At 50.2% G+C, this 72,089-nt stretch overlaps 3 protein-coding genes across 3 annotated transcripts in view; 1 reads left to right on the forward strand and 2 right to left on the reverse strand.

The window, feature by feature from the left end:
• The window catches only part of LOC144732120 (uncharacterized), an 18,255-nt gene extending 12,861 nt beyond the window's left edge, over positions 1-5,394 (forward strand). Inside the window, exons 4-5 of the mRNA XM_078613411.1 lie at positions 2,113-2,211; positions 5,118-5,394. Of these exons, the coding sequence (XP_078469537.1) occupies positions 2,113-2,211; positions 5,118-5,147 (129 nt within the window). The 3' untranslated portion in view covers positions 5,148-5,394. The remainder of the gene's footprint in view (positions 1-2,112; positions 2,212-5,117) is intronic.
• An 11,795-nt stretch (positions 5,395-17,189) lies between these two features.
• Positions 17,190-56,850, reverse strand: LOC144732119 (glutamate dehydrogenase, mitochondrial-like). The gene is made up of 13 exons (XM_078613410.1): positions 55,837-56,850; positions 48,889-48,969; positions 38,853-38,908; positions 27,561-27,624; positions 26,239-26,333; positions 24,782-24,961; positions 23,246-23,383; positions 21,709-21,846; positions 20,473-20,553; positions 20,029-20,152; positions 19,309-19,400; positions 18,137-18,199; positions 17,190-17,640 (listed from the first exon to the last, which is right to left on the reverse strand). Exons 1-13 carry the CDS (start codon positions 56,267-56,269, stop codon positions 17,524-17,526), a joined length of 1,662 nt encoding a protein of 553 aa, XP_078469536.1. The 5' UTR covers positions 56,270-56,850; the 3' UTR covers positions 17,190-17,523.
• A 10,254-nt stretch (positions 56,851-67,104) lies between these two features.
• The window catches only part of LOC144732121 (transcription factor A, mitochondrial-like), an 8,851-nt gene continuing 3,866 nt past the window's right edge, over positions 67,105-72,089 (reverse strand). Inside the window, exons 3-7 of the mRNA XM_078613412.1 lie at positions 71,882-71,952; positions 71,240-71,389; positions 69,911-70,006; positions 69,712-69,768; positions 67,105-68,147 (exon numbers count right to left, since the gene is read on the reverse strand). Of these exons, the coding sequence (XP_078469538.1) occupies positions 67,854-68,147; positions 69,712-69,768; positions 69,911-70,006; positions 71,240-71,389; positions 71,882-71,952 (668 nt within the window). The 3' untranslated portion in view covers positions 67,105-67,853. The remainder of the gene's footprint in view (positions 68,148-69,711; positions 69,769-69,910; positions 70,007-71,239; positions 71,390-71,881; positions 71,953-72,089) is intronic.

Genomic DNA, 72,089 nt, shown 5'->3' on the forward strand with positions numbered 1-72,089 from the left:
CTGCTGGCTCCGCCCCCGGCCACACCCCCGGCCATGCCCCCCTTCTGGAACCTACTAGCGGGTTCTCGATGTGCTCCTTCCGTGACCTTTCCTCTACATCCCTCTCTGGTCGATCACGTGACCTGCTGCCAGTCAGGGCTGCTGTAAGGGGCCATCAATTTAGTAGGTATGCAAAAATCTGTCAAAACTTGACTCCTCCCGCCTCTCCCTGTACGCACGTGGACTTTTTACCCCCCCCCCCCCCACCTGCGTACGTACGCTTGATGCACCCCCCGAATCCTCTAGCATGGCCGATATTTAATCCACGCAGAAACGATCAAGGATTAATAATATTAACGTGTTTAAGCAAACAGATAGTCCACCGCCGGACTATCTAACTCATTTGAAGGCCAATGTAGACAAATTATTGTCGAGGCTTAACCCCTCCCCCCCGTTTCCTATGTGTACATTGTCAGTAGACCCCCCATACGCAAGCGTACGCATTTGGATTAACCCCCCCTCCCCCCTCCATGCGTACGTACTAAATGGATGGCCCCTAAGCTGTAGATCCCCTTCCCTGCCAGCAGTCAGCGCTATGCTGCTCCGTGACTGATTCGATGTCACTACCAATATATATAACCAGCTCAGCACTGGCCCTACCAATATCTGGCTTATATTGGCCTAATGATGTCTATGACATAATAATGATAGTTATAATTGATTAATGATGGATATATAGATATATCGATGCTATGCTTGGATGGATAAATTGTGCTGATGTTGATAGCTGAATGGATGTATGAACACGTCAACGGATAGATCGTTGATGATGTTGACGATGACATCGATGATGATGATGATGTTTACCGGGCAGCGCATGCCTGTAATCCTCCAGCACTGGAGGTAGCGAGGGATGGTGAATCGCATACATGTTGTTTTAGTTTGTTATATGTATGAATGTCGAATTTATTTCACACCTTCTTGGTTGTTTCGGTAAAGTCACGTAGAAGGGAAATAATAAAATAAAAAAATAAAACTTAATAAAATAATATAATAATATTATTTCATTTTTATTACTTTAAAGCTTTCGTGACTGCAGGGATTCATCTTCTTGGTTCTTTCGATAAAGTCACGTAGAAGGGAAATAATAAAATAATAAAAATTTAACATAACAAAATAATATAATAATATTATTTCATTTTTATTACTTTATTATTTCCCTTCTACGTGACTTTACCGAAAGAACCAAGAAGATGAATCCCTGCAGTCATGAAAGCTTTAAATCGAACTTATTTCACACCGTACGTAGCCGTGATAATCGGAGGTGCCAACCGTGCTAATCACACCTCCGATTAGCGCGGTTCGCTACGTACGGTGCGAAAGAAATTCAAGGTACTTACATACGAAGCTCCCTTCACGTGGACATCGAAGAGGTGGCATACCCTAGCCCACCAGGAGAGTACGGTGCTGCAAATGTGGACTCCACACCTGTTCCAAGTGTAGGGATCGAGCGTTGCCTCATCGCACGCGTGGGTTTTCTCCGGTACCGCTCCCATTCCCTCCCACATGTAAACACTCGTCAGTTGGCCGATAACGCTTCAATAGAGGGCTGCAGAACTTGGGCAATTGTTGGTAGTGCCGGCTCACCGCCTGGATGCGTGCTGCTGCTGCCTTCCCCCTCGTCTGTGGTTCCTCCTCCTGGCAGAGGTCGCAACCGGGTACCCGATACCCGTACCCTACCCGATACCCGGCTACCCGTCCCCGGCCGGGTACGGGTACCCGTTTGCGACCCTGGTGCGGCCGGGTACGGGTACGGGTAGGCCGTGAGTCACTGGCGAGTAACTGTTTGTCACTCATTTCCCAACGTCTTGTCTCTTCTCACAATTCAAGTGCCTAGAATCAACCCACCCGCGCCTGCAACATGGCTTCATCCCAGAGGTCGCAATCAGGTACCCGATACCCGTACCCGTTTGCGACCTTGGTGCGGCCGGGTACGGGTAAGGAATCAAAACCCGTTTGCGACCTCTGCCTCCTGGCACCCCTCAGTCATCCTCTCTCTCTCACTCTACGAAAGCGAGCGTCACGAGTGGACATTCTTCTGCTAATTCTCACAACGGTGATGTGTCCCCGCAGCCCGAGGGCATGCCTGAAGGTCACATGGAGGGCATGAGCAGCCCAGAGGTGGAGGCCGCGCACGAGTACACGGAGGAGAACCAGTACGACTACGGCGAGGTGAGACGACGGGCAGTGCGGTGAAGTACGGTCAAATAACCCGACGACGACCCAACCCGTGCAGGCGTGGTGGGGATACCCCCTCATCCAGCAGTAGAATGGCAATTGATGCGCTGCAGATGTACATTACAGGTAAACATGGCATGGTTAAATGAACGTTCTAATTGGAGGCCTGAGCACGGATGTTGCACGGTGAATAAAGTAATAGCTAACGTGTGGTAATTAGGCTCATTAAGTTCCGCTTTATCTCCACGTCTCATCAGATGTCTTCCTGTGACCTCGTGCACCTCCCAACGTCTCCACCACCTGTTCCCCCCCCCCCACTTCTTCCCAATCATCTTGCCCAATCTCCCCATCCCACCACGTAGCTCCGGGCACTTAATTGTTTAAATTTACCTTGTCAGTGGCCACGACTCGCAATTGTCACGCGCGTGGAATCACGGCACGTGTATTCATCAATTATGTATGAACTCGATTCTTGGAGCATTACGGATCCCTGGATGGAGGAATTTACCGACCTGTCCCTACAGCTCAGAATCATAATCTCTATTTAGACTGCAGGAGAAATCCGATGAGCTGTGAAGCCCTTTTTCCACAGATGTCCAGCATTTTTCCAACAGTAAATTCGACACGGCGAAGATAGGCCCCTGAACGATTATTGGGTAATGCTGGTATGTGACTACGCGCTTTGAAAAGAGGGCCATTGCACCGAAACGTCACCGATTATATTATCGCAGCGTGATTGACGAATGTGTGGAGATTGCCTATCTACGCATCGATGTATTGAGATCAATTCTCGCGCTCACGCCGCGTGCATCCAACTGTGCCCCGTGAGAATGGATCACTCCAAACGCATGCCGATTGCATTCAAGGGTTAATGTTGCATTTAGGCTAATGAAGTGAACAAAACTCTACAAAGCGAGTGAAGTCATGTTTAACATAATACAGTACAGTAGTCTCATATATTTACTTTGAGAATGCTTCAATACATGGCTTTTACACAGTTAGAGCACCAGACACACAAGACAAGCAAGTTGTTCAATAATACACGTGTATGTCGATGTTATATTGTGTATGTGAGTGGTCGTCAGCCCACGTAGCCATATTACCATGTGGCAGCCTCCATTACGTGCAGGGCAAATACCCGGCCATGTCAACCGCGTCTGGAGCATCCGAAGCTGCAGCGAGCTGGCCCAATCGTCATGATCCCGGCCAACACGTGGCTACAGTGACGTGGAGTACATGGACTCCTCCACTTACGAACATTCGACTTACAAACTTTCAGAGATACAAACGAACCGGTCCGTATGTCCAGTTGCCTGTTTGGACCGAGAGTCGTAAGTTCAACTGCCGCGCAATAGATTGTGGTGGTGACATCTACATCTGCAGAACGTGAAGAACCAGTGGCATCTACATCTGCAGAACATGAAGAACCAGTGGCATCTACATCTGCAGAACATGAAGAACCAGTGGCATCTACATCTGCAGAAAGTGAAGAAGCAGTGGCATCTAAATGTACAGGGGGTTATACAACTTGTAAAGCCATTCCCCGTGATTAGTGTACATGCCGTAAAACGTGTTTGGAATCGGCAGGAGTAAAGTTTGACTTACGAACAAATCGACTTCCGAACAGACCTCTGGAACCGAACACGTTTGTAAGTAGAGGAGTCCCTGCAGTGGGAAAGGTTGGGCAGATGAAAAATGTTGATACCCCGACTGATGCTCCTGCTGTTGTGGAGTGACTCATGCAGCCAGCTATGGCTGCAGAGTTTGGTAGTACATGTTGTTTACGTCGTTTATTGTGAAAATTTGGTCACAGTTCCTATGATCACTGTTTCATTGCTTTTATGGCTTTATTTTGGTGATTTTTGAAAAGTTTTTCGATTTGGCCATGTTTGTTTGTTGTAGTACAGAGTTAGACTGATGGCCTTAATCTAAGTTGTCTTGTGGTTGTTGTTGTTGTTTGACTTGCATCCCACTGGGATTTTTTGCACACAGTGTTGGTGTACGGTGCTTTTTCTGCAATATTTTGCTGTCTTTTCTTGGATTTTCTGTTTGCACATAGTCACTTTAAGATGTTTTCTTGTTCATGTTTTTGTTTTCTGTTTGTTGCGGTTGCACCCGATTCAAGAGCCGAATGGCTCACAGGGCTATACCAAATAAATGAACTTGAATGAACTTGAAACTTGAGACGAGTGGGTGGGGCCTATGCACAGTGGGTGGAGCTAGCGGTAGAGTGGGCGGGAATATGTAAAAGTGGGCGTGATTGACAACAGCTGGAGTGGCTGCCAGCTCAGCCATGCGTGCCGGTTGAGCCGCCCAGAAAACGGAGAGCTTCAAGTGGAGTGCGAGGCGGTATAGGGGCCGTCCATAAATGACGTCACGCACCTGGAGGGGGGGGGGTCAGACATTTGTGACGATGTGTGACGAGGGGGGGAGGTGAGAAATGTGACGTCACATCAAAATGCGCAACTTTAAATAAATATAGACAACACGTTCTACTTAATTAAATAGACTTTTTAATACATGTTTTCTCCTACAACATCAGAGTGCAGCGCCACATTAAATACGCACTACAATGACAATAGTTTAAAGCGATTTGAAGCATGTTTTATATTTTTTGGGTTGGGAGGGGGGGCAGAGCTTTGTGACGTCATATTTGAGGGGGGGTCTGACTTTTTGTGACGCCATGTGACGAAGGGGGGGGGGGGGTCAAAAATCGTTCTAAATCGCGTAACGTCATTTATGGACGGCCCCATAGTGGAGAGCCGAGCAGTGGCAGCCCTAGGCCAGCGGTGGAAATTCCACGTTCCTATGCCAATGACGATGATGCTACTGCTGCTGGTGATGCTGCTGCTGCTGCTGCTACTGCTAAGATGTCGTCTCCTCTCTGTGTTCTCCCGCAGGATACCGAGCAGTCTGGAGGCATGGAATGACCGCTGAACATCCGGACCCCCCCCCCCCGATCCCTTGATCCCCATCGCTGCCCCTGCCTGCCCTCCTCTCTTCCAACGTCGCCCCCCCCCAACTCACCCCCCCCCCCCCAATGCTTCCCACGATAACCGCTGCTCCGACAGAGGAGCGACCGACAGAAGAAGAGCGACGACGCGTCGGAACGAGGATCAACAAAAAAACGAATCGGGGAAACGACGACAAAAAAAAACCTTGAATGGAAAAAAAAAACATTCAATTGTGAACAAAAAAAATGATTCCACTGAGTAACTTCCACATTCATAGTGCGTGTCGTGGACGTGAGATGTTGTGATGTCTCCTCCATGTGAGTCATGTGTGTGATCGTGTTTGCACGTACGTGTGTGTGTGTGCCACGTGTGTGTGCCACGTGTGTGTTTGTGCCACGCGTGTGCGTGCGTGTGGATCAAAGTGGTGTATGTTCTGAGACTCTCTCTGTCCATTGGGCTGGGGTAACCGAGGTCGTGGGTTAAGGGGGCGCAGTTTGCCTCCCGTAACCTTCGAACAGTTGGGGGAGGGGGATACATCTGAGCCCTCCTCCATCACCGTATTCTCCACATTATAAAACGACCCGGCGAAAAAGACGCGCCCCACACTCGCACACGGTGTCAGTAAAGTGATACCGACCTGGTCACACGAGCAAATACTTAGATTCCCCGTATAGTCGTAATAGAGTGGAGGGGATGAGTGCCGTTAGCGAGCACCTACGAAGGCCGGCACGGCACACAAGGGAGTGAGTGGCCAGCACCACACCCGGGGATGTTTACACATCACTCCAGGTACTCAGTTGAGGCTGAGTCGACCTAGGAGAGGCACAGGACCGGTGCAAGTAATTGTCACGGGTGTTGGCCGTGAGCGGGAATCCAACTCGGGTGGCAGGGTTTGTAGTGCAGCGCGCTAACCGCTACCAAATTCCGCGCACACACACACACTCACCTACTGGGTTCTAAAGGTGCATTTCCAACTTTTGTTACAGGGGAAAAGGTGCGTCTTATAGTCCGGAGAATAAAGTAAAAGCCACCATGGGCCTCCTTTACCACTCAACGTGGGATCAGAATTCAAAATCTTTAGACTGGAAGAATCCGATGAGCTCTGAAGCTTCTTCTTGGTTCTTTCGGTAAAGTCACGTAGAAGGGAAATAATAATAGTCCTCAGGTGAGGACGGCTGCTTGCGTTGTGGCCGAAACGTCGTGAGAATTATTTTATTATGTTTTATTTTTATTATTTTATTATTTCCCTTTTACGTGACTTTACCGAAAGAACCAAGAAGATGAACCCCTGCAGTCACGAAAGCTTTAAATCGAAAAGAGCTGTGAAGCTTTTTCACGGATGTCCAGTAGGGGCAGGTCAGCAAGTTACAACAACAAACAGCACAGAAACACAATCGGAGTGCAAAGTATAGGAAAGCTAAGCAAGTCACTAACATTTCGATTTAAAGCTTTCGTGACTGCTGGGATTCATATTCTTGGTTCTCTTCTACGTGACTTTACCGAAAGAACCAAGAATAAGTCGCTAACATTTACGAAATAAAGTGCGTTAGGACAAAGGATGGCCCTCCTCCCCACAACTTTATTACCACCCCAATGAAAACAAAAATCATTCCCATGCGACAAATAAAACCAACGTTAACAGAAGCACAGATTCACATCTCGGCACTCTTATCGGCGTTCCCACGATGCCCACCACAGCGCGCTGACACAATTCATGCATTTGTTGATCGGGTTTGGCCAGCTATGAAGTTGTCTCTTCTCGTTATTGTCATACCAGGCTGCGTTTACGTTCTCTTTCTTAAACGGATGCTTACGTTGGAAAGGTTTACAGTATTTTTGCCACGAGTATGTGTTTGTGTTTTTTTTTTATATCTGTTATTGCAGTTGTACAAGATGACCGATTATCTACGGCGTTTTTAAACGGCCAAGGCAAAGCGGTTTCCGCACTCCACTCTCTCGTAGCTCTCTCGTTTACAGCTCGTCACCCCTCGAGTATCTCCCTTAGAACAACCACCGTTGAGATTCCCCACGCTAAGTGGTGCCCATTTTATCGAACCCGGCGGGATGATGGGCCGAGTTTACCCTCCCCCTCCTGGGCCATTTGCACCTGAACCCTGACGACGAATGTTTGTAAACTCCTTGTACGTTACATTCCTTGGCAAGAGCAAACCGAGGGTTAAGATTAGGTCCAAAGCGGAGCTTTGATTTCCTCCCCGAGTCTGCGACCCCGTTGCAATATTTCTGCACAGCGGCACAGCGCATCCCGTGTGCCTCTCCCGACCTGCCCCGTGGCTCCTGTTGGTCACGTGCCGCGCTTCAGTCGATCTCGCCAGCCACGCGGTAGAAATATTCGGCGAGAAATTAAGCCCTGGCTATTGCCACGCCTCCGAGAGGACAATTGTCCATCGCCGCTTAAGAAACCTGCGGCGGAACCCCGGGGCAGCCCGCCCGAGCAACATTCGTCCGGCTTCTTCCGTAGGGGGAACATTTGACGGGCTCCAAGTTGCGAGTCGCTGCCGTCCGTGCGTGACGGTTTCGGGGTCGCGTTTCCTTCGCTCAGCTTTGCCGAACTTTCCTAACAGCACAATCGACGTGGAATTGGTGACAGAATAAGCTAAACCGTTAACGACGTAGGGAAAATGTCACAGACTTCAGGTATATATCGGTTTGGAGAGCACAGCACAATATCAGGACTGCGTCTGTTATTTATCGATTTGTATTGTTGTTGTTGGTGTGTGTTCATTTCACTTTGTGTTGTATCGTCGCACTTTTATATCGGCTTGACTTCATAAGGCTGCGGTGACACTGAGCGGTAGGGATGAGATTGGCTGCACTGTACTGATGAGTTCCAGTCGGGATGAAACCCAGTTTCCCAGTTCCGTTATTCTGCTGCCATTGCCTGAAGATAAAAAAAACCACCACACCCCAAACCACGTTGAGCTGGTGGCCGTCACCGGCTGTTACGTGGAGTATGCGCGAACGTTGCCATCAATCTCGGCGTGCAGGGGACGCTGGGACTTTCTCTTGTGCGTTAAAAAAAACAGCTGTTTGCCAATATTATCATTTCGTATCTGGCTTGCGCGAATATAGATATTTCCGGCCGATAGCATTTCTCCATCACGCTACAGAAAGCGAGCGAATGTGTTGCGAGTTAAATGACCGCGTCCGTTGCCCCCTTGGGACGCCCGCGATTCCTGCGTTAGCCTCGGCACCCCTTCGTGTAAGCCGGGTGGCGAGAACTCCAGAGAGCAGGACAGGGAGTCATCTCACTTGCAAAGGTGAACTAGGGGGGAGGCGGCGGCGGTGGGGCGGGGGGGGTCACCAAAAATGACAGAGGCCAAACGAACACGGCCCACCGCAGCAGGACGCAGCGTCGATGACTTTGTCGAAGGTTCTGCGCCGCGTGTCCTTGTGTCGTCAAACTCGTGCCGACGAAAACGACGCGTTCCGTTGCGTTGCGTCTTCATGGTCGAAACGCCAAAAAGAAACACAGTCGTTTGGTATATTTACACGTGTGTACATTTATCTTCGAACTTGTATATTTGCTAAGTTATTTTTTATTTACGTATTATTACGATTGATGACACACACACACCATTAATGTTATGCACCCACTCAAGAGACACGGGAGTGATCCATCTGCCGAATTATCCATTCATTTTCTCCCCCCAGCCCCGTTTGCAAAAGTCGTTTTTATTTGTCGCGCGTGCTGTTGCTCATACGCGATGCGATTTGTCTCAACGGCGTGGAGCCGTTCTTGTTGTTGCACCGGCTCCAAGCACGGATATATCAACACAGCGAGCTCTGCATTGCGACAGCGACTCCTCCAAATACCGGGGCTCGTCCAGGGAGTAGGTAGGCCTGGCCCCCGGCATATCCATTCCCTGAATCAAAAACTCCGTTAATTCCACAAAGAACCAAGTTGCGCGCACGTTCGCAGCTTATTTCTCTTGCTCTTTACAACGATATCTACGTAGAAATAAAGTCTGGTTCTCATATAACGCGGTAGTTGCGTTCCCGAAGAACACCGCGTTATGGAAAAATCTCGTTATAATAAATAGCATAGGTTAAAGCACAGTCCGAGATAACACGTGAGATGGCTATGCAGGTTGAACATCAAGACGGATGCACGTGGTTAGCATCTAGAAGCATCTAGAAGCATCCAGCAGCATCCCAATGCCTTGTGCGATGCGACACCGAGGCAGCCGTACAACCGCTTATTGCTAACCGCGCGACGTGGTTCTGTTCGATCAATCGCGTTCTATCCAATTCGTAATCCGCGTTGTGGAAAGTGTTCCCGAATACATTCATCGCGTTATATCCAATTCGTGCTATGAAAACACGCGGCGTCATGGGACAGACTGTTTCTAGGAAGCAATACGAGAGGTTCCAAAAGCACACGCACACATCAATGAAGCTGCCCACACATCACAAGCCAACGCTGGAAGGCACGGTCTGGGAACAACGTGGTCACGATGCAGGACGGGACAGGGCCTGCCCGGCAAGTTGACACGTGCCAGACAACGAGGTATAAAATAAATCACGACGTTTCGGGCGCATCACCTGATGACGGACGCTTGTGTTGCGCCCGAAACGTTGATTTATTTTATTTTATACCTACGTGACTTTACCGAAAGAACCAAAGAGTATGGATTGCTGCAGTCACGAAAGCTTCGCATCAAGATTGAGTCACCATGGCTTTGCACGCTGTTAATTTGATGAGCGTTGGGAGAGCTACATTAAAAAAAATACATGAGGTTGTTATTGGGTTAGATCGCGTAAATATAAATGTGTCGTTAAACCCCGCCACATCCAATTAGTAAGGTTTGTCACGTAAACAAAACGTGGCCAATTCGTTACTAGTACAGCACACCGGTGTGTTGGAGAGTACAATTCGAGTACCACGTTTCTGTCGGTAATTACAGAAACCAGTCTCATCAGGCGACAGACAGAATTCTGGCCAGCGACACATTTATATTAACGCGATATAACCCAAAAGCAGCCTCTATTGTGGATAAAATTGGTCGCCAAATTCGACTTGTGTAAAAAAAAATGTGTAAGAATCTTTTCCGGCTATTTCGACGTCCCACAAAAAAACAAAACCCAACATTTGAGACGCGGGACACATTGCACCTTGGCCGCCCATGTTATTTGGAGGACCCGCTGTGTAACATCGCAGACTACGGCTCCAGATATAGACGCGTGGGGAGAGGGGGGGGTATCTGCGATACACGCAGTAAATATGTCGCCTAACTCGAGAAGACAAAACGGTGGCGGCGATGAACCGTGGGCATCTGCAAGAAACTCATCGCGTTCCTCAACGACACCGTGGCCTGAAAGAGGAAAACAGTCCATCACCGGGCGACGCTTCGGGCAATGGTCCTTCGGCACGTGTTGTCTATAACGTACTGTTCCGTTTAAGGCCACAGTGTTATTGACGAATGTGTTGAGTTGGTTGCGTGGGTACCACTGCCAACGCAGAATCGCACAAATCATTATCATGTGGTCATCTCCAAGGCACGAGGACCACCTCTTGACGCTCGGGGGTATTTATAATGGGTACACAAACGCTTAAGTTGACGCCGAATCATGCCAGGTCCTTTACTAAAGGGCTCTGCGTTTGGATTGTGCAATTTCACAACACCACCTTGGGGGTGGGTGGTCTGAATGGATGCTTTTGTCTCCCCCCCCCCCCCCCCCCAGACATCCAGTGGTACATTCCGAATTCAAAGCACACCAATGCCTGCCCCCGTTGGCATCACCATGCACGTGGGTTTTCCCAATCGCGCCCGAGGGAGTGGACGATATGTTTTGCGTCCTCGAAATGACCGAGTCTCAGGACAATTTTTCGAGAGGGGGTCATCAGAGAGTTAATTGTATCCGAGTCTGTCAAGGGGAGGCAACACGGGGACAATATTTATGCGTCCGGCACACCACGTCCAGTATACGCCGCCTGTCACTGGCTGTGCCTACGACGACGACTCCGCCTCGTCACGTGTCACCTCCTGCAGTCGACCAGCGACTTGAAGAAATTCAGTGAGAAATGAGCAGTTGCAAACAAACACAATATTGTATGCACGTAAACGTGTACATATGGTCACGCAAACACAGTAAACACGTGTGCACGTTCGTAGCACGGTTGGCTACGTACGGTGCGAAAGAAGTGCAACATACTCTTAGGTTTTTCGGTAAAGTCACGTAGGTAAAAAATAATAGAAATAATAATAGAAATAAAATAATAAAAATCACGACGTTTCGGAGGCAACACAAGTCTCCGTCATCAGGTGGGACCGTCACAGCTAGATTTACTGTATCAAGTGAGGCAAATTCCAAGAGTCATGCTCTTAAATACAAGTTTAAGGGGGGAGGGAAGCGGGAGGGGCTTATCTGAATGTGGAAGCCAATGAGTGGAACGTGTTGGGGGGGTGGGTGGGGCTAAAAGAGAACAATAGGTGCATCTTGTTGATGTTTTACCCGATGTTGGTTGACAATCCAAATACAACAAAGGAGAGGAGAGTGCTGTTAAACGCTGGGGATGTCAACACTCGGTAAAGTAGACTAGTACCTGAAGTTAAACAGACAAATGTAAGACAAATATCCCCGTATAGGCATTCCGATTGGTGGGTCAATTGCTGTAAGCGAGCACGCGTGTAACCACATATCTGTAACTTTAGCATGAAGCCCAATTTCAATTGAAAGGAACCTCTCGAAAGCATGTCTTGAGACTCGATAAATAATGAATGCGGCGTGACCACATCATTGGTCTGTTTAATCAAGGTCAAATATAAAACACGTTTGTAACGGGCATTGTTAATCATTTATACGCAGGCAACTCTTCCTGAATGTCAGCCAAGACTTCAAAAGAATTTGTGTTGTATCTCTGGGCAATTGACAATTAACTTTTTGTATTTTGAATGTTTCACTTTTTATGCTTTTCCAATGTTGTTGTCAACAACATTTGTATATTTTTGTTTATCACCGCCGCGTGGGTTGTCGTGGGCTCTGCTGATGTTGTCTTGTGCCGCTCTGTGTGATGTCCACAACGATGTCCGACGTTTCGGTGGTCGTGCCTGCGATCTGCATTGAATGCAGTCCCACCAGAACTTTACCCGATCCAATTTCAGTTCCTGAAAAACTTTAATCACATTTTCAGTTCCGGAACAGGCGAAGCTCCCCGTGCATGCGGAGTGAAACGTCAGACATCGTGGTGAACAACACAGCGGCAGACCCCGAAAACAACATTGGAGATATATTTATTTTCAATGTTTGAGGATACTATTCCCCATGCCCCCCCCCTCCTCCATGAAGTAAAATTCTAAATCCACCCCCCACTATGCCACCCTTCGTGAAGAAGTGAAATCGTGCACGTTACAAACCCGTGTGTGCGCGCGTGCGTGCATTTCAAAAGGCAAAGGTTCCCCGCATAGCCTGCTACAACCATCGGGGCAAGTGTATTTAGCATTGGCGAGCACCTATTAAAGGCCTCGCGGGTGGAGCGCGCTCGTGTCGTGGGCGCGAGTTCGATTCCCGTGCCACGGCTACCATCAGTAGCGGGTGATATCCGGACCCAGTCCTGTAATCAGCACCAGATCCACCCAGATGACTTGGTCTCGCCATTGCTAATTTCAATTACCTCGCCGTATCAGGTACACATTTTTTTTGGGCCGAGTTGACCTCAACGATGCCGAGGCTAGGGCATCATTTCATCGACCCGGGTTCAACATCTATGGAATTGATGTTACTGTATTTGCATATCCCGCGATGCTACCACACAGTCGTGAAACGGTCAGCAAACTCGACTATCGAGCCAGAGTCCACCGGTTCGGCACGGCAGCTAAACCCACCCCCCATCCCATTCCTCACCCACCGCATGTCCACCCAGCGGTGTAGTAAATGGGTTCACCGTAGTCGAGTGGCAAGGTCACGTGGTCGTGGGGCAAATTGTGGGTTACTCCCACCTCCTCCAACACATTTGGCCAGCATGAAAGAGTAGGCCAAAGTAACCACCCCGTCAGGATGCTCTCCAACTCCCTCTCACGGAGCCTCTTCCACCAGCAGTGACCTCGGAGCAATGCAATTTCGGGGCTGCACCTTTTACCCCCCTTTTTTTTTTTACTTGGATCGCCTCTAGGGAGACTCGGCCTTAAACGAGTACGGTACATTTTTTTTTTAAATCGCATGTAAACATCTGTACTGGGGAGACAAAGGTGGCTGGGCACCGCGAGATTGTGACGAGCCCTGAATCGTTGCTCGCTTTCAACAGAGGGCATTGCCCCTCCACCCCCATAGGCGAGGCAAGGAGATACAGGAGGACTTGCTGTATGTGTCGTGTATGTATGCCTGCGAGTCTGTGTGTGTGTGTACGCACTCTGGTTGAACAGCGATGTTCCCCGTGCAATTCTCTCTCCCGTTGCGTGATCGTGTCCCGTGCAGTGCCGTCTTCCTCCTCCTACACGACGATCTTGCGAACACATTCTCCATCCCTCCAGAAATTCCTGCACCACCCCTCCCTCCATATCATCATCCTCCTCCTCTTTCGCTCTCCGTCTTTCACCGTTGTTGTGTTTCTGTTCAATAAAGATTGCATTAGATTGAACATTGTAGTGCGAATGACTCACACGAACACCTTCGATATTCTTCTTGGTTCTTTCAGTAAAGTCACGTAGAAGGGAAATAATAAAAAGGCGCTCTTCCCCCTCCAACCCAGCAGCTTAAATATACGCTGCCAAGCCTGGTGGTGTTCATTCAGACGCTGTCTTTCCGACAGACCTGTTCTTCACCTGAGGACGGCTGCTTGCGTTGTGGCCGAAACGTCGTGAGAATTATTTTATGTAAAATTGTTATTATTTTATTATTTCCCTTCTACGTGACTTTACCGAAAGAACCAAGAAGATGAATCCCTGCAGTCACGAAAGCTTTAAATCGAAACCTTCGATATTATTTGTTGTGATGTACCGAAGATAAAACTTGAGATTATTATTACAATTGCATGCCTTGTACATTCCAGGAATAAAAATCCCAGTGACCTCAAGCATCCCGTTAAAACCACGTGGCTTGTGTACCACCCCCTCCATCTACTTCGTCATGATGATGCACTCCCAAAAAGGCCGTGTGGCCGATGGGTCTGTGCAAGAATTACTTTCATTATTTAAATAGAAACTAATATTTTCACGAGACCTTGCTTATTTAATTTTGTTGCAAAAACGACAAGGCGCCTGTGTAGAATCTTGGCAAGGCAGTCACTCACCTCGAATGGCCAACACCACAAAACACAAAACAACCACCACCACTTTGTTGTAAACGCCCTTTATTTAAATCATTCCTTGATTTTTTTTTCCTCATACATTCCAGGTGATTTTTTCGTCTCGTTTTTGTTGAGCGCACATGCAACCCCCACTCGCCCACCCATCCACAAAACCAAACGCAACTCAACCGTGAGTAACAATGGGGGTGGTGGGGGAGGGGGGGTGTTTTGGGTGAGATCGCGTAAAATTGAACGTCGTTAACCCATTCATAACTCACGCGATCCAAAACCAACATCAACCTTCATTACGAATAACATTGGTCGCGAAAGCCTACAATACAATCCGGCCACTTAATGCCCAAGCTCGCCATGATGGCTGTGCATTGCCGAACAATGAAAATGAGGTTTTCTTTATTTTCTGACAGTATCGTCACACGAAGCTCGGCTAACAACGAGGTATCAATCTCAGCCGGGGATCGGCAAAATATATTTCCGTACACCTTGCCCACCACGTCCAGTAGACCAACTCCCCTCTCGCGCCCACGACAGGTCATGATGCCGCCTCCTCCAGTCTATGTAAGTTCGTTGAACTTCTTTCGCACCGTACGTAGCCCACCGTGCGAGTTATTAAGCCACGGCTACAAGAAGAGTTGTCAACCGCAGTGGCCTGCTATCCGACTCTGGTACCAAAGGCCGCACACACGCGGGACCCGCTCCAATAAATTACGCACAGACAGCTCTTACCTAGGCCGTGTGTCCTCGTCGTCGTGTCCAAAAAAATAATGAGAAGTTTTGTAAATGATATAAAAAAAATAGAAAGACTTTAAAGTCGGTCAATCAGAGTCTCGATAGAACTCTTTGGCGTCGTCGTTGCGTCGAGGTCAGTGGCGCTGAAATGATCCCAACGGATGTCCGTGCTCGCCAAACGATGAAAACGGTGGTCTAATTAGCGCGGGGTTTTTGTTTTCTCCCCGGGCGTTGGGCGCAATGCGTTTGCACGAAACCTGCGGCCACTTGAGGCACCACCATCGACGAGAAAAAAAAACCCCACAACAGATTTCCGATCCCAATTGCCACCTCGAATCGTGAGAATTTGGCGAATAGAGCGAAGGGCGGGGGGGGCGGCCCGCGGATGAATAGTGACACGTGCTGCTGTGACATCACGAGTGTCGTAACAACGATAGTCTGACTCGAGCTCCAACGTAGACACGTTTTGTTTAAATCATCAACATCAAGTCACCGTGGACACTGGGGAGGGGGACAAGGAGCCCAAGTGTCAAGTGCAGAGTTGGGGGGGGGGGGGGACGTGAGGTGCGTTCCGTGACTTTGACGCAGCGCTAAATGACACTGCCCCCATGGGGAGCGTCGACCCAAATCGCTCCTTTGCCTGCTTGGCGCACGAATCGCTAAGAGAACGCGACGGGAAACGCGAGCGGAGCCCCGTGTTTGCATCGGAGATAGGAGGCGGCATTTCGTGTTTTAAGAGTCAAACCCGACCAGCACGATGGAGCGAGCGAGATGGATCAGCCTGGAGGGAGGGGTCAATGTCTACCGCTTCCGACCCAAAGACTGAGACGGCTTCCATCACCACCCTGACCGAGATGGCTACGGACGCGGCCGCTGTGGCCGTTGCTTCGACGCGATCATCTGATCGGGAGGCGAGCAAAGTTGCAGGCCCCGGGTAGCGACGTCATCGCGCGGGTACAATTGACGAGAACGCTGTCGGACATCGCGACCTGTGCGTGTGCACTGTCGTGGGGGCGGGGGGGGGGTTACGCGTCATGATAATCAGCATCGTAACAACGTCCCCGCTCAAGAAGAGTAAACTGGTGAGTCCCGAGACAGCCGTGCGGCATTTGTCAGAGCCACAATAATGACGCCTTCCCACAAACAACAACAACAAGAAACCCGTTTCCTCCTGCGAAATCCCCCCGAAGAGAAAATCGAAAATTGGAAAATATAAAAAAAGATAAGAGTAGGCGAGTGGCTGGATGGCTCAGAGATGGGAGCGCAGAGCCACCCATCCTGAAATGCGGGGTTTGAATCAGCTAAGTGTTAAAACACAAAGTCCTCAAAAATGTAGCAAGTTTATGCTCGCAGCCCAGTCCCTAATGATTGCGTCAGATGTCTTGCGAAATGTATTTTTGGCTTTTTTTCACTTTAAATTTGGGAAATATACCTCCATAGCACGGCACGTGCAGGGCGCAGCGCCCCCTCCTCGCGTACAACATGAAAGGATCTCAGAAGTAGCCGTGCGATGTCTGCGTCTGCGGACCGTTCTCCAACACGTCGGGCGGACGCGGTGCTCTGCTAGAAGCTGCCAAGGGGACCACTTTCTGTGCATGAATCGGAAGAAATGTGGTGGGAAGGGGAAAAAAAGGAAAAACATAAATAAAACCGCAACAAACAAAAACTAGAGGGAAGATTGGGCAGGGGACTATGCAACGTCGGCTTTCCCACCACGCCACACAGAGCCGAGTGGTTGGCAGTCACTGATGTAATCATGGCGGGGGGGCGGGGGGGGGGCGGGTAAAGGAGCAGTGTTGGCACGGCGGTGCACAGAGGGGCACGGACAGCGGGAACTGTCGTGGGTCACCGCTTTGGCCAGGACCGGCGTAGGCCATAAGCCAAGTGGGCCGAAATCGCTGACCGACTTGGAAAGAGGACAAGGAAGTGTTCTTTCTTGGCCAGCTGCAGCCGCTGTAACAGAGTGTCCCGGGCACCAGAGTAGTGGACGCTAGGCAGGAGGAGGCGGCCACAACGCTCGGTGCCGAGCCGCGTCACCGCCGTCGGTGATCGCGGCGCCCGCCGCTGTGCCGAACGAGCGCTAGCGTCGCGTGCTGTGCTGCAGAGAGACCGAGAGAGACTGAGAGAGAGACAGAGAGAGACACCGAGAGAGAGAGAGACTGAACGAACTCTTTGCGTTGGACAGAACCGTCGCAGGCGACGATGTTGCTGTGGATTTTTTTTGTCGTTCCTGACACTTCGTCCTTGGAGGCGATGGACCAAGCTGGCAGGCAGAAGGGCGACCAGGCTTGGTTCTCACCATTCCACGACTCGGACCCCCCACCACCCCACACCCCCCCCCCCCACCCCGTCACTTCCCGATCAGAAGGTGAGGCCAGCCTCGTTGTAGACGCGGAACACCTTCTCAATGGAGTTGACGTACGCCGCCGTGCGCAGGTCCAGCCCCAGGTTGTACTTCGTCGCCGCGCGCATTATTTGCTGCAGGAGCGAGGGGAGAACACGTGGTGAGCGACACGGCGAGCGAGTGGTGCGGTGAGCGGCGTGGTCGTGAGCAACGCGGCGAGTGATACGGGGAGTGAGCGAGCGGCGTGGCGAGTGAACGATGTGAACGCCAATCGGCGTGGTGAGCGAGTATCGCAGCGAGCGACGCGGGTCAACGAGTGGTGTGTCGTGGGTGAGGTGTGGAGTGAGCAACGGGACAGAATGTACGTAGAACTTCTTTCACACCGTACGTAGCCAACCGTGTTAAGCTAAGTCGCTGGGAAAGGACAGACGAAACACAAAAGCAGTTCTAAAATAAATGACTTTTCCATCTAGAGGCCTTAAAAGTGCACAGCTCCAGGAGATTCCTAATATCGGAAGCAAGAGCGTTCCAGACGGCCGCAAAAGCGCATCCGAGAGCGCGCGATGCGGCGGCCGTCTTTGTTTGGCGGACGCGGCGAGAGTAGCAAGGTGCCGAGTGGGGCTCTCTCACCCGTGCCGAGCGCTCCATGGTGTAGGCGAGACCCGAATGCACGATGTCCTTTTCCGAAGCGCCCTGCACACAGACAATCACAACATAAAAACACACATGTGCTGTGGCTGTTCCACCTGATGACGGAGGCTTGTGTTGCCTCCGAAACGTCGTGATTTAATTTAGTTATTTTCATTTTATTATTATTTTATTATTGATTTTGTTTTCACCTACGTGACTTTACCGAAAGAACCAAAGAGTATGGATCCTTGCAGTCACGAAAACTTCAAATCTAGAAACACACATGCGTGTATACACACACACATATAACTAATCAACCAACTATTTTTTTTGTTGCCACTTTTAAGCTACGTTATAAACTATAAAAACTACGAACATTTTTTTTTCACCAGGTGAAGCCCACCGAGCTGTTTAGCTCTTTTTTCAGAAGCAACCTGGCACCAATTGCTGCCTCAACCAAGTGGCTTATCATGTGGAAATTTATAGCGACTAACAACTCTAAAACACATGTCTAGTCTAAATGTGGAAAAACTAGAGGACCCGGAAAAACAGCAATGCGACAAAATATACAACAGGAGCCTGGGTCGGGATCGAACCCACAATCTCCTCCTGTATACGGTGCAAGGTAGTTAACATCTTGCCACTGTGACAGAGCGGTAGCGCAGTGGTGAGCACGCGACGCTACGAATCCTGGCGACTTGAGTTTGATTCCTGGCCACGGAAAACATCAGCGGCGAGCGATACCACAACCGGTCCCCTGCCCTCGCCACACTTCACCAACCCACACTGACCAGCATGGAGAAGTATGGTTAAGAAAACCCAATGGCTCGCATGGCGCGGGGACAGGCCTTCATCCACGAGTGGGCCGGTGGCATACGAATGTAAAAATATACATCGATACCAAAAATCACACGCATTCGTCAATTACACCGTGTGGCCTCAAAAATTTAAATATGTAACAGCACATAGATCTTGTACAAACATCTGTGACGTGAAGCTCTCTGGAAAATAGGGCGAGAAATTAAGCCCCGGTTGAGAATCTACGATTTTCTTTGGCAGAACCATGGCAGATGGATGTGGGGTAGGGATGGGCGCATCGGGAAAAGGCAGCAGGGGAAGAGAGAAAGAGAGTACGAGATGGTGAGGGACAACGAGAAGAGTGCTAAACTCACAGCGATGCGAGCCTGAAACTCGCTGGATGGTACCACCGGGATCGGCCCTCCGTGTTTACCGAACTTGCGTTCCACGCTCTCCTGCACCGAGTCTGCAACACCGCACACAAGGGTGGGCATGGTGGTGGTGGGGGGAGGGTCAGATCAATACATGGAACTACAGATACAAGGAAGACAACAGCGATATTCAAATAAATCATTCAATAAGCCAATGGTGTTAACCATCATCACTTCCCTTCCTTCTGCCAGAACCTGTAGATGTTGTATGTTTGTGACCTCTAAGGCCTGCTCTTCACAGTCTCAGGATCACAACCAAGTCATCGTGGTTTTAGGTCTCCATTTGCTAAACATCCTTTAAGGACCACCGTTTCAGTCTCGTCGCCCTTAGGTGTTCACCTCAGTTGCCAACCTCCGAGTGCCACTCCAATGCCTCTTTGACCTACCCTCGATACTCATCGTCGTCGTCATCGTCGTCGTCATCATCGTCGTCATCGTCGTCATCATCATCATCGTAGTCACCATCATCATCATCGTAGTCATCATCATCATCATCGTCGTCGTCGTCATCGTCGTCATCATTGTCGTCGTCATCATCGTCATCGTCATCGTCGTCATGCCATCGCCAGAATTGTTATAAATGTCAAAGTCATGTTCCCTGGCCTGCTTACATGCGAGTGGTGGGGGTGCTGTCGAGGTGGGGTACAGAGCGGTGCCACTTACTCAGCAGGTGATAGTTGGAGTCCCGCTCGTACTTGAAGGTGAGCCGCCCGTAGCTCACGTGGTTCAGGTTCTTGAGCCACTCGAAGTAGGAGACCGTCACACCGCCTGCATTCAGGTACAGGTCCTGAACACAAAGACAGAGACCCCCCATTGTAGCCTACATTAACACCGCTTAAAGAAAAAACATCGTGGGCAACGTTTCAGGCAAAGGCCCTCTTGCATAGCGCATAAATGATCGGACATAAAATGCTGAGCAACATGAAACGGACAATCGTTAAACTTCATCACAACCCAAGTCTCATCTCCCCTCGCTCGCCACCGCTCGCTCCCCCGTCGCACACCGGGCCACCCGTAAGAAGCACGGCCGCTTTCCCAGAATGCACAAAAACACTGCCGCCCTCCCTCGGCCTCTCTGCCATCACGCGCGTCGCCACCACCACTCACCGGGATCACGAGAACGTTCTTCTCCTTGAAGATCTCGTCAGCGAGCGGGGTGGTTGGTCCGTTGGCTCCCTCTGCGATAATCTACAAGGGGTGGGGGGGGGGTGGAGGTTAGAGTTCACGTGCACAGGGTCGGGCACGAGTGGGGCTGGCAGCATTATGCACTGCGCCTGCCTTCGTCGTCATCATCATCGTCAGTGACGATCAATCCACTTAATTCTAGATTTGAAGCTTTCGTGACTGCAAGGATTCAATATCTTAGTTTTTTCGGTAAAGTCACGTAGGTAAAAAATGAAATTAAAATTAATAAAAATAAAATAATAAAAATCACGACGTTTCGGAGGCAACACAAGTCTCCGTCATCAGGTGGGACCGTCACAGCCAGATTTGCTGTATCAAGTGAGGCAGAACTTGCATCTTGGAATCCCTGCCTCACTTGATACAGCAAATCTGGCTGTGACGGTCCCACCTGATGACGGAGACTTGTGTTGCCTCCGAAACGTCGTGATTTTTATTATTCTATTTGTATAAATTTTTATTTCATTTATTACCTACGTGACTTTACCGAAAAAACCAAGAGTATGATCAATCCACTGCTGGAGTTTTCGCAGTAGGTGGCAACGATTGCTGCTGCTGCCGTGGAATTTGCGCCGTTATCTTTCACATTTGGTACAAAGACGCCTGCACGCAATGTCCCAACTCTCGAATGACGTCACGGGGATCTTTAACATCCACTACGAATCAGACTGCTTGTGGTATTTGCTTAATAGTTAATAAACACCGCAGGGTTATTCAAAGCCGCTGCTGCTGGATTCGAAACCGTGAGCCTCTAGCGGCGAGCGTGCCACCACTACGCCACGTGTACGAACGGGGTGCACGATTGTGTACGTGTGCGTATACGACACTTCACGTGGCCTTTAGGTGCACATAGCCTGGCACAAGCGCCATGGCGACGTCACCGCCACTCTGGAAAATGCCGGTTGTTGTTGCGTGCGTATAACTGCGTACGTGTCTTTGTGTGCACACGTGTGTGTGTGTGTATTTGCATCTGTGGTCCCAAATAGAACTTATGGCAACAGCCTATCGTGCTTCATACGGGATATTTGTATTTGTACGCATGTGCACGACCACGTGTGCATAGGCTTCCGCATTTGTGCCCTCTAGCAGCACTTGCCCCAACCGTCTGTTTCAGGCTACACGGGGAATCTTTGTCTCTCGGGTACGGGATGCGTTCATCACCTTGGCTTTGACACGGTGAGCGTTGTGCTTGGTGAGCTGCTTCTCCCCCGCGGCCGGGATGAGGATGTCGCACGGCGCCTCCAGGATGCTGCCCTCGTACGGCTTCGCACCGGGGAACCCGACGATCGTGCCGTGCTGCTGCGCTCACAAAGAGCCGGCCCGGACCAGCAGCACGCACACACACACACGCACGCACACACACGCACACACACACAACGCACGCACACACACGCACACGCACACACGCACGCGCGCGCACGGCACCGGATCAGAAAAATTGGACGAATCTACTCCCGGCGGTCCAACGGGCGAGCGCGCAAATTCATCTGTACGGCGCTATCACATTTCCAACAACGCTGCGTCGGGTCGTGGTGCGCAAGCACGTTGCCCGAAACGTCACCAATGAGATATCTTCCCGTTAATGCCACGGTGTTAAATGATGAGTTCAGTTTACTACGTTTTCTTTCGTGGAGCTTTGAGCGTTATCCCCACGGTGGGTGTCCTCCGGGCATCTCCAGCTCCCTCCCCGATGGAGCCGAACTCCCATGAATAAAACGGAATTGGCCAAGCACCTCAATGTCCCGACAAAACCTCTCAACAATTAACCCCCTCTAGCCGCAGGATCAGCAGCAGCCCACAGCGCCTGCTGCAAAATAGCCCGAGGTAGACTCTGCCCGAGGTAGACTCTGCCCGAGGTAGACTCTGCCCGAGGTAGACTCTGCCCGAGGTAGACTCTGCCCGAGGTAGACTCTGCCCGAGGTAGACTCTGCCCGAGGTAGACTCTGCCCGAGGTAGACTCTGCCTTAAATGGGCATTGAATTTGGGGAGACGAAAGAGAGTCGGGTGTGGTGGTCCAGTCACACCGCTCTCTCTCCCTCGCGCGCCGTGCCGCCCTCCGTTGTCGGCGCTCGCCGACGGCACTTGACATCCGGCGGCGGTTCGCCTTCGTCAGAAACGTCACCGTAGCATCTGCGACCCGTCTCCGAGAGATCGAGAGCTTAGCTCGAGTCGGCTGTCACTTTTGTGGACGTCGCCCAGTCCTGATGCGCAACCGCCAGAAAATAGCGGTGGACACTCCAAGTGACAACTGCGACCCTCAAAAAGGAATGGCGCCCCCCACCGTGGTCACCCTCCCCCCCCCCACCGTGGTCACCCCCCCTCCTCCCACCATGGTCACCCCCTCCCCCCACCGTGGTCCCCCCCCCCACCGTGGTCACCCCCTCCTCCCACCGTGGTCACCCCCTCCTCCCACCGTGGTCACCCCCTCCTCCCACCGTGGTCACCCCCTCCTCCCACCGTGGTCACCCCCTCCTCCCACCGTGGTCACCCCCTCCTCCCACCGTGGTCACCTCCTCCTCCCACCGTGGTCACCCCCTCCTCCCACCGTGGTCACACCCCCCCCCCCCCCCCCAACATTGGCACGACGGCTCCTTTGCCAACTCCGCGTCACGAACAAATTAAACGGCACCTGCCCCGTCGGCCTGGTAGAGGCTATGCGGGGGACCTTTGTGTCCTTTGCTCGCGTCAAGCGCCTCACCAGCTTGTACTCCTCCAGCGCCTTGGGGTCGATGCCCTCGGGGTTGTAGATGCTGCCGTCTATCTCTCCGACGCCAACGCAGATGGCGTCGTTTCGGGTCAGGTACCGCATCGAGTGCATGCCCACGTTACCGAAACCCTGGCCGACACGCAAAGACAAAGGACCCGCACCGTGGGGCCTCAACAAACGTTTGGGGCAAGTGCCGTTAGCGAGTAGCACCGACGAAAGCCGGCACCGTGACACACGAGGGGGTGGGTGGCCAGCACCACGCCCGGCCGCCTTTGTCTTTCTCGTGGCGATGTTTACTCCACACCATAACAACAGGTACTCACGCAGAGACACACCGACAACAGCCGTCATCCATTCGCCACTAAAATGCCGGTGACATCACCAAGGCACTTGTGCCGGGCAGAAAGTCACGGGACACACCCCGGTGCCGTGGGTTGACCGACTGTGATGAATGGCAGTCACCACCCGTGCCCCCTACTGTGTCAACTTTCAGTGTTTTAGCCACCTGGTGCTTCACTCATTGTTGTGAGTTGTCACTCTTCTGCCCTCCGCTGTTGTAGGAGGGCGACTGCATCCAACTATCCAGCAGCGTCCGTTATTAATCTCTTCCATAGAGGCCAATCTTGACAGCCCTGGTACCGGTCATCGGTACCAATCCAATAACCCCCGGGCCTACACGGCAAGCCACACACGGCAAGCCACACACGGCAAGCCACACACGGCAAGCCACACACGGCAAGCCACACACGGCAAGCCACACACGGCAAGCCACACACGGCAAGCCACACACGGCAAGCCACACACGGCAAGCCACACACGGCAAGCCACACACGGCAAGCCACACACGGCAAGCCACACACGGCAAGCCACACACGGCAAGCCACACACGGCAAGCCACACACGGCAAGCCACACACTCATTCTAGCTGCTAGGAGAACTCAAAGCAAGGATGGAGGCAGGAGAGACAAATTTAGCCATGGGGAATCGTTGGGCTTTGACCTCCTAGTCCCTTCCCCCCCCTCCTCCCAGTTCATTTTCCCCAAGGGGTTCGTGGCCATCCAAGTGCCTGGCCTTTGCAGCTTCGCAAAGGGCAGCTTTTTAAAGAGCTGCCTCGCAAGTGCAGCCTCCGTGGCCGGCGTCAGGGAGGGAACGAAGGTTAAGTGGAAGGCGTTACCAAAAAGAAACACCGCATCCCCCCCTCCGCCGAAACAAAAAGCAACCACATTTGTCCATTCTGTGTCCAATTATGGACACTTACAAGAGTGGCCCTGCATAAAATACTTGACAATCCACGTGTTTGGAAAAGGGGCGAGGCGCGTGGGCGAGTAAGAGAAATGCGAAGAAGATGGTGGGGCGAGCAAGAGAAATGCGGCAGATTGGGTGGACGAGCGGACGGGCGAGTGCGTTTTGCAAGGAGGTGGTCAGGCAGCAGGGCTAGGGAACTTACAAATGTGTCGGCTTAGTAGGTGGAAGATCTAGGTGTGCCGAGTTGATGGGAAGTTGGGCGAGCGAGCGGAGCGTACCGACCTGCACAGCGAAGGTCTTGCCCTTGAAGCCGGGCGTCAGGCCCACGGAGCTCATGAACGTCGCCTCGTTGATGAAGTTCTCGATGCCGTGGAAGACGCCGCGGCCCGTGGCCGAGATGCGGCCGTGGATGCCGCCCTGGCTGATGGGCTTCCCCGTGACGCACGCGTGCGCGTTGATGTTCTGCAAGGACGCGCACGCGTGCACGGAGCCGCGTTCGTTGGTGATGCGCAGACGCAGACGCGGAGGCTTCGCGCGTTTAATATCGGCTAGCACCACCCTCCTCGGCCGCAATCGTCCGACACGCAGGTCACAACAACACGCTCGCCAACTGGCCCACCTACCCCACCACACTGGATGTCAACACTTTCCCGTTCTGCTTCTTCTCTCATACCCGGTTCCACTTTGAAATTCTCTCCTATGGACCCGATTTCAGTATTCTCATGATAACCTCACTCAATACTCTTTGGTTCTTTCGGTAAAGTCACGTGGGTAGAAATAAAATAAAACAAATCGCGACGTTTCGATCTCAACACAAGCAATCGTCATCAGGTGGGGCAACCGCAGCAAAAAACAACTTGTGTTGCGATCGAAACGTCCCGATTTGTTTTATTTTATTTCTACCTACGTGACTTTACCAAAAGAACCAAACAGTATGGATTCCTGCAGTCACAAAAGCTTCGAATCAAGATTGAACCTTACTCAATTCAAGGAACGTAGTCATTTTCATCCAATCCACCTTTGCCGGTGCCGTTTGTTGCTGGACCCTCGGCGATTCGGGCCTTTGGGCCTGTGTTCAGCAAACCACGATTTTTTTTACGTAAATGGTGCCAACAGTCTTCATTCCAGACCCTCAACGGACTTGCCCGCACCCCAAACATCTCATTCTCCAGCAAGTCCTCGCTTAACACACGCTCACGTGACGCGTTTTCGCCATAAGCACGCTTCTTCTAGGTCGGGAAAAGTTTCGAAGAATGCAGAAAACGCACCGTTATAATGCGGTACACACACACCGTTATAACGCGGCTTTTGAGCAGTCGATGACAAACTACTTTCTTGAGCCACGCGGCCGAGCGGTACGGTACAGTAGGCCGAGCGATACAGTACGCGGCAGCACACCGTCATCTCAGTTTCTTCCACCATGGGATGGCTGCAGGCTAATTTTACAGCGCAAGGGTAATTCAGTAGCAGCAATTGCTTGTTCAACGCGTTTTCAGGAAGGCATCTCCTGCTGCTGCTACAACGAACGCATGAAGCGAGGACTCGCCGTGCGGCCCTCCACCACACTGCTCCCTGCACATCGCTCAAGCGGGGGGGGGGGGGGGAGGGGGAGCGTCCAGGATCACTCGCCAGTGACGTGAGCCATGGCCGGGAATCAAACTCCGGTCACCAACAACAGGGTGGGCGTCCTTAAGAACCAGCAACCGTGGCATGACTCTCGCTGCTCCCAGGTTACGTACGTTGTGCCCCATGGTGTTGGCGTACGTGTCGGCAATCCAGGACATCTCGCGCTCCCCCGTGCTCATGTCCGGCGCCGGAACATCGATGCCCGGACCTGCGGTGCCAAGCAGAGGATGAAGGAGGATGAAGATGAGGAGGAGGAGACGAAGGGGAAGGGGTGATAGGGAGGAACCAGGGTTGCTTGATTACAGGTATCCCCTCGCTCTATGCGGTAGTAGTAGATGCATTCCAAAAAGCGCGCAGAAAGTGTAATCACACGAGGTGATGGCTGCCTGCCGAGTAGCACGCACAGTACACACACAATGTTGGTCATACATCCGACCACATAGCCGCATGCGGAGTAAATCCAAACCTCATTATAGCGAATTTTGGGTAGAAATGGCTTAGCTGCATATTCAGTGCAAAATCGCACAAACCGGACCCGCATAGAACGAGGGAAACCAGTGCTTGCTAGTTCAGTACATGGCTCTGTGGTACCACGTGGGTAGTAATGCTCAGGACACGTCTGCCCCGAGTCCTGGGGCAACGATGCCACTTTACACCGCAACCCACCAGTACCTCGCAAGCTACGTGGGTGAACTGCCGGCGGTTCGATGTAAAGATTTAAGAATAAAATTTCCCCTGCCCCCCTTCCTCCGTCTTCCCCTCCCATAAAAAGACGACGTTCCGGCTCATTGCCGTCTACTCGAGTAGGAGGGCAGCGAGCGGCCAACCACTTTCCCCTGGAACATCTGTACTACCCTCCAACCCCCCTCACCCAGTCGCTCGCGCTGTGTACCGGGCTCTTGTTTAATGATAAACAAAAACAAGGATTATGACAAGGAATCAAATTTTCGTTTCGCATTGCGGTGAATGACCTCGCCCCTAGGTCACTGGAGGGGGTGATGTCAACCCAGTTGATCACACAACGTGCGATCAACTCGGCGATACCGATTTTGTTGTCCTTCCACCGTACCTTCGATTAGCACCGTTAGCTACGGACCATGCAAAAGAAGCTAAAGATACATACGTACACACGTAATTCTACGCGTCGCTACACCCCTATTACACCCCAGGGATTGCGAGGGTTTTTTTGTTAATCCCGAATTTAATTCCCAGTGCGCGATGTCGCGACGAGGCAAAGCGGCCACTCGGAACTCGCCCAGGGCAGCGCACGGCCACGTGAAAGGAAACGGTACGCGGAAGCAAACATCGCAGAACTACTTCTGAAACCCCCTTCGGGCGGTGGAATTCAGCGAAGTGAGAAGGGCAAAACCAAATTTGACTCTGGGATATTTGGTCTCAAACTCGTGGGCTCGGTGCACAGGGGTGGCTGCATCACCTATGAAGCCCTTCTTGGCGAGTTCCACGGTGAACCGCCTTGTGATCTTCTCCAGCTCGTTGTCCTGGAGCAACGACAGGAAACAACGCGGGGATTAGTGTCAGAATGGGCCACCAGAAACGACACGGCCACACCACACAACCGCATGCACACGACAAACTACACTTTTTGTTTTGCTTACCAGGTAAGGCCCAGCGAGTTTTAAAACTTCTTTTCAGCAGCGACCTGGCCACAAATGATAGCTTAATAAAGTGGCTCATCATGTGGCCGTGTATAGCATCCAAATACTCAAAAGTGCACGTCGATTCTAAATGTGGAAGGAAAAACCGAAGGACCCGGAGAAAAATCCACGCGACCACAAAGAGAGGACATGCAAACTCTAAATGTACAGCAGCCGTCAGGGTCGGGATTGAACTCTCGACCTCCTGTATACCAGGCGAGGGAGTTAACATCTCGCCACCATGGAGCCTGTGAGTGAGGCCAGAGAGACAGAGGACCTCACTCAATTTGAAGGGCAACTTGAGTTGGTAAAAAATAAAACGTAACATTTACAAGATTTTCCGAGGAAATCTTTTTGTCAGAAATAGTTACGAGTAAGACTTTTCCCAGAAATACTTCCGGTCAAAAATGAAGATTGCGTCGCTGACAAAATTACTCCGTTATCGTCACGCGTTGGAATTTAATGCAACCTTAAATGTGAAAAACAAAGAGCATTGAGAGGGCAGAGAACGGGCAGAGAGCGACTTTCTATTAAAGACACAAAGTGGTAGACTACACAAACTGAAAAATTGCACAGAGAGATGGGACTGCAATTAAACAAGGAGGCACTCAAGATGGCAATCAAACACAATTTCACAAATATGTAAAATGCCGTTTTGCTGAGAAACAAGACAGAAAGAAACAGACGTGATGGCCGAGAGAGCGGTAAGAGAGGGGCGATGGCCACTGAAATACGAGCCCAGCCAGGCTGACAGTGCTTATTATTGTATCTCGCGAGCCTCGCTGAACCAGCTGTGCACGTGCAGCACCTGGCAATGAGCGTGGTGGGACAGGCGGTTAGAACGCGCGCTACTCCTCCCCACTGCTGGGGCGCCACGATGGCAAGATGTTAATTACCTCACCTGGTATACAGGAGGTCGAGGGTTTGATCCGGACTGAGAATGCCTCGATATTGAGTCTGCACATTCCCCTCCTGGTCATGTGGCTTTTTCTCCAGATCCTCCGTTTTTTTTTCCCTCCACAATTTAGAAACATGCGTTTAGAGTATTCGGCTGCTATAAATGTCCACGTGATCAGCCACTTTGTTGAGCTATTGTTGGCGGCGAGGTTTCTTCTGAAAATAAGGTATAAAGCTCATCTTCTTGGTTCTTTCGGTAAAGTCACGTAGAAGGGAAATAATAAAATAATAAAAATAAAACATAATCAAATATTAAATAAAAATGTATAAAAAAATACAGCTCAGTTGGCCTTACCCGGTAAAATAAAAATAAATAAAAATAGAAAAAGCGAGAGTGCACTCGGTGCGAGGACGGTGAATTGGGCAGGGCTCGTGGGCAAGGCTCGTACGCGTAGCTCGAGTGATCATAGAACAGTCTTAGCAACTTGTGGGTTTCATCGGCATGCCAGAGGCCTCTAGCAAAGCAGTGGGCCATCTGCGTCCCGTGGCGCCCCTGGTGGAGGCTCTGGTCTCGAGTGTGTCTATGGCAGGGGTGGGGCAATCAAAATAACAAGCGGAGCCATTTTTTCCGAATTCTGGAACAAAACTCTCAAAATTTCAAGAGCCGCAATGCACGCGGTGACTCGCGTCACGAAGCGGTCCTTAGAGAGCCGCAGGTTGCTGATCTCTGGTCTAGGGTGATGCGAGGGGTTATGGTGAGGGCACAATCGCGATTTCAAGCACGGCAGGCCCATACCGGACACCTGTGAGAAAGAGCTTAATAGCCTCCTCGGATTCCTCCAGCCTCAAAGATTCTGATTGGAGCTTGTGGCCCATTGAGGTGAAGGAGGGCCACTCCTGTGGCTCTCACGGGTGGTGGTGGTACATTTACAATTATTGACAAAGCCTTGCCCAGAATGTAACATACATTTGTAATGGACACACATTATACACTACATTCATTGGAGTGCTGTCATGGTCATATTTGTTTTAGACCTCCCGCCAATGGACAGTTTTTTTCAATTCCCCCTTCTATTTGTCTATCGAGCAGTACACGTGGAGACACCACGGCGACGTCTACGATCGGCAGGTCACGTGTGGCGGTGGGGTAAAGTGTGGGCACTCTCACATCTTCCAAGACGTGTGGCTAGCGTGTAAGAGCAAGACAAAATATCCCGGAGGGAACTCTCTGGAGATCCCTCTACAGTCGATGCCATTCCACCATGATCAGTGCAGGGTTAACAATTGCAAGGGCAAAAGAACGCAGTTAACGTTAAATCTTGACTTAAAGCTTTCGTGACTGCAGGAATTCATATTCTTTGGGTCTTTGGGTCTTTCGGTAAAGCCACGTAGATAGAAAACAATTATAAAAATATCGCAACACACGCAATCGTCATCACCCGATGACCTGATGCCGATTGCTTGTGTTGTGATATTTTTATAATTTGTTTCTATCTACATGGCTTTACCGAAAGACCCAAAGAATATGCAGTTAACGTAGTAGATTATGTGTGTGTGCCAGCATGTTTTAAAAACCACTTCAAACCGGCCTGCACGACTCCCTCCACGTTTCCTTCGGGTCTGGTTCCCCAGAATCGCTCCCCTACCCTGCTCCCCCCCCCACCACCACATAGCTGACCAACCCTCCCGACACGTCAACAACGTCCCATCACCACCCTGCGGCTGTTTGCTCATTCGCCCACGATCCTGCAGCGAAGTCTCAAAACGCATCTCCTTCTGCCGCACTGTACTGCCTACAAAGACAAAGATCCCCCGCACAGCCTTAACAGACTGTTGGGGCAAGTGCCGGCAGCGAGTAGCACCCTATCAAGGCCGGCACGGCACACACGAAAGGGAGTGGGGTGTGGCGAACACCACGCCATGACCAGCCACCTTTGTCTCCCCAGTGATGACATACCACACCAGGTATTCGTTTAAGGCAGAGGCGACCTAGGGGAGGCCCAAGCACGATTGAAAAGTTCGCCACTGTTAAAGGTCGTGGGCGGGAATTGAACCCCGATTGCAGGGTTCGTAGTGCAGCGCGCTAACCACTGCGCGACCGCTCCCAAATGGACACGCACGCTCGAATTATAATTAACGATATTAAAATAGTTCTGTAATTTATTTAGGTCGTTAAACTACTGTGCGTAAGAATTAATGGGATAGCTGTTTTGGCTAAAGTGTCACAGTGTTGTAATGCTGATGATGGAATTATTGATGCGATGGTGTTAGGTACATTACATCATAGATTAATGATGGACGATGATACAAGTTGTGGTGATGGATGCAGGATGACGGTGATGAGGATGGTGGTGATGATGGAATTATGGAAATAACGAAGATGCTCGTGGTGATGATTAATTCATGGATGACAAAGATGATGTAGTGATGGTCACGGCGGTGATGATGAGGGATACGATTAATTTGCGGATCATGTTGAAGATGGAGTCCCCTATGCCAACAATATTGATGATGCTCACAAGACGAAAAATGGAATTGACCAAACAATACAAAAGGACCCTTCTAAAAAAAGACTCCGTGTGGCTGTACAATTAATTTGCATCATCATCAATCTTACTCTGAACACTGGGAAGGCATTCATTGATACCAAAACAAAGACAAAAATCACCCGTATAGCCTTAACAGACTTTAGGAGCAAGTGCTATTCGTGAGCACCTATGAAGGCCACCACAGCACACGAGGAGGTGGGTGGCCTGCACCACGCCCGGCCACCTTTGTCTCCCCATTGGCAGTGTTTACACAGCGCACCAGCTACTTATTCGAGACTGAGTCGATATAGGGTAGGCCCTGAACCGGTTACAATAATCGTCACCGAGTGTTGGCCATGAGCGGGGATTGAACTCTGGATGCCGGGTTCGTAGCGCAGCGCGCTAACCGCTACACTGCCGCTCCCCACATTGATACCCGTCCCTTGTAAAAGGACATTCATGGCTTGGGCAACTTGTATCTTCTGCGAAAGGCAGCGCGCACATGCACAGCAGCGTAGTCGTGTGCTCGCATGGACCCTGGGTGTTGCAAGCAGCGACTCGTTCCAAATTCTCCCCCTACTCGTAGCCCAGAAGCTGGGGCGAGCGAATGGGCCCCCGTGTGCAGTTGCACCGCCTGTACCCTCGATAGCCAACGCCACTTGCGTGTGTACAAGGAGGGCGCCCTGCAGAGACAACCCAGGGCCACCTTCTACAATAAACACGACAATTTTTGGTTTTCACTTCGCGTTCTTACGGTTGTGGAACAAAGGTGAAAATACGACGAGCGGGTTTGCGGGTCCCTCTGAGGCTGGACTAAAGGGGGGGAGCGAGCCGACCGCTCGGGTTTATGCAGGATCGGGAGTTTCAAGGCGAGAGAGCAGAGTGGAGCGGGTGGGGAGGAGGAGGAGGAGGAGAGGCGAAAGGAATGCAAAGGAGGCCACACAGAACAGAGGGGAGCGAGAAGGGAGAGGTGGATGATGTCGGATACAAAAATGTTTTAGGAGATTGACAGAGGGGAGAGAGAGGCAAGCGGAGGGGGGGGCGAGGGGGCAGGGAGGCGGGGATGTGTGCAGGGTGGCTGTGACAGAGGGGAGAGAGAGGAAAGTGGAGGGGGGGCGAGGGAGGGGGCTATGGTGCGGGGTGGCTGTCGAGATATTTTTGCTTCTCTCCGGGCTCAGCGTGCGCACGCGCCTCGGTCGTTGACCGCGAAGTCGTCATCGGCCCCACCCTCCAACCGGCCAATCCCCTCGCGCCATTCTCCATGCACGGTGCCACCCATCACACACACACACCCTCCCATCACACACCCCCATCAAACACAGCCCCACCCCATCACACCCCCCCATCACACACACACACCCCCCCATCACACACACACACACCCCCATCAAACACACACACCCTCCCATCACACCCCCCCATCACACACACCCACCCCATCACACCCCCCCCCCACATCACCCCCCCGCCCACATCACCCCCCCCCCACACAGACACACCCCCATCACACAGACACACCCCCATCACACCCCCCCCCCCACCATCACACCCCCCCCCATCTTACACACACCCCCCCCATCACACACCCCCCCCCCATCACACACACCCCCCCCCATCACACACCCCCCCCCATCACACACCCCCCCCCCCCCATCACACACACCCCCCCCCCATCACACCCCCCCCTCCATCACACACCCCCCCCCCCCCATCACACACACCCCGCCCCCATCACACACACCCCGCCCCCATCACACACACCCCCCCCACATCACACACACCCCCCCCCCATCACACACACCCCCCCCCCCATCACACACACCCCCCCCCCCCATCACACACACCCCCCCCCATCACACACCCCCCCCCCCATCACACACCCCCCCCCATCACACACACCCCCCCCCATCACCCCCCCCCCCATCACCCCCCCCCCATCACACACCCCCCCCCCCATCACCCCCCCCCCATCACCCCCCCCATCACACACCCCCCGTGTCAATAACTCGTCATCGTCTAACGAGCTATTGACACAGCTGGTCTCTGCTGTCTCGTTTGGTTGTTTTACTTGCCGACCTGCCCACCATTGACACCTATGGAAAAGTGCTCGCTGCAGATCTCAATCGGGTTCATCCAGGTCTAAATAAAATAATCCGATTACTTTTTGCCGAGTTCGAGGCAAAAAAGTCTGCAACTCAATTCCGCGACTGCCATTCGGAACAACGGTTTAAACGGGAGACTACATCGTGAGCTTAGGAGGGCCATTGGCTCGAAACGTCGCCCACTGCATTATTTTCATTTTTTAAGGCCACGGCAACATTGACAAACGCGCCGAGTTAGCGTGTCCATTGGTGTCTGGGGGCAGCAGCATCATCAACGCAGCTGCATCGCCAAAAATGAGGAGTTCTATTTAACGAGACCTAGAGGAGGAGGAGAGGTGATGGTGGGCTCTGCATCAGCGGCACAATTTATGGGCAACAGCAGCAGCAGCAGCATGCGACATCGCGTCTGGATGCACACGCGTGGGCCTCGGTGTGCTGAAGGCATTGCCGCCACCACCACCACCACCCCCACACACACACGCACACCACAAAACACCCACACGTAATTCCGAAAGCATGAGCGAGAAAAAAAGCGGATGAGAACCTTACAGGGGATTATTCGTCTGGGTCGTACACAACAGCGATGCGTTTTTTTTATTGGGGTCTCTCCTACGAGCCATATAGGCACCGGAAACATTAACATTGACTTAAAACTTTCGTGACTGCAGGAATTAATATTGTTTGGTTCTTTCGGTAAAGTCACGTACATTAGAAAAATAAAGTGAATAAAAATACAAATAATAAAAAATTAAATACATTATAGACTGCCAGTACGCTCACTCAGTTTAATAACCATTGCTACAGTCTACATTATAGACTGCCAGTACGCTCACCGAGGTTAAGAACAAGGCTACAGTCTACATTATAGACTGCCAGTATGCTCACCGAGGTTAAGAACCAGGCTACAGTCTACATTAGTGCTTTTAGTTTTTTTATCATTTTGAATTTTATTCACTTTATTTGTATTATTATGTTTCTATCTACGTGACTTTACCGAAAGAACCAAAGAATACCGGAAACATTTTTACGGATGTATCTTTGTCTTTACCCCAACCAGCTTTATCATGATTTGCGCTATCAGTGCCAAGTTATGAAACCAAGATCCCAACCAAAAGTCTCGTAGAGCCCCCAACTGTGTTCGAGATTGATACCACAGATCTACAGCTGAGACACGCTCACCTGTGGCTACCGGTGGTGCACGCGTGATGGGCGGCAACTCTCCCCCCTACCCACCCGTCCACAGAGAGTCCTGTTCGTCGCGTGGCGGTGAAACCGATATTTTGAATTCTCAAGAGCTGGAATTGTGTTCGTTCGTGCAGTCAGTTGTGAACGGGCTGAGACTACATACTCGCTGCAGTCAAGAACACGGTTCAAATCGCAGACGGCCGTAACGTGGATTCAAACCCAGAACTTCGGTAGTGCCAGCAAAGCGTCTCAGACCTCTGAGCCACCCGGCCACCAGTGTGTTCCAGTGGTGAGGATGCGTTGGCGTGGAAAGCGTTTATAATCCAATGCAATCTAATTTCACCTAAATGGGCAACGCAGCAGCCCAGCTAGCTGACCGTATCACTGTAGTCCCACTAGACTGATGGGAAACACTGTTGAGGCCCTTGTTTGGAGCAGTGTCAGATTAAACTGTGGAGGCGGGAGATTAGCGATGGGGAGGGAGATGGTTTTCAATTTACAGGAAGGTAAAAGCTCCCCCCCCCCCTTCAGAACTCATGCTGCCTTCTGAACCAATGCCGTTTGCAAGCTCCTCTTAACACTCTTAAGTGTCTTGCATGCAGCGAGGCCAGGAACATGCAATTTTTTTTCTAAGCTAGATTTTTTTATTTTAACAAGTTAGGCCCACCGAGCCATATATAGTTATTTTTCCGAAGCGGCTTGGCCACAAATTATAGCTCAAAGAAGTGGCTCATCGTGGACATTTATAGCAACTAAATACTCTAAACGCATGTCGATTCTAAATGAGGGAAAAACTGGGTGACCTGGAGAAAAACCCATGCAACCACGGGGAGAACATACAAGCTTCAAAATATACAGCAGGCATCAAGGTCGGGATCAAACCCATGACCTCCTGTATACCAGGTGAGGTAGTTAACATCTCGCCACCATGGCGCCCATGTAAACCAATCGTCACGACCGCACGGATGCAGAAGGTGATACTGATTTTAGGCCCAGTACACCGAGGAGAGGTTCCAAGCTGGATTACAAAACCAGTGTGTATTGTTTAGAAACTCCACAATGAAGGTTCCCGGCATTGTGACTCTACCGGGAACTTTTGCCTTTTGGAGTTTCAAAAACAACAGCCTCAACTTCCACTTTCAGACTACGTCTCTCTTTTGGTGAGCATAGCAGTGAGCAGCAGTGGAGTAGCTATCGAGTTTGCAGGCGGTACAAGGGGATGGGGGGGGGTGAGAGAGAGGGAACTTCCATGCGACGGTCTGCTCGAGTCAGCTGTTCACCACGATGTGATGCTTCAGCAATTTCGGTCCGGTAACAACTACACTCCCTACAGCAACCTCCACTGCACTCGTAGTAAATCTAGGGGACGCGGGTGCCCGACCTCTGAGTGTCAGTGGCAGCGGCCAGCCTCTGCTGTGCGTGTGTCAAGCGACATTCTGGACAAAACTTGCAAACGCGAGACGTTCCAATACCCCCCCCCACCCCCCATACATTTTCCTGGTGAAATATTTTTTAAAAATAAAAAAAATCCTCTGGCATACCTCGGTATGAGATAGGCCTCCAACTACAATTTTATTGGCGCTCTCACTACAAAATCACACGGGAAATGTTTAACAATCATCAGGCACGGGCAGTGTGTAAAAATACAACTTGCGTGCGAACGTAGAAGATTGGCAAGCGTGCCTGGGTGGACAACGGGGGGTTCAGACGACAGTAGAGCGGCCAAACGCCGTATTAATCATGCGCCGCCAATAAACACGTTTTATTTAGCATCATTAGATCGCAGCCAGAAGTGCTGTCATCACGGTGGTTGTTGTTGTCACGATTCGAAAGGCTTGCCTACGGGCCACACCTTGGGAGAGGCACTCAAATACCTTCAACACTAATTAACATAATAAAAAAGGGGCACGCGTTACGCCGCGGCCGAAAAGAAAAAGCTCCAACATCGTCGCTGCTTCATGCACGTGCTTGTTCAGGTCTGCCAATCGACACTGCTCCACCTACAGCTCGGTAAGGTGCCAACTAATGAGAGCAGTAGGGGCAAAAATGTACGGAGCGTCTCCGATCAAGTGACATGGAATGCAACCGATCGCCATGATATTTCAGCCGCTCCAAGCAGGGCTTGGGATGGCCGATGACCATCATGGATAATAAACACAGGGGGCTGTGTGAAGTGGTGGCCAGAAAAAATGCAGTGCAGCCAAGTCCACTGTTGTACTTTACTTCTATGCTCCCAGGTCTACAGTCCCCTACCAACCCCACCGTCCGTCACAAACCCACACTGACCAGCGCTGTCAAACGTCAAACTCGCCCCCCCATGACTCGCATGGCGTGCGAAGGCTGTCATCCAGCAGTGGAGTGGAAAAAAGGTCCTTGGATGTACTCATCTACACTTCATTATAAAAAGGGGGTGGTTTGGGTTAGATCATGAAAATATGAATGTGTCGTTAAACCCGCCACCACCTGACACAGCCAATAAGTAAGGTTCGTCACGCAAACAAAACGCAGCTAAGATTGGTCGTGAAAGGCGTCGTGTTAAACTCTACACTCTTGAAGAGAACCGATCCAGTGCTTGGCTCTTGAGGCTCCGAGTTTAACAATCCGCGCTCCTGCAGACAATGTGCCTCAGAAACCTTTTCAAAGGTCACACTTTAAAAGCCACCGCCATAAGCTATTCCCGTATAATGTCGACGCGTGTTAGTTTAGCGACTGGTTGCGCTAAATTCGTTCATCAATCAAAGTCCTTTATTCAGACGAGGGCCTGGATAAAGGAGTTAAGGACACGTCCATTTTGTAAGGATAGTTATTGACTTAGGTTCAAAGAAAGTTTGTTATTATATTGTAATATTAAGAGCACGGATGCTGCGGTGTAATGGTTAGCACTCCGGATTAACAATCCAGGGGTTGGAGGTTTAATTCGATCTCCCGGCGTGGCAGTTAAAACAACGGTGAAAGTTTCTTAAATTCACCTTGCACGGTCGACCCAATGGTATACATGGGCTCACCACGGTAAAGGTCAAGCGGGGTATTTTTCTTTTACCAGGTAAGGTCCACCCGAGCTATGTAGCGCTTTTTCAGAAGCGACTTGGCCACAAACGATAGCTCAACAAAGTGGCTTATCGCGTGGATATTTATAGCAGCCAAATACTCTAAACGAAAGGTGTATGTTTCGATTTAAAGCTTTCGTGACTGCAGGGATTCACCTTCTTGGTTCTTTCGGTAAAGTCACGTAGAAGGGAAATAATAAAATAATAAAATTTTAACATAATAAAATACAATTCTCACGACGTTTCGGCCACAACGCAAGCAGCATTCAGACGCTGTCTTTCCGACAGACCTGTTCTTCACCTGAGGACGGCTGCTTGCGTTGTGGCCGAAACGTCGTGAGAATTGTATTTTATTATGTTTTATTATTATTATTTTATTATTTCCCTTCTATGTGACTTTACCGAAAGAACCAAGAAGATGAAAGGTGTATGGTCAGTTAGTTCGTGAATATTGCACCGGTTAAGTGGTTTCATGAAAAGCTGCCAAGTGTCCCGGCTTCACCAGGAGAGCCTCTATGCTTTCAGAAAGGCCGAGCCGGTTATCCCAAAGCATTTGCCAAATTCCGAATTTTGTCCAAGTTTTTTATTTCCTGGCCTCATGCTCGACTCGCGATATGAACAAAGCACGGGGCTACTCGAGCAGTCGGTGGGGCCTACGGGCAGGTGTGTGCCTATCAAATCACCGTGTTCGGGGCTAGTGGGTGAGTGACCAAGGAAGCTGCAACCAGAAGCACCACGTGTCCCGGTTGAACCATCCAGACGTGCGACAGCTTCGTCTTAACATGCCGAGCTACAAGACTACGAACACAGGGGGCAAGCGTTAGGCCTGTGTAGGCGTTCGGGATGAGCGATGGCGAGGACGAGAAAAAGACGCAGGGAGACTTTTGTACCCACGCAACTAGTCCCGCCACTTACATCAGCATCCACCCGTGTCGATGTTTCTCAAGATATAGATAGGCTACAGCGTGACTCCGCAGCCACATGACACCACTCAGGACAGCAGTAACCAAATACACACGGTCCGGTCCGCCCACCCCTCCCAACGAGCCCGAAGTCAGTGAATTTGTTTAAAGTGGGGCAGCAATACAAAATATTCGGGTGGGAATCACGGGACAATCAATGTTATATAAACTTTAAAACAAATGCAATCGGAAGGTTTTTAAAATAAAATCTTGGTTGGGGGGTTGACTCAGCCCTTCATCCCTCCCCGGTTGATAAAATAACAAGGACCACGTGGGGAGAGGACCACGTGGGGAGAGGACCACGTGGGGAGAGGACCACGTGGGGAGAGGACCACGTGGGGAGAGGCTCACCGAGTAGTTTTTGGTGTTGATCTTCACGCCGGCCTTCGCACCTCCAAACGGCACGTCTGAAACGACACGCCAAGAAGAACATTTAGATTTTGATATTTCGGCAAGGGACAGAAGAAATAATAAGCAGTGCACGCACGCGCGAGTGGGGAATGGGAGACTCCAAGCCGATCCGTTAGTTTAAAAATCGGGCCACGGGGCCCGTTGAGAAACGCGCAAACACCGGCCACGATCGCAACGTGATGCTTGTGTCACCATCCGACACGGCGCGGTGAGTAAAGACACACGACGCGACAACAGGAATACAGAGATTAATACGACAAGGGAAACGTCAAGAAATTAAATAAAAATCATTCTCTCGTTCATATGGCTCATGCCGAGGCAGCGCAACAACTACAATTTCACATGCGGGTGGTCAAGCCAAACAACCGCATCAGGAGCAGCTGAGTAGTGTATCATCGCTGGAATGTCTCCTTGATATTTGTGGATCGGCACTGCGTCGTTCTACGTTGTACGGTCTCTGTTCTGGATGACCAGTCGTACACTGCAGAGTATACAGGGTCAAAAACGGTATTAAATGAAATCTATAGGACTTAAATTTCCAATGAATCCACTTCAAATGAGGTATAGGAGCCGGTTTAAAAAGCACTTAGTCATATTGACCAATCAATGAGTCAGTTTGCCCATTAAATACTTCATGTATTTTACACTGGGCTTTCCAGTCACCACATTACGTTGGGAGTCAGTGGAGATGACAGAAGCCCAGTCGGATCCAACGACACAGCGCGTCGTGTTCGGCTTCATTGTAAATAACCAAACACGTGGGTACATGACGAACAGGAGCATCCAATACTCTGTAAAGCCAGGGGAGTAAACACAATCACACTTTGCCTCGCAGTCCGAATTAACCAACAACAACCCCAGTGCGCTCCAAGTAAAAAAAGGTACGAAATGCAGTCCAACGTTCCACATCCGCCCCTGAACAATTAACCGCCCACATCAAGTGCTTTATTTGTGCATGGTGGTGGTGCAACTTAGTTTCTCTAGATTATTGCATAGCCGACCTTTTCATATATCCGCCTATACCTCAGACCCCAGCCAGCCGGATATGTGACGTACTACACAACGGATTAAAACTACAGTCACCCACCTAGTATATCCGTGACCGGGGAGATTTATTTATTTTTAAACGTAAGGGAGATGCAACGGTTGTGTAGTAACGCTCACGACTCGTTCACACCGGAGTTGGAGGCACACTTGTTTATTTAACACCAACGTTGTGACATACACATTTGAGGGGGTATCGGCCCCCTCACCCGTCTATCTGAGGACACACCTCTCTAGCTAACCCTAGCCTGCCTCTGAGTCCTCCACTAATGGGCTAGGGGAGGCTATCTTGGCCCGACACTGGTCAGTCGGGCCCGGTACCCAGAGTCCAGACCAGCACTGGCTCTGGCTCTGGTACCACGCCACTGGCTCGAGCCTGCGCGGTCCTGATAAGGACGGCGTACCAGGGGGAGTCCAGGGCTCTATCTCAGACGTCTTCCGCCTCCTCTTCTTTAGCTAAACATCACTCCCGAGCCCTTCGATACAATCCCCTTTTATACCCAACCCCTCCCTGAGGGGTGGGGCCCCGGGGGATCATAACGACCGAATCGACCCCCCAGGGTGTCTGGCGCGGACGTCGCAGAGGGCACCTGCTTGTGCACACATGTAGCCCCGCCTACTGTGTTTGTTTACCATAGGCTGCCATGCATAACGGGCTCTCTCTCTAACACCCCTACATCACTCCCCCCCGCATAGCATGCAGCCGTCCCGGCTGCCAACATACAAAAATTTGACAATAAAGGTGCCTTCACCCCCTGACCGCGCGTGTGCCTCACTATTTTTTGAACAATAACAGGAACCAGAACAAGAACGCAACAACAAGATGAGAAACAACCCGACGCACCATCCCGAATAAATACGAATTCCGTAAAAAAAACAGCTTATATACAACCAGCAGGGAACCCACCCCGCACACACAACAAACGGTGAACCCAGCATATGTACATCCGAGGAGCGGGAAACACACCATCCACACAACACCCAATAAACACAACAGCTATGTACACATTTTCCGGCCTCACAACAGTTTGCGCATTTTAGCGCGCGTCCTTGCAGCGGGCCCCTCACACGGGGTAACCCCGCGTGGCGGACAATCAGGTGGCGACTGTCCGTCTTGAGGTGAGCATTCCTCTGACTCCGCGTGACCCTCGGCATCCGCAGGAGGGGTGATCGGGCGTGAGCCCGTCACTCCTGATGCTCCTGAAGGTGGCACAGCCGGCAAGGCATTTGGTGAGAGCGACGGAGACGGACCCAGCAAGTCGGCCGACCCCCCACATGTTTGGCCACGCGCGTGTGAAGTGGGGTTGTGAACCGCAGCGAAGGGTTTTAATCTGGAGGGGTGCACGAACCATCGCCGCTTCCCCCACTTGATGCGCACGCACTGCGGACGTAACACCTCCACCACTTCCACAGGGCCCCGCCACGGCCGCACAAGTTTAGAGGAGGTTGCCAGTGGCACCTGGGGGCAGTGCAACCATGCCTTGTCCCCCGGCTTCCACTGCAGCATGTGCGCTCGACTCAATCTGAGGCGCTCATTTGCCTTCTGACGGAGGTCAGAGTTTTGCATTGCAGCATCCCGTGCCTCGGTCAATTTGTCCAGATTAAATTTAACGTGGTCAGCCAGATTAGTTTTTCCCTGCGGCACGGGGATCCGCAACTGGGCACGAACAGGCGGGTCTGGTTCTCGGCCGTACATAAGGTAAAAGGGAGAAAACCCCGTAGCCGCATGGGGTGCCATCCGGTACGCCGCCAAGACCCCCTGAATTTGTAGGTCCCAATCCGTTTGCGAGTCCGAAACTTGTTGTGATAACATGGACGAGATGGTGCGATGCAAACGTTCGACCATCCCGTCAGTTTGTGGGTGATATGGGGAGGTCCGAATTTTCTTTGTGCCCAGGAGATCGCAGACTTGTCTGAGTAGTTTACCGGAAAAATTTCTGCCCTGGTCGGTCAGCAGCCTCTCCGGAGCACCTTTGTCCAGGACATAACCCTGAACAAAGGCCTCCACGATGGCTGCTGCCGACTGGTTGGCCAAAGGCCAGGCCATAGGCCAACGTGTAAAATACTCGACACCCGTCAACAAATATCTATTCCCTCTGGGGGTGGCGGGGAATGGTCCCAAAATGTCCAGAGCGACCAGCTCGTTTATCCTGGACACTTTGATCGATTGCAAGGGCGGGTTAGACTCCCGTGCCGGCGGTTTGCGTTGTGCACATTGAGGGCACGATCCCAACAAATCCCCCACATCCCTCGTCATGCCAGGCCAGTAAAAATCAAGTTGCAGCAAGGCGAGAGTCTTTTGGGTCCCCAGGTGTAGGAGGCGCTCATGAGCGGCCCATACCACCCTACCCCGCAACCCAGTAGGGACAACCAGCCGATGTCGACGTGACTTCCCGTCCCAATGCATTAGCAGACCTTGGCACATTTCCCATGCGTCGGAACCACCACTTTTTCCCCCCGCCGCACCGCCAACGCGACGTCGCCACCCGAGGAGGGAGACATCCTCCATCTGGAGGCGCCCCCATTCAATGACGGGCAACCCCAACAGGGAATCTTTGCCCTGCTGTTCGATCGAATTAGGAACCATTGCATCGTCGTCGTTGGCGGCCGCCAAGACAGGTACCGATGTGTCCCCTGGAGGCCTGCAACGTCCAGACCCCAGGAGGCATGCACACTCGGAGGTGGTTGGCAAGCGTGACAGAGCGTCCGCGTTGGTGTGGCGAACGCCCTTACGGTATGTGGTTTGGAAATCGTAATCCTGGAGGACCTCCAACCATCGGGACAATTGTCCCGATGGCTGTTGAACCCTCAGGGCGTACTGCAGTGCCGCATGATCTGTGCGGACGGTGAAATGCCGACCGTACAGATATGGGCGATACTGTTGGACGAAATGGACAATTGCCAACAGTTCCCTACGGGTGACACAATACCGTTGCTCCGCTGGAGACAACACCCGACTGCCGTACGCAACCACATGTTCCACGCCGTCAACCACCTGGGAGAGCACGCCCCCAATACCCGTGTTGCTCGCATCGGTGTCGAGCAAGAACGGTTTTGAAAAATCAGGGTAAATCAGGGGAGGAGCGTTTACCAAAGCATCCCGAAGGGAGCAAAAAGCAGCCTCCTCCTCCTGACCCCAGCAAAACCGAACCCCTTTAGATGTTAAAGCATGTAGGGGTTTGGCGATAGTCGCAAAATTAGCGACGAAGCGTCTATAATACGACGCAAACCCAATAAAACTCCTAACCTCTCCCACTGAGGTGGGAGTCGGCCAGGAGCTTACACACTGCGTTTTGGCGGGATCGGTAGAAATACCTGAGCGCCCCACGATGTGCCCCAAAAAACGCACCGACTCGCGTAACAAATGGCATTTTTGGGGCTTAAATTTCAAATTAGCAGCCCGCATCTTTAGGAAAACCGCCCGCAACCTCTGGAGATGTTCCTCAAAAGTTTTGCCAAAGACAATGACGTCATCCAAATAAATCAGGCACGACTCCCATTGCAATCCAGCCAAAACCAATTCCATCAACCGCTGGAAAGTTGCCGGCGCTGAGTGTAAGCCCATCGGCAACCGGTTGAATTGAAACAGGCCGTGCGGAGTACGGAAAGCAGTTTTAGGCTTTGAATCATCGTCCAGAGGAAGCTGCCAGAATCCCGAAAGTAAGTCCAATGTGGAGAAGAATCGCGCTCCCGCCAAGGCGTCAAGCGATTCGTCCATCCGTGGGAGCGGGTATGCGTCGGCAACCGTAATTTTATTAAGGCGCCGAAAGTCAACGCAAAACCGCAACGAACCGTCCTGCTTCTTAACCAGGACGATCGGCGCTCCCCAAGGGCTGTTGGAGGGAGAAATTATGTCGGCGGCTAGCATGTCATCAACAGCCGATTTGACATGGTCCTTTTCGGCGGGACTCAACCGAAAAGGATTTTGGCGTATTGGCGCGCTGTCACCCGTATCAATATGGTGACGCAGCAGATGAGTGCAGCCCAAATCGTATTTATCCCGACTGAAAACGTCGGAAAATTCCCTCAGTAGTGTCTTAAGACGTTGGCGCTCTAAATTTGACAGGTCCGTCGATCCCGCGCAAAGCGCCTCGAGCCACCCTTCATCGCTGTCTGAATGTGGTCGCGGTGCAGGGGCAGCGCCGACATGACTCGCGACGGGTTCCTCACAGGGCACCGGCGTTGCGTGAGCAAGCACGGTCCCCTGTGGGACCACCACCGTCTGCGAGCCCACATTGAGGACCGCGATGAAGGGTTCTCCATCCCCTCTCACTATGGTCTGGGCCGGGAGTAAATTAGGTCCACTGACCCCGGCCCTAGACGGTCCCAGCAAAACCCCTTGAGCCCCAATGCCCTTAGCGAAGGGCCGCCGAAGTCTCAAAGGAATTAACATTTGCGCCCCCGGAGGAACGCGCACCGTTCTATCTACGAACGCCGGCACCGTCGCGAACGCCGTCCGGCTCGTAGCGGGGGATGGCAAAAACGCCATGCGTCGGCCCGATGGGAGCTCAATGCATCCCTGGTCGATTAATATCCTAATCGGCATTTTGGCCAGGAAATCCGTCCCCAGCAGGCACGGAACCGCCAGCGAGGAGGAAACAAAAATCGGCCCAGATAATTTAATATCCCCGACACAAATTTGGGCTCGAATTTGTCCGATGATGCCAAGTGAACCCCCGTTAGCAGCAAAGAATGGCACATTAACAGGCATCAAAGGACGGCTCTGGGCAGGGAGAATGTTATAAATCAACTCCGAAATAATGGTCGCCGATGCTCCTGTATCGACCAGGATGCGCACCTCGACCCCATCGATGTGACCCACAACGGCCGACGACCCCGATGACGCGGCTACAACCCGATGGGCCAACACGGACCACTGGCTGGGTTCAATGTGAGTACCCAGAGCGGTGCGTGTTGGTGCCATGGTACGCGATATTTGCCCCCCCTTCGCTGCGGTGTTCGAGTGTGTGACGGGCGTGTGCGTGGGCCAAACATGAGGGGTGCCGCGACTCGCCGGATTATGATGGTGGAGCTTGTGACGAGGGCCGGCGTCCCGTTGAGGTGTCGTTCCGCGCTGCCGAGGAGAGCGGCACCCCGAGGCGATGTGGCCCCGGATGCCGCAGTTATAACAGCGTGGAAGCGCTGGTGGCGACGATGGACGTTGTAGACGGCTTGAACCGGCCCGGTCCTCCCGCGCTCCCGCTCCGTGCTGCCGTTGATGGTTGATGGCGCAAACCTCTTCCGCCGGGAGGGTGGCCGCAGCGACGGCGCGCCCGCTCGCCGCCTTGCTGGCCTTCCGTCGTTGAGAGGACAGGTTTGCGTGGAGGAGACGGGCCGCTTGGAGGGAGCACATCTCTGCATCGTCCTGTGCGACAATGACGATGTCTAAGTCGTCCGCCAGCAAAAGTATCTTCTCTGTCACCATGGCGTCGACACCCTCGTCATCCATTCGTGGAAAGGCCTCCTTCGCCAGTGCCAGGAGGCTTGTGCGGTACGCCAGGGGCGACTCCTTCGTCCCCCGCTGGCGATCGTAAAAGAGTTGGCGACAGTCCGATGGTGGACCATATACCGCCGACAGCACCTGCATCGCCTTCCGCAGCGTGGAGCGCCTCTCCTTCGAAGCCGATGTTAGAGTGGCGAGGGCGTCGCTGTCGAGAAGTGCTGGCAGCGCGCGGAGAGCCTCGGCGTCTGTCCACTGTGCCATCTCCTGGTGAGCGAGGAAGCGCCGCTGGAAGCCGCCCCAGTCGCCATCCTCGCCCACAAATTCCTTGAGTGGAGGTAGCCGCTGATGTAAGGCAGCGGCTGCAGAGGAAGAACGCACTCCCTCGTCCGCCTCACTCAACTCAGCGTCGGTACGAACCAGCGATGGCATCGCCGGTCGCACCCGTGGTGACGCGGCAGGCACTGTACTCCCGCCGTTGGACGCGATGCTTAGAGCGGCCACGCCCTCAACAGCAGCTGCGGCGATGGCGGGAGTTTCAAAATGTTGCTCCGTTGAAATGGCGGGAAGGCGCTGTGGTCGTTGGCTGCTGTCGCCTCGTGGCGGTCCCGCAGCCCCCAGCCGCGTGATGTTGTCGAGCATGGCGGCTGCGGCGTACAGCAGCTCGGCCAGCTTCGCATGCGCCTGCCTCAGCCCCTCCATCGACGGCTCCCCTTCCTCCAGCTGCTGTGGCGTGGATGCACCCAGCCCCGGCTGCTCGATGGCGTCTTCAGCCATCTCGGGCCCTCCGACTGCAGCGGTGTCCTCCGCCCCTGGTACTCCGACTCGAGTCGTCCGGCGTGTATCCATGTTCGTACTTTGTTTCACTTCTGACGCCAGATGTAGTAACGCTCACGACTCGTTCACACCGGAGTTGGAGGCACACTTGTTTATTTAACACCAACGTTGTGACATACACATTTGAGGGGGTATCGGCCCCCTCACCCGTCTATCTGAGGACACACCTCTCTAGCTAACCCTAGCCTGCCTCTGAGTCCTCCACTAATGGGCTAGGGGAGGCTATCTTGGCCCGACACTGGTCAGTCGGGCCCGGTACCCAGAGTCCAGACCAGCACTGGCTCTGGCTCTGGTACCACGCCACTGGCTCGAGCCTGCGCGGTCCTGATAAGGACGGCGTACCAGGGGGAGTCCAGGGCTCTATCTCAGACGTCTTCCGCCTCCTCTTCTTTAGCTAAACATCACTCCCGAGCCCTTCGATACAATCCCCTTTTATACCCAACCCCTCCCTGAGGGGTGGGGCCCCGGGGGATCATAACGACCGAATCGACCCCCCAGGGTGTCTGGCGCGGACGTCGCAGAGGGCACCTGCTTGTGCACACATGTAGCCCCGCCTACTGTGTTTGTTTACCATAGGCTGCCATGCATAACGGGCTCTCTCTCTAACACCCCTACAGTTGTTCTCTGTGCAATGTTGGAAGAACAATTTTACACATCTAAGAATTTTACTCGTGGGACAAATTCCAAACAGGATGAGAAAGTTTATTATTCTAAAGAATGTTTATTTAGACTGGAGGAATTAAAGGCGGTCACCGTATCGCACGCTTTCAGATGAGCTTCTGCGGCCGTCTGGAACGCTCTTCCTTCTGGTAATAGGAACCCACTGGAGCTACGCACTTTTTAATCGAGATTGAAAACGAATTTCTTTAGAACTGATTTGTGTTTCGTTTTTGGCCTTCCCATGCACCTATGATCAACACGGTTGGCTACGTATGGTGCAAAAGTAGTTCAACATACATTCTAACACCATTTCCTCCAACAGTGCCATGTCACAAGGGACATGTTTTCCCATTCAAACACATGCAGAGGTAGCAATTGCATCTGGTAAAGACCCAGAGGTACCATTGTTTACGAGGACTGGAAGTTTGGAAACAATGCCTTGATGCTTTAACGCACGGATATTCACGGAGCCGATCAGACGTTCAGTCGATGCACTTGGAGGGCACAGCAATTACGAAGCGAGCAGCTTTAAAACGCACGACCTCGACCAGTTTGACATCCCTACGCAGCGGTGACAGGGAGAGGCAGATGGGAGAGGCAGAGGGGGGAGAGGCAGAGGGGGGAGAGGCAGAGGGGGGAGAGGCAGAGGGGGGAGAGGCAGAGGGGGGAGAGGCAGAGGGGGGAGAGGCAGAGGGGGGAGAGGCAGAGGGGGGAGAGGCAGAGGGGGGAGAGGCAGAGGGGGGAGAGGCAGAGGGGGGAGAGGCAGAGGTGGGAGAGGCAGAGGTGGGAGAGGCAGAGGGGGGAGAGGCAGAGGGGGGAGAGGCAGAGGTGGGAGAGGCAGAGAGGGGAGAGGCAGAGGTGGGAGAGGCAGAGAGGGGAGAGGCAGAGGGGGGAGAGGCAGAGAGGGGAGAGGCAGAGGGGGGAGAGGCAGAGGTGGGAGAGGCAGAGGTGGGAGAGGCAGAGAGGGGAGAGGCAGAGGTGGGAGAGGCAGAGGGGGGAGAGGCAGAGGGGGGAGAGGCAGAGGGGGGAGAGGCACGTGTCGGACGGGGAGGGAGTCGAGAGTTGGCAGCAGATAGAGAGGAAATGGCACTCGAGTGCACGGGACGCCATTGCATTTCTCGAAGCCGCACGAGGAAGATTGGCAACCAAGGTGGTACAGTAATGCCGAGGACGTATCGGTGTCACTGCAGGACTCCCCGTCCGCCTGTGTGTCGGTGTGGATGTGTGGGGAGCGGTGGCGCAGAGGTTAGCGCGCTGCGGGAGGAACACGGCGACCAGAGTTCAATTCCCGCTCACGGTCACCAACATCGGTGACTATTATCTGAACCGGTCCTGGGCCTCACTTAGGTCGACTCGGCCTCAAATGGAGTAGCTGGTGCGGTGGTTGCAAACATCGCCACTGGGCAGACAAAGGCAACCGGGTGAGGTGCTGCCTAACCCACCCCCTCGTGTGTTGTGCCGGCCTTAATAGGTGCTCGCTAACAGCACAGCACGCTGCACCATGAGATGGGGATTGCAGTGGTTACGTGCTACGCTATGAAGCTGCTAACCTGAGTTTGATTCCCGGCCATGGCTAAAATCAGTACTACGTGATATCCAAACCAGTCCTGGGCCAGCCCAACAAGTTAACAAACGAACGTCAGTGACGGGCGATATCCAAACCGGTCTTAAACCCCCCCCCACTCCCTTTCTCCCCTAGTCTACTTCACAAACCTGAACTGACCAGCGTGATGCAGCAGGGTCAGAAAAACGACCACGAAGGACAAATGGACACGTTACGAAACACCGGCGCACATCGCTTTCTTGATCTTCGTCGGAACTTGTCTTGGGAACAAGGCGGCGACGTCCCCTTCACCCAACTTCCCACCATCTCTGCCCCCGATCTGCCATCTCTCACCGCTGACGCATAGCACCACCAGTGAATCCACCACCACCCACCCCACCAGCCCACGCATACTCTTCCCACCCGTCCTCCCCCTCCTCGCGATGACTTACCTACAACGGCGCACTTGTACGTCATCAGAGATGCCAGAGCCTTCACTTCATCCACGCTCACCTCTTCGCTGTACCGTATCCCTGTGGAAGAGAAACAGGCGGACGTCAGCGAGTGACATCATGACGGTGGGAACAAACGCACGCCTGCGAGCCAGTGAGTCGAAGGAAAGGTCTCGTGGAAATTATTTTTTAAACAGAAAACCTTAAAAAAACATTTTACCAGGTAAGGCCCAATGGAGCTATACAACTCTTTCAGAAGCGACCTGGCCACAAATTATATCTCAACGAAGTGGCTCATCATCACGTGGACATTTATAGCGGCCAAACACTCTAAAACGCGTGATGTTGATTCTATAATGTGGAGAGAAAAACCGGAGGACCCGGATAAAAATCCACGCGACCACAGGGAGAGAGACACACAAACTCCAAATATACAACAGGCGTCAGTGTCGGGATCGAACCCAATTAACTCCTGCATACCAGGCGAGGGCATAAACATCTCGCCACTGCGGGAGTGCTGCAATGGTGAGATGTGTTTTTGGGACCGCCCAAGCCCCCCCACCCCCTTTAAATGTATAAACCGAAAGAGATGACAAGAGATCTAGACGAGAAACACAGATGCTGCGATATGAGAGAAATATGGAGGTGGAACGAGATGAGAATCCAGAGGCAATCATTAAGATACTTGGGGACCCAAAGCTTTTGCTTAGTTTCCTTATGCCTTCCACCACCACGGGTTGGTGGACCATGCACAGATTTGTGCAACTCCCAAACCTCCCAACCCCACCAGGCTGCGAGCTGAACACGTGAAAGTACAGAACATGGGCTCGTGTACCCATCTTTGTGGACCGGAGTGTTGTGCCTTTGAGTTATGCCTTCGTACGTGTGGTTTTCTCAGATGAAACTCAATAAAATGGACATTGCCAAACATCCCAATGACAGGCCCCTTCTGAAGAGAGAGTGGCGGGGGCTTTCCTGGAAAAATAAACCACGTAATTATTATTACCACCACATTTGCCAATTACTACATGCTATTAAATAACTAAGTAGCAAATAAATCCTGTAACATTGTTGACGTTGCGGCTGTGATCGTGTGGAAATAATTGAGCAGAGTGGAAGCATCCCCCCCACTCGCCCCCTATCTTATTTCACCGGTCTCATTCTGCAGGACGCTAGCAGTAACGAGGGGATGGCGCGAGATCCCGCTGGATTTCATCTCTCACCATCAGCTGTACATAAATATAAATAGTAATTTGCAGCCGTTTGTACATATCGAAGTGCCGATCGGAGGTTCGGAAAAGTGACACGGGGTGGGGGGGGTAGAGCAGACACTTTGGCGGTGCAGCTGCCGAGCGTGCAGGCGGTGCAACTGCAATGTGGCACACGGGGCAGCGGCCCAGATCCTGGGCTATGTAAGGGGGGGGGGCATGGTACAACCCTACTCCCCCCCCACACTTCATTATTTTCACCAGGGCTCATGCCCAACCATGCTGCATCGGTCCCAAATGGTCAACTCGCTGATGGATGAAGACCTCCCCCCCTCCCCCCTCTGTATTGGAGCCAAAGCCAACATCGTTGAGAGTCTGCCAAGCAAGTGAATCGATGGACGTGCATTACGAGTTGGCAGAAAGCCTTTTTGGCTTCCTGCGAGGACAATAAGGAATACACAGAATTGGAGGGGGGGGGGTGCGAAGGGAAAGATTTCAAAACCAAAACAAAGACTCCAGCAGCTTGGCAGTTAGGGGGCGATTTCGCAAATGTGCTGCCACTAGCTCCGTCTCCTAGGCGGACGTCCTCAATCGGATGCCGTTCTATTCCGTGGCCACCAGTCCTTCATTTGCCTTGACAAAATCGGGGCCATCAACCCATTCTAGCGACATGTCCTGCCGCGTTAGCCAACTTACTTATTTCTTCAGGGTTTCCACGATGTCAACCTGCACATCTTCCCTAACCCCGCGATTTCCTCCTTGTGTCTACTCAATTAAATGCCAAGTGTGTTGCGTCCGTCTCCAATGCACATCTGCGCACCGTTCCGATTTTCTGATTTTTTTCGTAAATTGCCACATTTCTGAACCACGTCGAAAACCACCACATTTGTCACTTTTCCATCTCCCACCCAACATCGATGGACGCTGCCCCTGCAGGCGACAACATCAGAGCTCTACCGTTGAACCTCAGGGGCCAGGGGCAATAAATTCCAAAAACTTCGCTTGCCACAACCTGCCCGGGTTGCGAGCGCACCTTTGACCCCCAAGGGCTCCGATGTGAATTCAAAAAAACTCCCAACTTCCGCATGGACGCGACGTAATTTTGTAAACCTTCTGCGTTAAGAGTCGCCCTCTGAACACGTTGAACAAACGCGTTACGCGTGCGTGCCCGTGACCCCGGAGAATGATGGAAAGTCTACGAGGGGGACAAAACGTCCCTTTACTTAATAATTAATGAGAACAAATCTGCATTCACAGCAAAGCGCTGGGAAGCTCGCTGTGGTGGCAGCGGTGGCGTGGCCGTGCCTGCGAAGTCGTGACCCAGCGCGAGCAATCGTGGGTCACGTCGAGATTCGTAGATCTCGCAAACCCGCAAACGCTAAATCTAGGATTGAAAACTCATTTCTTTACAACTGCTTTTTCGTGTATAGTTTGTTGTCGTGCCCGCACCTCCCATTAGCACGGTTAGCTACGTACGGTGCGAAAACATTTCAATCTGCATACCCCTCCATCCTGTCTCTCCTCTCAACCACCACATGAAATACATGATTTTGATGTGGTTTAAAAAGAGATGGGGGAAGTGTGTCTTTGTTATTTGTAATTAATTTCTTTTTGGTGGACAAATATGAATTTCAACACCTTTTTTACATCACCTGTATATTTAACTCCTTTCTTACACACCGTACGTAACCAACCGTGCTAATGGGAGGTGCCGGAAAATCTGAGTTGCACTGTTACCAGTTTATTTACGGTCTCAACAAGCGAAGTGACTGTTAAGGTTTACAGTATCACAATTTCCAAAACAGACCTGTTATACAACTCTCATGTAATGTTACAAGTGGCTTTAAAATGTTGTCCCAATAGCAATCTACCGCGTGCGCGCGTGCAAGATCGCATGCTGTTAACCACCCACTTATAAATTTCGATTTAAAGCTTTCGTGACTGCAGGGATTCATCTTTTTGGTTCTTTCGGTAAAGTCATGTAGAAGGGAGATAATAAAATAATAAAAATAAAACATAATAAAATAATACAATTCTCACGACGTTTCGGCCACAACGCAAGCAGCCGTCCTCAGGTGAAGAACAGGTCTGTCGGAAAGACAGCATCTGAATGAACACCACCAAGCTTGGCAGCATACTTATACTCGTTTGCCAAGTGTCTCAGAGTCACTAGCAAAAAGAAGACATAGGTGCTATTTCTTATTGAAAATAAAAACACTTATTCGTGTTGTTATTTTGCGTTGTCAGGGAGGCACATCCACCCAGCAGTGGAACGCTGCCGCGGCACGATGGTCAGTCAGCACGCTGGACTTGCAATAGGCCACCTTTCGATGCGATCTCCCGGCACGCAATTGAAGGGGCTATCCAATTAGTGCGTACGCATGGAGGGGGGAGGTGGGGGGGTAACCCAAATGCGTATGCGTGCGTTTGGGGGGGTCTACTGACAATGTACGCTTAGGAAACGGGGGGGGGGGGGCGGGGGGTGTGAAGCCTCGATAATAATTTGTCTACATTGGCCTTCAAATGAGTTAGCTAGTCCTGCGGTGGACTGTTTGCTTCAACACGTTAATATTATTCATCCTTGATCGTTTCTGCGTGGATTAAATATCGGCCGTTCTATAGGATTGGGGGGGTGCGTCAGGGGGGGGGGGGGTAAAAAGTCCGTGTGCGTCCAGGGAGGGGGGGGGGAAGGGTCAAGTTGACAGATTTTTGAGTACCTACTCAATGGATGGCCACTAAAACAACGGTGCAAAGGTTTCCTCAACGCCACCTCTGTTCCCACCGTGACATAAAATGGGCTCGCCACGGTAAATGGGGGGGAGTGTGTGGATACGAAGTACTACCTCTTCCAGGAAGTCTGGCCAGCGTAGAAGAGTAGGCCAAAAAACACTCGAGTGTGACTCAAGAAATCTCTCAAGTCGAGGTTCTTCCGATAGCAGCGGCCCAAGCAAGAAATTGCAGCGCTGCACCTCCTTCGGCTTACGTACAGAGCATTAATACTGGTAGGAACCTCCTGGTTACACCAGCGCACAGGGGATTATTGTGTCCGTCCGTCCGTCGTGCATCCAAAAATGGGAGGGGTGGGGCTGGGTGGAGAGGGTGGGGTGGGGGGCTGGGTGGGGAGGGGCTGGGTGGGGTGGGGAGGGGCTGGTCACCCCGTGGTGCCCTTATAAAACTCAACGTTTAACCTACTCACGCCGGCTTGTGCCCGCCCTCACAGTCGGGCATATTTGCGGAATACACCACGCCGCCGTTGACACTGGCCATTGACCGAGCAACCCGACGTTCCTACCAGCTCCCTCCGCAGCAGGAATGTGTTTGGCTATCATCTGACGTCGCTTTTTTTTCAAGTCAATCCAACCCTTCCAGTTTAAACAAGGAACCTCCGGGGAAGACAGCCGTCACGTCAGGTGTAGTTTGTTCAGCCGGGTAACAACTCAAGAGACCAGGAGGCGAGGGCCTTCTTTTGCAAGAGGCCGCTTCACTTAATAGAAATGACAAACGCAAAAAACGTGACCGACGGTGACATTCGTTTCCTGCTTTTGGGGGAGACCATCAGAATTCCCTGTCGTACAGTGAGGCCCGCTTATTCCAAGTCTATAAACGGAGAGGTTGGGGTTGAGCTCAGGGTTACATAAGATTCATCGTCAGCAGCAGCAGCAGCAGCTGGCGATGCTGCTTGTCCACAGAGAGAATGAATGCCTGTTAAGAAAGACGGTACAGTAACAAGAGATGTTAAGGCAGCTTGTTATTTTGGCACACCGTTTGATTTGTCATGCGACGTGAGTTCTGCTCTGCTCGGATTTCTCCTTTGCTGCACTCCATTTAGTTTGTACCGATTTTGCCATGTTTTTCTCTCGTGAAAATACATACTATCCATTGTATATCTTAGGTTGCCCTCATACGGTTAAATAAAATAAACTCTAACACGCACGCACGTATCATCCCGTCTCTCTCACAGCGCTTAATTTATTTCCAGAACGCTGTTGATCTGGCTTCATGGCATTTACGGCATAAGGCACTAACACTCGAGTCGAAGGTGCAGTATGCATATCCATGATGATACTGTACTCGAGTCCTGTATTATTATTAATAATAATTTGCACAGACCCTACGCTGCATTCATCCTGTGAACAGGATCACGAGGGCACGATCAGAGTATTGAGAGGACAAACATACGGTGGGAATGGGCGTGGCGTGTCAAAATAATTCCCAGTAGAATACACACAAACACAACAATACACATAATACACACAACAATACACACACCAATACACACACCACACCAATACACACAAACACAACAATACACATCATACACACAACAATACACACACCAATGCACACCACACACCAATACACACAACAACACACACACAACAATACACACACACAAACACAAACAAACACAAACACACCAATACACACAACAATACACACACAACACTACACACAAACACAACAATACACACAACACAAACACAACAATACACACAAACACAACAATGCACACAACACGAAAATAAACAAAAGTGAGAAAAAAAGACTGCGCTTGAGACGACTCGATCGTTTACTCTTTGGTTCTTTCGGTAAAGTCACGTAGGTAAAAAAATACAAATTGAAATAAAAAAATAAATAAAAGTAAATAAAAATCACGACGTTTCGATTGCAACACAAGCAAATCATCATCAGGTGTGAAAATCACAGCTAGAATTTTTTTACCAAATCGTTTGTCCTGCCGTCAGACGAATTGTGGGCGCATCAACAACATTCATTTGTATTCTTGATTCTTTCCCTTCTACGTAACTTCACCGAAAGAAGCAAGAATATGAATCCCTGCAGTCACGAAAGCTTTAAATCGAAATTCAACATTTATTTGGCAAAAGCTCGCGGTTTCGCAGCGTTAAAGCCCCCCACGTCTCTATTCCGAGGCAGACCTTGGCTGACAACATGTGGACATCAACACGGCAAAGGGAGATGCTAACAGAATATTTCCAAAACACACCAAACTTTCTCCCCGTCTCTCGCTCTCACTTCATCGCTCCAGCCCAGTGTGGGGCAGCTTTCGAGTGCGCAGGCGGTGCAACTGCACTGGGGCGTACGGGGGGGCAGAGGGGCTCAGATCCCGTGGTGGTGGTGCGCCAAACACAATCTCCGGGGCAATATAAATAAACAACACTGAACAGTGAAACTGCGTTTGGACACTTTAATTTGTCCACTTTCATTTATTTTATCGATACGCCAGTGTGTCGGCTGGGGCGTACGAATGGGTGTGTGAGAGTATGTGTGGGTGCCGTCGGGGCGGCAAGGTGAGGAGTTGGAAACGAAACGAGGCCACAATTTTACTGGTAGGAACCTCCTGGTTACACCAGCCCACAGGGGATTATTGTGTCCGTCCGTCCGACGGGCTGGGAGGGGCTGGGTGGGGAGGGGCTGGGTGGGTGGGAGGGGTGGGGCTGGGTGGGGGGTGGGAAGGGTGGGGCTGGGTGGGGGGTGGGAGGGGTGGGGCTGGGTGGGGAGGGGCTGGTCACCCCGTGGTGCCCTTATAAAACTCAACGTTTAACCTACTCACGCCGGCTTGTGCCCGCCCTCATAGTCGGCCATATTTGCGGAATACACCACGCCGCCGTTGACCCTGCAGGCCATTGACCGAGCAACCCAACGTCCCTACCAGCAGCACCCTCCGCAGCAGGAATGCGTTTGATGGGTTGGGACGGTGGCGACGCCGCAGCCCACTCACCTCCTTTGCAGGGCGTGCGGTGTTGGCTGTGCTGAGCTCGGTAGCCCTCGATGACCTCCCACTCGCCGTTGTCCCTCTTGATGGGGAAGCAGACGCTCAGCACGTGGTTGCAGGGCTTGATGATCCTCAGGATCCCGCGGACGCGCTTGTGTTTCTCCTCCACGGAGTCTCTGGAGCGCATGTCGTCCACCAGCTTGTCCTCCAGGATGCTCGCCCCGCGGTCGAAGAAGCCCTCGACCATGTGGAAGAAGTTGGGGTCGTCCTTGTCCGCGTCGTCGTGAGGTGCAGGGGGGTGCTCGCCGTGGCTGCTGTACGAGGCGGCCGCGAGTCGGGGGGGCTGGAGCCGGCCCCCTGCCCGGCTTGCCACGCCGCCGCTGCCGTGTTGATGGTGGTGGTGGAGACGAGACTGGACTCTGCTGACAAGGCGCAGCATGGTGGTGGTGTGGTGGTGCTGTTGTTGTGAGTGGTGGTGCTGCAGTTGTGGGTGGCGATGTGCGGCTGCTATTTGATGATGCGGATGCTGCTGCTGTTGCTGATGATTGTGCTGCTGATGGTGATGCCGCTGCTGATGGTTGTGCCGCTGCTAATGCTGCTGTAGCCGCTGCTGATGGTGATGCCGACAACGATGATGCGTCTTTGGTTGTTACAGTAATGCCGCTGCTTCGCTTCTTTGTGCTATTCTGCCGACAGGCGTGTTCCGACTGTCCGTGTGTTTAATGAATGATTACTATCGCTGCGACGTATTGACGCTATTCGAGTTCTTCTCGATTATGGCGACGGTGCGTGGTGCAGACGGGAGGCGATGAACACGCGGACGCACCCCCTGACGCAATGCAGGCAGCAAAGACGACACGGCACGCCAGAGATGGCGTGGATGTAGAGAGAGGAGATGGAGTGAGAGAGAGAGGCACAGAACGAACGGAGAGACGCGACGCGAAGTCGGATGATCCCGGGGACTCAACAAAAGTTGAGACGGAGCAATGAAGCCAGGAACGAGGGCATCATCGGTGGGAGTGTGTCGGGGTGGGAGGGGGGTAGCTTCTTGTTTTTGAAGTCTCGGATGGAGGCGTTGCCTTCTGTGGGTGTGAGCCACATCCAACGAATACCGGCGTCTCACGGAAGGCAGCCCTCACGCTACACAACAGACAAAGATCACCCGTGTGGCCGTGGGCAATACTAGGAGCAAGTGCTGTTAGCGAACGAAAGGGTTTGGGTTGGCAAGCATCCACACCCCCGTCCGCCTTTGTATCCCGAGTGGCGATGTCTATCAAGGCCGTAATTATTATATATATTGGGGGGACACTCACCCCCCCCCCATATTCAAATATGCTCAAAATGTCCCCTCCCCAATATATTGTTATAAACAAATAATTGCTATGCTATGTAAATAAAAACAACACTTTGCTAAACCTTGGCCACAATATCTGGACTTGTCTTCATATAAATCAATGCATAGATTTGTGTTTATATGATTGTGGTTATGGTTGTACTTTATTAATCCCTAATCTCTGCCGTTACATACAATGAAACAGGAAAAGGTACAAAAGGAAAAAAACAGCAATGTAATACTATACACTATTAGACATTATTGTTACAAATAAATAAAAAGTCCATCCCATGTGTAAGTGAATTTTTCAATATTTTAGGCAGGAAATTAGTTTTCAAATTTAGATATTTTTCTGGGTTGGGACCCCCAGACCCCCTAGAAGATTTTGTCCCCTCAAATGTTGACTCCATCGCTACGGCCTTGATGTCTACACACAAATATCACCCGTGTAGACTTAACAGACTGTTGGGCCAAGCGCTATGAGCGTGTACCTATGAAGGCCGGCACCACACCAGCACATCACAAACAATTGTGCCCGGTGTCAAATAAAGTTACATTATCCATGTTTTGTCACACACACAGATATCGAATTCTAAGACGCACCCTCACAACTTTGGCATTGAAATATAGAAGGGGGAGTGATAGGTCTTATTATCGGGTAAATACGGCATTCGTTTGTGTGCGAACAGTTTTGTTTCGTGTTGAGTGGCGCCGCTCGGAGCAGGCAGACCGAGCAATTGCTTAGGAAGCCCAAGTAGCGCAAGGGGGGGTCCCGGATTTATGAAAATATGGTTAATAAAATATCAGCTGAAAGTAAAATCCGAATAAACATACGCTGATTATTAATTTTCATAAAACCAAACACCGCCTTTAATCAACATCTTTCCCTGCATCCCTTTGTTTGCAAATTTATCATCTCAGATTTATCATCTCAGATGTATCATCTCACTGCATCACCGTCTCCTCATCAGCAGCTCGCACCTAATCATCTCACCACGTCTTTATTTCTGTCAAAGTTTATCTTAATCTCACTCCATATATGTCCCTTGTCTGACATTCCGTAATCTCACTGGGATTTATTAAACTGAAAAAGGGGAGTAGGGGCAATGTGCTAACAACCTCCATTGGGTGGAGTGGTTGGGAGGCAGGAGAGGTGTGTTGATAGGTGGTAGGGTGGGTCATGGAAATGTACGATATAAATTGACGTGAGGGGAGTATGAACAAATACTTTAGAAGCATCATTACGAGGCAGGAAAAACAGGTATGACTGAGTAGATCATTCCACACACCCTACTTTATTTATGTCGTCTTCCATCGGGTAGGAGACGTCACAAGTAACGACAGCTTTTGTGTTTACGTGGGGCCAAACAACTTTGTGACCAAAGTAATAGTGACCCACGTACAACCCACTCAATAACAATAATAAAGGCCTCCCCACGGTGTGTAAGTCGTGGTGGTTGGTGGTGATGGGGGTTGTTCAATCACACTTCACCGTCCTAGAATGTTAAAACATCGGCTACTCGACCTATTCTAGATTTGAAGCTTTCGTGACTGCAATGATTCATATTCTTAGGTTTTTTCGCTAAAGTCACGTAGGTAAAAAATTTAAATTTAAAAGTTAAATAAAATAAAAATATATAAAATAAAAACATTTTTATTTTTTTATTTTACTTTTATTATTTTAAAATTTTTACCTACGTGACTTACCGAAAAAACCTAAGAATACTCGACCTATTTATTCATCACCATAGGAACAAAATCGTCGAATTGCGGGAGGACCGAAGGGGGGTGAATAATTCCAGCCCGAGTAATGATCGATCCACTGATGGATGAGAGCCTCTCCATGCCGTGTGGGTCATGGTGGCTATTTGACATCACCACACTGATAATTGTTTTTTTACCCTTCTATCTGGCAACAAAACTGACACCTTTTTTACAAGGAGTCATGTTTGCATAGACCACAATACCTGCAGTGATAATGCAAACAAAAAACATAACTCTGATAATATATGCACTGTCCTTGAAGTTGATTGGTCCACACCCGAGACAGCTTTCCTTAGAGCCTAGTCTCACATGACTCCTTGTAAAAAAGGTGTCAGTTTTGTTGCCAGATAGAAGGGTAAAAAACCAATTATCATATTTTTTACTGGCAAATGAGGTTCCAATGGTGTAAATCACCACACTGGTTGGTGAAAGGGTTTGCCCAGGACCAGTCCGGATATCGCTCGCCACTGGGAATTTACCACTCAGGGTGGACCGGATCAATATGACTGTGCTATCCACTGCGCCACCACTTGCACCCCTGATGCGGTATACTGCACGACAACATGACACTATGCACACCACAGGATATTCGTTGCGTGCTCAATGGCTAAACGCCAGGGTTGACCAGATACAGCTCAAGTATTCTACTGCACGTACCACACACATAGATGTGGTGTTAAGTGCAGGCTCCAATCCTGATTAACTTTCTCTGGCAAACACTTTTTGTACTATGAAGTAAGGTCATTGACCGAAATGTCGCCTAATATATATTTTTTTATTTTAAGGTCACAGTGTTATTGACGAATGTGTTGATATTTTACGAGAGCCGGAACAAGAATTATTTATTGTTTTATGGGGCAGGTCTAAGAGCCGGTCGGTGGTGGCTATATGCGCGTGGCTTGTAATCTGGAACTGGCTTTCACTGCGGTCCACGCGACACACCACGACTCGACCCACCCCGACGTTTTATTTTCCGCGTTCAACCAATTTTACTCCCCACATTCGAATACAAATTAACCCTTGAGCGCGGAGACTGAGATCTTGATCTGTATTGGAATCAGCTCTCTTCTTGCAGAAAGCGTTCACTGCTCGGCACGTGGGGCGTGTTTACCAATCATCGGGCGCGTGCTGCGTGGAACGAGTTCATTTGTGTTGGAATGTGGGGAGTAAAATTGATGAACGCGGACAGACGTAGCGTGGTGTGGGTCGCCAAGACTGGAGTTTGGGAAAATCCTGTGGTCGAGTGTTGCCCACTTGTACAACGAACTGGGTTTTCTCCCACGTGTAAACGTTGATGAATTGGGCGATAACACCTTGATACATAGAGGACCGCAGAGCTCGGGCAATTGTTGGTAGCGACGGCTACCAACCGTGGTTCTTGCTCTCATGCCTCTGAAGTTGTCCTCTCTCCTTGAGAATGAGCGAATACCGTGCAGTGCGTTACAATTCGAAGTGCTATCACAAGTAGAGAGATTCATAATATGCATTGATACTGGATGACTCGGATCAGCTATTAAACTATTTTTCACAGATGTCCAGAATGTTGCTCGACAAATGAAAATAAGACAGCTGTTATTTTCATTCTCTTCTCATAACCCTGTATACTCGGTGTACTAAAAGCAACCCTTGTTTTGTGTAATTATAACATTCAAAGATAATATGTATTGTGAGGTTGTTTTTTTACATTATCTAGGATTTAAATAATATTCCGATGAAATACTTCGAAGCACAAATTGAAAAGTTAGAATACGTTTGACGGAACCTGGTCAGTCTTCTGTGTCCGTTACTCCCACCTCTTCCGTGTCGCTTTCTATTCTTGCTTTCCGAACCTCTTCCGCCGTTTCAATTCAATGAATTTTTGCTCAATGAAAAACCCCGCGCCGCCAGTTACCCAGCTAGTTTCGGTGGCAACGGCCCGCAGCCGCTCACAGCGGAGTCACTGCTGGAAGCACAGATTATTATTAATACGTAGTAGTAGTAGTCACATCATATATTTTACCGAACGCACCCTTGCATGCTGGTCTGTGTGTTTGTACAATTACATTATCTGGCAGGAACGAGCGCTTTGCAACGCGCATTAGGAATTCACATGTCAGTGACATTACAGAGGCTCACAAAAGCGCACCAAGATGTTGACTCTGAAACCTAAGCCCGCTTGCACGTGGCTGCCAAAGCCTCGTCCGAACGCCGTGGGCATTGTACGTTACACGTGTCAGACCGTAACCATGGTCCATCCGCTTCTGGATGGAAGCCTTCCCAATGCGATCCAGCGATGTGTAACAAATCCACCTTGGCACCTGCACGAGAGCCGATTTCATCGCTCCATCTCCGCGGTTGTTGTCCTCTCGTACAACGTTCCATTCGTCGAACCTTCTGGTGACGTGTCCTGCCCAAGGCAACTACTCACCATTCTCACGTTGAATTGTCGTCCACCTGTGTGTGTGTGTTCCCTAATCCGCGTCTTCTTCGTTCTCTCTTCCCCAATGTATTTCCAAGCACGCGCCTCTCCGTTCTTCTTTTGCACACTTTCGATGGTTTCTTTTTTCCCCACCCATACACGATGGACATGGTGGATTGTTACGAGAATAGTGGATTGTTATGAATAGGGGTAAAGTGACCTCCCGTCTGCTCTGCATATTGTGTTGTGTTTGTGTGTGTACGCCTCGCGTTTCCGTGACGACCACTGTGTGTGTGTGCGGCTGTTGCTAGACTGCCTTCTGCTGTTTGGCTGTGTGCAGGGCAGTTTTATGGTGTTTACAACATCTGTGGTGTGAGCGGTGGCGCTGCGGTTAGCGCACTGCGCTAAAAAAAACACCCCGACCACTTGAGTTCGACTACCAACCACTGTCGACGCAGCAGCAGCATGACCGATTTATTTACTTACAGAGGCTTCACGACTGTTCCATTGATCTCACTTCAACGGTGAACCCATAATGCAATGTGTTAGGAACATGTTTGTGTATATACTTTTAATACGAACGAGTTTATTCAGTCGTACTTTTGGATTGTTGAAGGGGTTGTCTGTTCCTCAACAGCTCCTGATAGGTCACTCACCATTCACATGCCAATTTACAAACGGTTCATTTTCTTGGGTTTTTTCGGTAAAGTCACGTAGATAAATTTTACCTACGTGACTAATATGAATCCTTGCAGTCACGTAAGCTTAAAATCTAGAATTACAAACGGTATCAAATGTAATTGTTATCGGACCCCATGGTGTAAAGTGCAGTCTTCAATCAGCTACTATTATCCACTCTATCTCTGGTCTTTCTATGTATTGGCCATGAAAACGGGTCATTTCCTGAAACGTCGCCAATTATATGTTTCTTCTCAAGGCCATGGGGTTATTGACCAACGTGTTGAGGTTGTTTTTGTGGCCTTTAGATGCGGGAGGGATGGGGGGTGGTGTTCGTCTTTGTGCACGATGTCAGTTTAACACGGAGTAAGCTTTCGCGACCAATATCATCCATAACAAAGGATTTTTGTGGTTAGGTCGCGTAAATATATAAATGTGTCGTTAAACCCGCCACCACCCGACACAGCCAACTCATAAGGTTTGTCACGTAAACAGAACGTGGCCAATTCGTCACTAGTACAGCACACCTTTTGTGTGTTGGAGAGCCAAGCCACAACATTTACAATCTGAGTACGACGTTTCGCCAGTAATTACAACTAGCTTCATCAGGCGACAGCCAGATTTGTGGAGAAGTCCACCTGTTTCGTTCCTTATTGCCCTTCCCCCGCACATCCGATTAGCACGGTTGGATTTTCAGTTTGCACATAGTCACATAGTCACTTTAAGATGTTTTCTTGTTTATGTTTTTTGTTTGTTGCGGTTGCACCCGATTCAAGAGCCGAATGGCTCGCAAGGCTATACAAAATAAATGCAACTGAAAACTGAAACTGAAACACGGTGCGACAAAAGTTCAGCAGACATACATAGTCAAAGGTGCTCGCTAACAGCACTTGCCCCAAAAGTCTGTTAAGGCTATGGCTGGGGAGGGGGAGGTATCTGTGTCTTTGTCTCGGTCATCCCAAAAAGAACATGAGCGGTGGCGCGTCTCATTTGGCTGCTCCATGTGTGTCTCTGCAAGCCGTACGAGCGAGCGAGCTGGGAGCCGCTGTGCGCGCCTGGAAATGTCGCCCTCCGGGCTCCCCTCCCACGTGCAGGGAGGGAGGGAGGAAGAGGGGAGAGGTGATTTGTGAAGGAATAACCCCACCGCCACCACCGCCACCACCATCAACCTCTCTCTCTCCTCTCTCGCCCATCCCCCACCGCACTCAATCACCACAATGTCCTTGCCCTACGACAGGACAAGACCCCCGCCACCAGTAGGACAAGGCTTCCCGGGTTTTCCGTGTAGGGGGCCGTCCATAAATGACGTCACGCACCTGGGGGAGGGGGGGGGTCAGACATTTGTGACGATGTGTGACTCGGGGGGGGGGGGAATTAAATCAATTTTTAATAAATGTTTTTTCCTACAACATCAGAGTGCAGCGGCACATTAAATACGCACTACAATGACAATAGTTTAAAGCGATTTGAAGCATGTTTTTTGTTGGAGGGGGGCAGAGCTTTGTGACGTCATATTTGAGGGGGGGTCTGACTTTTTGTGACGCCGTGTGACGAAGGGGGGGGGCAAAAATCGTCCAAAATCGCGTGACGTCATTTATTGCAAACATGATGCCTTGTATAAAGGTGTCAGTTTTTTGTACCAGTTGAAAGGGTAAAACCCTATTACTACATCGTGCTGTTGTCAAACCCCAACAATGGTTTCAAAAGGTGTGGCGGCCCTCACACTGATGATGTCTTATCGGCGAAATTGGCCACCGGTTCAGATATTCGTCACTGATGTTGACCGTGAGTGGGAATCGAACTCGGGTTGCCGGGATCGTAGAAATGTGTGCTGACCCACGACACTACCGCTCCCACGAAAATCTCTCGTGTACACCGTCTCCATCAAAGACAAAGATCCCACGTGTAACCTAAACAGACTGTAGGGGCAAGTGCTGTTAGCGAGCACATATGAGACGGTGGGTGGACAGCAGCACGTACGACCGCCGTTGTCTCCCCAGTAGCGATGTTTACACACTGCACCACGTACTCATTTGAGGCAGAGTCGACCTAGGGGAGACCCATGATCGGTCTCCCTCAGACACACATCACAAGACCCCCTTTACTGCACCTCCCTGCTGTAACTCGTCAGGGGAAATGTATTCGGGGCCCGTGTTGGGTTTCCACGCGAAAGTGTTTTCATCCACTCTGCAGCGCCTTTGCCAAAAGCATCGGGCAAACCCAGCAGCATGTTTCACAAACATGACTCATGTCGATGATGAGATCAGGAATGTCGAAAACGATTCCAGAGCTTGCTAGCTGAAGCGGATGCTTCTGGACAACATGCCTGCGAGGCTGATGGGACTCGTGTTTTATTGATGTGGAGATACAGAAATGCGTTTATGCACTGCCAGCGTGAAGCCTCCAGTGCGAGGAATACAAAATGTTGAGTTAATTGGTATACAGTATCTTCTTGGTTCTTTCGGTAAAGTCACGTAGAAGGGAAGTAATAACATAATAAAAATAAAACATAAAATAATTCTCACGACGTTTCGGCCACAACGCAAGCAGCCGTCTTCAGGTAGAGAACAGGTCTGTCAAGTAGACATATGATGAGATCAGGAAACGTCGTGAGAATTATTTTATGTTTTATTTTTATTATTTTATTACTTCCCTTCTACGTGACTTTACCGAAAGAACCAAGAAGATAAATCCCTGCAGTCACGAAAGCTTTAAATCAAAATTGGTATACAGTAGGCTAATAGCATAATTCTAACATTTCCTAAAGGAAGTGATGCTTATGGTAATACATCTGAGATGGTTAATATTTGCTCCACTTATATTTGACTGTCGCTACAAATCCACTTATTGGAAAATATCTTGTTGCTTTGAAGAACGCAGGAGAGCGTCACCTTGTCCAGTAATGTGTAACCGTTCTATCTTTATATTCTTGGTTCTTTCGGTAAAGTCACGTAGAAGGGAAATAATAAAAATATAAAACAATAAAAATTCTCACGTTTCGACTGCAACACAAGCAGTCATCATCAGGTGTGAAATCCACAGCAAAAAAAAATATTTCTTCTTTCTGTGGATTTCACATCTGATGATGATTGCTTGTGTTGCAGTCGAAACGTCGTGATAATTTTTGTTTTATATTAATATTATTTTATTATTTCCCTTCTACGTGACTTTACCGAAAGAACCAATAATATGAATCCCTGCAGTCACGAAAGCTTTAAATCAAAATTTCGTTCTATCTTTATCAGTCGTTTTACATTTCTTTCAATAAAGCTGTAAAGTCGGGCTCAATATCCACATGAGCAAAACAAGTCGCTTACAAAAAGTTCGACTGGCAAATGGAGATGTTTAGTTTTGCTGTAACGTTGCACATGCGAAGTGCATCGCACGATCGTTGAAACAGCAGCTAGGCGATGGGTATCCGTTGCCCAACATCAATTAATACGGTAGAATATTTATTGCAAATATATTTTATGTAACCGACCGGTGGAAAGATGCACCAACTCTCCTAGACGTTAAACTATCATACAAGCATTAAATCGTGTTTTGAGAAATGTTGAAAGATTCATATTTCATCCCTGCAGCCACTGGAGGTGCTATCATTCATCATAAATAGCGATTCAATGTTTTTTACAAGAATTGACAGGGGTGGTGGAAAGGTAGTGAATCGTTCGACTGAATTAAATCAACACACATTCAAGTCTATATTTTATTTATGAAAAATCATGGTACAATAAGCGGTTATGCAAATATAAGCAAAAGTACGTACGACAAATAAGTTTCTCGTGTAGGCTATAAAATGTTCAATGTATGTGCGCCGAGTGATACGGATAGTCTCAGCACATATGAGTGCACTCCTACAATCTTCAGTTTTTTTTTCCGAAATGCTATGGCTGCACTATCGGTGGCATGTCACGAGATGAATACAAACGGACCTCATGAGTTGAGCCATTCGGAACCGATGCTAGACAACGGCTTGGGGAAGCGGATATCACAGAGCTCCATTCTGAGACCCCTCCCGGCGACCTCTGAATTATCACCATTAAAGGGAACCACTTCTCCAACCATCCTGCCACCAAGGACAATGTTCATGGCAAGACAAGTCAAACCACGGAGCTGGAATTTAGCCCAAGTGCTGAACCAAATATAGTACAGTTATAGGTTTTTACCCTTTTATCTGGCACCAAAACGGACACCTTAATACAAGGGATCATGTTTGCAATAACCACAACACAAGCAGTTAAAATGCAAACAAAAAGAGACAATTCTGATAAAGATATGCACTGTCCTTGAAATTGATTGGTCCACACCCGAGACGGCTTTTCTTTGAGCCTAGTCTCCACTGGTGTTGTACGCCTTTTGGCGTCATCTGGTCCAACACCAGTGGAGACTAGGCTCTAAGAAAAGCTGTCTCGGGTGTGGACCAATCAATTTCATGGACAGTGCATATCTTTATCAGAGTTGTCTCTTTTTGTTTGCATTTTGACTGCTTGTGTTGTGGTTATTGCAAACATGATCCCTTGTATAGAGGTGTCAGTTTTGGTGCCAGATAAAAGGGTAAAAACCCATTACTATATCTTGCTACTGGCAAAGGAGATCTCATAATGCTGAACCAAATGTTTGTGGGTTTTTTGTGTGCGCAGCCATTGGTGACCGGACAAAGAAAATTCACCACACGACAGAACCCGATGTAATCACAGGCCACAGACTGGATCTGAACCCAGGATCTCAGCAGTGCCAGCTCGGTGCTTTGACCCGAACTATCCGGCCACCTCACTCTGAAATATCCGAACCATATCCCCGAGAATCTGTGAACAGCAGCATTCTTCATCGGGGTGTACGGTCCATGGTTTCCATAACAATTTATGCACTTTTTATGCAACCAGATTTTGACCATGTTCATGTGATCAGGTGCGAGGTGCTGAAATGACAAAACAACGCCCCCATCTGTTCTATGCGCGTTATACATGTACGTTAACGCCATCTCCCGATGGCTCGTAGGCTTATTTACACTAGCGCTTTAAATTTAGTTTTCATGACACGATTCCCAAATTCCAGTTCTCTTGACCCATAGCACTGCGTCTTTCCATCTTTTCCAATCTTCTTTGTTCAAATGCATACGGAATTGTCACACACTGCTTGTACTTCATTTTTAAACGAGTGCCATCAAGATAATTCCTATTTACAGAAATCTTCTGCGACCCGTGTATGCCATGAGAAACACGTCGAGGAGCGGGACAGTCGTGGTTATGGCACTGCGCTCCGCACCTGGTGAGCCAAGATCGACTGCTGCTCATGCCCAACATGAATGGCGAATATCTGAAACGGTCCTGGGCCTTCCCTAGGATGATCCGTGCTGGAGTGACAAAGGCAGCAAGGCATGGTGCTGGACACACCCCACACCCCCTTGTGCACCTTTATCGGGTGCTTGCTAACAGCATTTCCTATAATAGCCTGAGAAAGGCGAGATGGGGGTGAGAGATATGATTTTAATGAAGAGATTTTGTATATGTATGAGTCTCTTGTCTAAATTTGAATCAGTGCTATGTCATAACGGACTTCTTTACCAATCATCAAACACATGCAGATGTAGCAAGTTGTTGTTTACGAGGACTGTCTGTAAGTTAGGGAGCACTGCCCTGATGCTTTAATGCATGGATATTCACAGCTTCATGAGATTTAAAACGACACAAATTGCCTACATTTGCTACATGGCTCAACTGCCAATACTCACCAAGCCAGCAAAGCGGACGGAGCTCCTACATTTTTGAAAACGTATTTTCCCTTAGCGTTTCTCAATGGTTTTCGGGAAAATAACACACTCGGACAAACACGCGCACGCACATCGCTTCTCTACAGCTCCCGCTCCGTTTGGCTGCTGCTTTTCTTAAGCGGAAGGCCTTTCTTTATTGCCATGGATGTTGCCAATTTGTCTTCAGTCTTGGCTGCGGCTGCGGATTTAGGTTTGCCTTTCGCCTTTGGCTTTGCCTTGCCCTTTGTTGCCGCTCTCTTGGTCGCGGTCAGCTTTTTGCGCGCCGCCCTGACGTCGACCAGGTCTCCTCGGCCTTCCTCGCGCATCTGCTCGCGCCACGCCGCCATCTCTCGCGTGTAACGCACGCGGTCGTCTTCCGCCAGCTGCTGATATTTCTGCACGCCCCAACGTCGCACGCGCGCACACACAAAAAGACAAAGATCACCCCTATAGCCTCAACAGACTTTTGGGGCAATTAGCGAGTAGCACCTACAAAGCCTGCCACAGCACACAAGGGGGTAGGGATGGCCAGCACCACGCCCGGCCGCCTTTGTCTCGCCAGTGCAATATTTACACACCGCAGTAGGTATTAGAGGCTGAGTCGACCTAGGGGAGGGCCCAGGACCGGTTCAGATAATCGTCACAAACATAGGCACGTTAGGCTCCTTCAGATTCTAATGTCAACGCTTTGCATCCATCAATCTAGATGTAAATACACAACGCATCGCCCTACCACATTGCAAATTAAATACTTTGCAATATCATATAATCCACGCATAGACGTGATTTTTCTACACTTGTGTTGTTATTTTTGCAATTTTTAGGAACGCTATCCCATTTGAGCTATTGGCATCATGTCATGAGACAAAGTGTCCATGTTATGTCCCTCGAAGAGCAGTCAAACCCTGCCTTTTAGAGAATGGCAAAAAAAAGCGATCACAGAAATGCAGCTGATATCCCCTCGAGTGACATCTGGTTTGCATATCAGAGGGCAGCACTTCCCCACCTTACTTGCAATATGAGAGTAAAAATGTTCATCACATAACAGCAAAACAAATATTTAAATTATCGGTGTTCAATCAATCAATCTTTATTTAATGTGCCAATATCACCCTCAAGGGTAGGCATCAGTGCACATTACAACAGAATGGGAACGGTAGAAGAGGCATCAGGAATGAAAAAAGAAAACTGTCATGCCTTCAGCGCAGAGGTCGCAATCGGGTACCCGATACCCGTACCATACCCGATACCCGGCTACCCGTACCCGTCTGGGTACGGCTACCCGTACCCGTCTGGGTACGGGTAGCCGTTTGCGACCCTGGTGCGGCCGGGTACGGGTAGGCCGCGAGTCACTGGTGAGTAACCGTTTGTCACTCATTTCCCAACGTCTTGTCTCTTATCACAATTCAAGTTCCTAGAATCAACCCACCCACGCTTGCAACATGGCTTCATCCCAGAGGTCGCAATCGGGTACCCAATACCCGGCTACCTGTACCCGGCCGGGTACGGGTACCCGTTTGCGACCCTGGTGCAGCCGGGTACGGGTACGGGTAAGGAATCAAAACCCGTTTGCGACCTCTGCTTCAGCGGCTAACACCGACTGAGCAAACTAAATTGCTACCGCGCGCAAAATAAAGTGCAACCGTACGCGACGAATAGCATGAGAAAGGTAAGTAGTAAATACAAATAAATAAATTGGATTTTACCTATGTTAAGTGCTGAATCAAACTTCATCCAATGGTTTTTGTGCAGTCATTGGTGACGAGGCTGAGGCCATTAACTCACTACACTCAAAACCCCAGTTTAATCACAGGCAGCTGCCTGATTTTTAAATCAAGTTCCAAGCGGTTCCACAGTTCAGCACTTCAACCGTTTTGCGTTCGAACATGTTTCGTATTTTGTGCCATTAAAATAAAACAACCCCATTAAATCACTACAATCCACAAGCGAACGCCTCACCTGCTTCTGCATGTCGTCGAGTCCCGACCATTCGTCACGCAACCGGATCAACTTTTCCTGCACACGACAACAACGCATGCGTGTCAACACTCCACGCAGCGTCAACGCTTGTTACGTGCGCCGTGCAAAAGCCTCGATTCCTCGGCACGCGCGCGTTGATGCCGTGTGAGCAACGTTACGGCCGACGCTCCCTTCTCACCGGCTGCGAGGAACCCGTCACCCGCTTGAAGTTCTCTGCCATGAAGATGTTGAATGGAACACTCGGCCTCTTGGGCTTACCCAGGGCAATCAGCTCCTGAGGGCACGCAAAAGGGGGAAAACAAGGAATAGAAATCGTGAATATGCACGGATTAGACTCCTCCACCCATGGGGTGCTCCAGCGCAGGGAACCCAGGAGGCCGGGTCAACCGAGCGGAAGAGCTCCACACTTGGTTTTGCTCTATCGTGCGCAGTTAGCAAATATGGTCATGGTATAAATTTTTCACGAGATGATACGATAAGTTTTCTATAAGCTTGTAATGGTATATCACGCTTGTATTGTAATGTTTTTTTCTTCACTGTACTGCTTGTACGAATGAAGATAACTGAAACATTCTTCAACTGCAGTTTTAATCAACGCAACCCTACCACACGTCTTCTTAATCATTGCAACTTTACAATCTTTAACGATTACAACGCACACGCTGTCAGTTATGATCAACATATATTTTTTATTTGACAAACTATAAAAATGTTGTCTTCTTCTAACTGCCATACTTTCAATTACTCGGGAAAATGTTTAACATAGCACATATTGAATGGACGCTATTTATTTGTTTAGAACTTTAATCATTGTGCTTTTGTTATTTCATAGTCAGATAATCAAATTTGAAAAATATGAGCCAATGTAATCACGATATACCGATGTTTTTCAAAACGGATGATGCCATTATGACGAGGCTTATACCATACAATATACATTGTGGTATCGCCATTTCACGACAAACCCAGTAGCAAGCCTTATCTTACTTTCCAGGCAGCACACTATGGTTAGACATGGAGGCATCCCATCGTTAGCCCAAGAAGATTCTGGCAAAATGCAGATACAGTCTGTTCTCCTAAAAATGACGTGTGTTTTCATAATGCGAATTGGATATAACTCGATGAAAATATTAGGGAACACATTTTTTCATAGCGCAGATGCGATTTGGACATAATGCGAAATATGAGTAAGTGGTGGCATCACAGATGTGACGTCACCGCTCACTTGCCGTGCAATATATTATATCCATTATTGCGCCCCCCCACCCCCCCCCAAAAAAATACAAAAGTCTATTTTTAGATTTTTAGCATTGTGTACAGTCTGGAAGCTACCCACATGCCAAATTTAAAGTTTGTTGCATGTTGGGAAGTATGCTAAACATTTCAATCAGACACACACATTCACAAATTCCCTTTTATATACATAGCTTTATTTTAACGCGTGTTTTCACATCGCGGTGTTCTTCAGGCGCGCAACTACTACCGCGTTACAGGAAAACAGACTTACCTTCTTTCGGATGCGAGCCAAGCGCCTGGTCCTCTTCTTTTTGCTCGCATCCTTCCTGGCCTTGATCTGCTCTGGCGACAGCCTGCTGAGGAATCGCTGGTACTCATCTTGGTACTTCTGCATCTCAGCTTTTGCAATCTCTTGATATCTCTGTCCATCAGCAATGGGGGGTGACATCGGTTTCTCTCTTAATCAGTGAGTGTTTCAATTAGAAATAGGGAGCGATTACTTCACCTGTGAGATAAAAACTTGTTTTAATAAGGTGTAGTATTTTTTTGAAATACATCCTCTGAATTTTCCGGAACATTTTTGTTACTTGGATAAACAAAACAAGTTTGTTCAAAATATCTAACTGGAAACCCAGTTACTTAACGTGAAATAGGCAACACAGCATGAGCAATATTCTAATGTCAAGTCTCGCAGCGCTGACAGCTATTTAAAGTTATATTTTTTAGCAAGCTGTGTTAAATTTTATTTCTGTTCATTAAGCGATTAAAGTAAAATGAAGCTACAAATTATGCACTACTGCATATTATCTTATTTAATGAGGCATGTGCTTGTTAATTTGAGCTGTAATTAACATAGTAAGTTTTTGGATTGTGCCATAACCCTCCATCAATGGTACAAAGAGTGACTGGGTACCTCCTTGTGTACGTCTGACATTTTTCTCCATTGCTCCGATAGGTTCTTGATGATATCTGTGTGTTTCATTTCTGCATTCACCAAAACGCACAAGCAAAAGCGTATATTAATACTCGAATAATACTCAAATTAAACATATAGGTATGCATTTTCACAAATGGTTGGCCCAAAGTGCTTTACAAGCTGAGAATATTTTATCGGCTATTTA

Source organism: Lampetra planeri, chromosome 41 (genome assembly GCF_965212315.1).
Source record: "Lampetra planeri chromosome 41, kcLamPlan1.2.h2, whole genome shotgun sequence".
Classification (NCBI taxonomy): domain Eukaryota; kingdom Metazoa; phylum Chordata; class Hyperoartia; order Petromyzontiformes; family Petromyzontidae; genus Lampetra; species Lampetra planeri.

Bases quoted from the DNA above. Each gene is read 5' to 3' on its own strand.
- LOC144732119 (XM_078613410.1), bottom strand. From the start codon at position 56,269: ATGCTGCGCCTTGTCAGCAGAGTCCAGTCTCGTCTCCACCACCACCAT. The intron at 48,970-55,836 runs GTGAGTGGGCTG...TCTCTTCCACAG, and splicing joins CCGCACGCCCTGCAAAGGAG to GGATACGGTACAGCGAAGAG. The intron at 27,625-38,852 runs GTGAGCCTCTCC...TCGTTGCTCCAG, and splicing joins TCAACACCAAAAACTACTCG to GACAACGAGCTGGAGAAGAT.